Source organism: Acartia tonsa, chromosome 4, assembly GCF_053477335.1.
Source record: "Acartia tonsa isolate MP-2025a chromosome 4, ASM5347733v1, whole genome shotgun sequence".
Taxonomy (NCBI): domain Eukaryota; kingdom Metazoa; phylum Arthropoda; class Copepoda; order Calanoida; family Acartiidae; genus Acartia; species Acartia tonsa.
In genome coordinates, this window is record NC_137263.1 from 6,075,852 (window position 1) to 6,132,254 (window position 56,403).

Consider the following 56,403-nt stretch of genomic DNA (forward strand, 5'->3'; position numbering starts at 1 on the left):
ACCCTAATTATAGAAAAGCTTCGCTTTTAAAATTTTTCCTAGCAATTGTTTTTTGATTTAGTTTAAAACACAAATGGTAACTTTTTATTGCTCAAAGTCAAGTGATACCAAATGGGGGGAAAAATAGGAATGGAGGGATATGTGAAGGAAAGATAATTCAGTCTTTTAACTGCCCTGTAAATTTTATTGATGGTAGTATTAGGATTTACTTTTATTTTTCTACCATTGTCCTATCTAAGTGTTATCTAATTTGCCAACATTTAATCTTTATTTTGAAGGATCTTTAAGAATGAAGCTTCTACTAGATCCAAGGAAGGTTTTTAACTAGTTTTGGGAAGGGTATCTGAATCCTCCTAAGAGAAATCGCCCCTAGAAAAAAATACTCAGTTAAATTTTAAGTTTATGTATAAAGAAGAAAGGTTTTTATTTTGAAGCTAAAGTCTCGATTATTCCTGGTCCGAACAGGTTGTGCATTTTAGGAATTCTTTATAAATGTCTTGGGGTGGTTTATATGCTTTTCTCGTATTCATTCGAATCCGGTGGATAGGAACCGGTTCTCATCCATACGAAAAAAAACTATGTCTAGCATCGTTTTATATCCAGCTTTCTACGAATATAGAAATGTACAATCATAAGATTAAAACCAGTTTTTTAGCCCGTGCCTTCGGCAAACCGGGGCTAAAAAAACTAGTTTTAATCTTATAATTGTACATTCTATATCCGCGGAAAGCCGTTTATAATACGATGCGAGAAATAACTATTCTACTATCCCCTATCCCTGGCTACACACATATACACACACACACACACACACACATACACACTCACATATGTACACATTTTAAAATATTGAATTTCTTTGTTTGAATATCTGATGCGAATTTAAATAAATAATCAAATTTAAAACTTATAAAAATGATTTATTGAAACAAAAACCCTCCGCAGAGCATATTCGGACCAGATTATTTGGAATTTCAATTATTTTTAAAAGATCTTCATTAAAATTAAATTCATTCTTTTATTTTGGGAAGTTTCGTTCGAGTCCTAAAATACCAATGCTGTTAATAGTAAGTTTTTTTACTATGGTTATGCTATATTTAAACGATTCAAATTAAAGACTATTTTTCTAATAGTTTGTCACTAGTATGTAAAAAATACCAAGCGATGCAGTGGCAAAGATACTCTACTAGTTAATGTTGACTGCCATTTGTACCATGTTTCGGTTTCAAGTTCCCATTGGCAGATAGCTTTCAGATTAGCTCAGATACAATTTAGATAAAGTTGATTTCCTAAAAAAAGTCTTAAAATTTTATTTTCTCTTTACCTGGGTGACCCAGCATGGTTTGCTGACGTTTGTGCCCGCCAGGATGTTGATATTGGAACATTTGAAGTCCAACCTGTGTCTAATTCCAAAAATGTAGCGGTGGGCGTATTTTTGGAAGAGTATGTCCTTAAAAACTCTAATAAGGTAGGAAAGGAAGCAGGAATAAGGTACAGTCAGTTAGCGTAATAAATATAAAATGATATTTGGGGGGGGGGGGGGGGCAGAGAAAGAGGTCGTCAAAACTCATATGTTTTGTCCCCCAACGACGTATAGGTTTCGTGATTTTTTTTTTTTCTCGAATTAATTTCATTGTTGGTATAAGCCAGAGGGGAAGTATCTGCCCTAGTAGTATGTACTATTACTTCAAATATTCAAATTATAATAGTTCATTTAAAACTATTAGTGGTCTATTAATACATATTATCATATTGATATACCCTATAGAAAAATTAGAAATAAAACAACAAATATGAAACAAAAACGATTAATTGTAAATCATAATCATAAATCAAAAACCTCAATTTAAAATCAAAATAGCATAAAACCATCCGGGTACATTGGAGAACTCAACCAATTCAATTGTTAAGATACAAACACCTCACTACTTTTTCGATGACAAAAAAATAACGCAAATGTTTACAGGGTTGGAATTCAAGAAAAAAGAACAATAAGAACTTTTATTTACAAATCAATTAACAATCATATCTATTCAGAGAGGGAGGGGACATTGGACTGTAAATTACACTGGTACCCAAAGTTTTATAACAATGTCATCATATTCGATTGCTAAAAAGAAATTAGGATACTTTCATTGTATTTTTATTGGTTGGTTCCAAACTTTTCAACCAATGATTAACTAAAGAAGGAGTAATTTTGTTTAGAATCATTGGGAATGTATATCAATTTATTTTCCATTGTCTCATCCCTTTAGATCCCTGAATTTAAGATAATAATAACAATAATAAAAGAAATAACAATTGCTTAACAGTATAACTACAATTGTATATATCACAAAAGTTAACAAAAATTATCTTCTTAAATTTTATGTTTTTTTTTAATAATAAACTAATTGAAAACTTGGTGCCTTAAATTTTGAGATTCTTCTAAAAAAAGTAATTAAAAGATTTTAAAAAGGACAATAAAAACAATAAGTAGCGCAGCAAAAAACTGTAATCATAACAGCTTTTTAAAACGGATAAAAGCAGTAAAGGAGTAGTCTTAAGAATAGCATCAGATTCTAATATTAGTTAGGGGATTAATCATATAATAAAATTAATTGATAAAACATAGTTTTAAATTGTACAATTAAAGCGGCTAAAAAGCAGTAAAATTCATCTTTTGCAACGGTACTTTAAAGAATGTACGTACATGCCCTAATTTTAAGTGGCTGCGCTTCTAGTAAAAAATAAAATGTACTTAATTTGTTATGTTTAAAAGCATTAAACCAACACGGAAGAGAAAAAAGTGTCCTTATTTTAATATATAATAATAATAAAATTCAGTAGTGAATTTGAAATGATACAGGATTAACTAGAGCGACAAATATAAATATTTTGTTGATAAATTCCTACATTTTGGTAACCTTACTAATAATGACTTAGACCCTGCCTTTGGGAAACTTTGATGGCCTCCCCCCCCCCCCCCCAATCCAACTTATCTAGTTTGTAAAGATATCTTTTTTATAAGAGTGGAAGGGACCAGTAATCCAACAATTTAATTCAGTGGTGATTTTTCTTTTGGTTGAGATAAATTAGATAACTTTTTAAAAATTTATTTCATTTCAAAGAAAATTAAAGTAGGCGAAGGAAAGGGGACAATGCTCTAGTAGGAAATGTAAATCATTTAGTCAAAAATAAAGGTTGCTCTAATAAATCCAAATTATTTTAATATCCTTACTGAAATAAATTAATCATATGTCACAATGTACAATTTTTTTCCTTTGTTTCTTTTACCATTAAAATTTACTTCTTTTTACAATTTTATTTCAAATTTTTATTAACTTGATTAACTGCTTTTTTTTAAAGAAAAACTCACGAATAACATTTTTTCTCTCACAATTTTTCACTTTTTTATCATCTTTTTATTTCTGTCTTTGAACTTTTTTTCACCATTTCCTGCTTGAAATTTTTTTTTATATTTTTCTGAATTATCTGAAATAAAAAAAATTTTATTGAAACGATGGTCTTCTTGTATGGCTCTCCTTTGCAGTGAAGATGTTTATAGGTCCTGGAAATATTTCCATTTTTTTTTTCGGAGGTACCCCCAATAAATCGTCAAAAGAAGAAAATTATCCAAACCCAAAATTCACTGTTTTGCTATTTTCTTAAAATAAAATAGTGTGATTTTTTAATATGCATTTTTCCATAAAATTTTTGCTCATGCTAGCCTGTGTAGAACTGGCTCCTACTGTTTTGCTTTACCAATTTGTTTGAAATTAAAACATAATACTTAGACTTAAAGATTAGGCCAAGATCTCAAACAAGGAAATCTGTTTGAACATTGCTACTTAATACATTCAAACGAAGATATTATATTACCCCCTAAAATTTTCAAGGCAACGGATTTTATTATGGTTTATGGTTAAAACAATTTGCAGTTATTAATACTCCCCAACCCAAACCCAACTCATCATCTTAATAATGTTAAAAATGAGCAAACATAATTAATACAAACACCAATCTTCTAGAAGGAAGAGGATAAATCCAACTAAACCATTATTTTTTTCATATATTCCTACTACAGCTACTACAGGCAAAATTTGTTTACATTTGTCCTGTCCCTATATCCCTGGGTAATTGTTATTACATTCTGACCATGGCCATGAAAATCATCTCATTCAAAGTCAGGGATAAGGGAATGATAATAACTTCAAAGTATCCTAAGTAGTAAGCTTGTTTGGTCTGTAGAAAAGAATCTCACTAACCTCTCCCAAGAGAAATCTCCCTTGGAAAAAAATTACCTCACCCACAATTTTTTTTTACTTAAAAAAAAAAAATTGACTTCACCACCAAGAAAGGCATAAAGGCAGACATAAAGACAGACAAAAAGACAAACAAAATGACAGACAGACAGACAGAAAGGCGGACAGAAATTGTAAAAATTTTTAAAAATGTTAAAACGAATTAAAAATTATAAAAAAAATCGCCGAACCATTTTTAGAAAAATCCACGATCCACTTTTTGTTAAAATTGTTAAAGTTTTGTTTGCTTTCAATAAAATTAGAAGTTAATGTACATTAAACATTCGTACATAGGTTAGGTTAGGTTAGGTTATAGGCAAGGGGGCCGAGCGCTCACGGCTAGGCAGGCCAGGGTGCCGAGCGCTGCGGCCTTTATTACTATTAGAAGCTAATTTTCTTAAGTAAATGTCCGGAAGCTACTTTGTCCGGAAGCTACTTTGTCCTGAAGCTACTTTGTCCGAAGCTACTTTGTCCGAAGCTACTTTGTCCAAGATCCCCAATACACACATTATATGAAAAATTCAATAGAGTGAAAAAGTCTTTTTCTTCATAACATTTAAAACATATCACACATCACCCTTTTCAGTCTAATGCAGTTTAGCCAGATTTTAGATTTAATACAGCTTAACTATTCCTAAATTTCTGGTAAAAATAGCGGAAATGCAGTGTAATATAATATAATGTAAACGACCACTACCACCTTTGTTCCATCCCCTCCTTGTTTCCCTTTTTTCTTCTGGTGTTTCTTCCCTTCCACATAAATTTCACACTAAATAGGAGTTATAACTGCACCTTAAGTATCTTAAAATAGGAGGAACTTCTTAAATTTCTTATTGTTTTATCTGTAAAAGGAATGTTCTAGAAGTCTACTGCATTGGTATGTCTATAAGTCCAAATGTATAATTTTGGGTTTATATTCTTCTCTATATCTACTCTATATTTACTCTAATGGATAGCTTAAAGGAGGGGGAGCTTATATAAACACGTTCTGTAATTCGTTTGCTTAAACGGACTAGAGTTGTACTATTATATAGCAGTGTCCAAACTTTTTCACCAATGATTTTTATCTACTGAATACATCATTTATTGTCTCAATTCTTTAGATAGCATACATAAAATGACTTTATTTTTTGTTTATTGCATTCAGACAAAGATCTAAAAATGTCAAACAACCAAAGGAACCCTAAAGAATCTATTCACTAAGGAATCTTAAAATTATATAAAAAAATACGAATTCAAAAAAACTACATAATTTTGCTTAATTTAAACTTAAATAAGCGCAAATGTATCAACACTATCTTGTTGCTTCTGTGTGTGAGTGTGTGAAAAAATTTAGATATGATTTCATTTCCCATTTGAAAAAATTCCCATGCACAGTAGACCAAATTGAGCAAGAAAAGAGAAAAGTTTTCTTTTTATTTTCAATTTTATCCTTTCTAATTTTTCAATAGTCGATGTTTTGTTCTATTTAGTTAATACATTATACTGTCAATTATTCCAAATCCAGCAATTTTGTAGTAATTTCGTTCAGCCATTCGTTTGCTTGAATGGCTAGTACAAAATGTAACATGATAATAATGTTTTAAGAGCAACTCTTAAATAAAAAAAATAAAAAAATTTTGACCAATTTTGACTGTTGATAATTTTTTTTCTTTTATTTAAGACTTTGTTTTTGATGGCACATAATACATATTGTTATGTAATAGTATATTTAGTTGCTGCAATTGAAATAATGTGAGCGTCTAAAAAAACAACAAGCCTTCAAAATTAAATAAAAGTATTTAGTCACTTAAAATCATAATTTCCCACCATTAAAAATCCTCATATAAATAATAAAATCAAAGTTTTACAGAACACGCTTTAAGCGCTATTATCTAAATATGTTATACCTTATTTAAAATTGTTGAATTCAGGCTTCAAATCCTGGCGGTTTTCATCTATTGCCCAGTTCAAACTAAAAAAAGGATAAGATATTCAAAACAAAATAAAGTAAAAAATATGGTAAAAATAGTGTAAAACATGGCCAAGATATTTTGGAAGTACATGCTTACTTATGATATTGGTAATGGGATAATTGTCTAGGTAGTTCATATTTATACTTGACATCATACTTACTTATGATATTGGTCAGGGGATAATTGTCTAGGGTGTTCATATTTATACTTGACATCATACTTACTTATGATATTGGTCAGGGGATAATTGTCTAGGGTGTTCATAATTATACATGACCTCATACTTCCATATGATATTGGTCAGGGGATAATTGTCTAGGGTGTTCATAATTATACATGACCTCATACTTACTTATAATATTGGTCAGGGGATAATTGTCTAGTTAGTTCATATTTATACATGACATTATACTTACTTATGATATTGGTAATGGGATAATTGTCTAGGTAGTTCATATTTATACTTGACATCATACTTCCTTATAATATTGGTCAGGGGATAATTGTCTAGGTAGTTAATATTTGTACTTGATATCATAATTCCTTATAATATTGGTCAGGAGATAATTGTCTAGGTAGTTCATAATTATACTTGACATAATACTTAATTATAATATTGGTCAGGGGATAATTGTCTAGTTAGTTCATATTTATTCTTGACATCATACTTACTTATGATATTGGTAATGGGATAATTGTCTAGGTAGTTCATATTTATTCTTGACATCATACTTACTTATGATATTGGTAATGGGATAATTGTCTAGGTAGTTCATATTTATACTTGACATAATACTTAATTATAATATTGGTCAGGGGATAATTGTCTAGGTAGTTCATATTTATACTTGACATAATACTTACTTATAATATTGGTCAGGGGATAATTGTCTAGGTAGTTCATCATAATACTTGACACTATACTTACTTATAATATTGGTCAGGGGATAATTGTCTAGGAAGTTCATCATTATACTTTACATCATATTCCAGACCAATGGTTGGTTGTCTGAGGATGTCTTGTAGGCTCTCCTCCTCGTCGACAAACTAGAGTCATTTATTGACCATCAAAGAAATTTTAATTGGGCAGTTTTACTAAAAGTGATTAGTCAAGCGCAAATCCCCCCACCCCCTGATCTGCTTGTTTTGAAATTATTTGAAAATAAGGGGGGTTGTTAAGTTTGTTTACTTTGGGTACGGTTTGGTTAGGTTATATTGGGTAATGGGTATACCCGCAGGGTTAGGACAGCGCAGGCTTAAGCTCCGCAGTGTTATTGCCCTCGAAAGGGTTAGACACAAAAAACTCCCCCTCTCTCCTTGATTCAATTTCTTATGAAATAAGGAGAGGGGGTGGGGTTGTAATAAATGAAATTAGTACTGACTGACTATTTAAATAGAGGTCAAGCAGAGATAAATAAAACAATGTTTTGCGACGTTATGACTACATGTTATGCTTGTTGTTGACATAATATAATTATTTCAACTGTGGTGCAATGTCCCTGAAGTTTCTGTTCAATGTTTGATTTGTCCTCAGTGTATGAAAATTGAGGCCGTTCCGGGGACTCAGGGTTGGCGTCCTCGTCAAGGAAAGGAGGCTGCAGGAAATCTATCGGTCCCAACTTAGCCTGAAAAATAAAGAATATATGTTATAGAAAAGTTTGGACACTGCTCGTTTGAACAACCCAATCAAGATTTAATAAAAAAAAACCAGAATAATTTACAGCGAATTACAGTGAATGTCCCCTACCTCCATGATAACTAGCTCTTTAATTGTACGACTAAAATCTACAAGATTTATGTTTTATGTTATTTTATGTATCACTTTTATTTCTACTGGATATAAAATCAATGGACGTATAAATGCCAGTGTTAGATATATTTATGGCAGTTTCGACTTTAAGGATGGCCGGTTTTTTTTTTAACAGAGGTTATTACACTTAGACAAAAAAAATCCAGCTTTTTTTCTGTCAATTCTAAAAATGGCTGCATCCCTAGCAACTGTACCTATCCATTATGTACTCTTGGCATTTGTCTGACACAGTAGAGAGAGAGGGGATAAACAATGGGCTGTTTATTACACTAGTCCCTAAAGATTTATAACAACCTTTCTTATTCCTTGCTTAACAACTTTGGGGACTTTAAAATTTTGATTGGTTAATTCATTTAGTTGAGTGTTAAAACGTTTCAACCACTAATTTTAATTTATATAAAGGGTAATTTTGTGTATCATCATTTGGGATGTACATCATTAATCGGCCATTGTCTTATCACTTTAGATCCCTGGACACAGTAGCTGTCTTTGGTAATAATTAGTCAAATGAGAGAAATTTTTGGGGGTTTTCTTTCCCACTTCTCTTCTCATCCTTCCTTTTTTATGACGTTACACGTGACATTTTAGCAGCATCTTAGGCTTCCTCGTCAAATTAAAATAACCTGTAAATCTTCAGTTGTATTTAGAAGATTTTGAATGCTGGAATAAAGAGACTGGCTGTTGAATTGTGTTGGCCGTAGGGGGACTTCTTCCCTCCATGCTTCAAAACTCATTCGTGGTATTCCTGAAAGCAAAAAGTAAAAAAAAGAACCTAACAAATAAAAACCAATTCACCATATCTAAGTTTAAAAAACCGAGGAGAACTAATAGGTCTATAACAATAAATGAAACTTTTAAGTATATTATAATGGGGGAAAAATCGACATCATCCCATTTTAAATTTGAGTTTCAAAAGAGTAAAAAAATAATTTTTTGGGGGGAGGGGGGTGAAGACACCCTCCCCAAAAATAGTTTAAAACCTTCCCAGGACCTTTAAGAAGCTTCACTGTAAAGGAGAACAATATCGGTACAGCGGTTAACGAGATCCTTCGGGACAGACAAAAACGCTTACTACTTTATATGTTAGGATAAATATACAAATATCGTAAATGGAAAGACAAAGGTTCAAAATTTCAAGGGCTGGTTTAAGTCTATTTATAAGTAAGAGAAGAGTATGACAATCTACGTAATAAATATAACCCCAGTAAAAATGTGCTACTTGGATTGTTTAATGGAAGATGCATTATAGAATAATCGGATCATTCAAAGAATCGGGATTAGTCGTGTTTTTACAGTAGCTTTTGATATGTTATATAGATAGAAATAGGAGAAATAGGAGAAAAGCAACTGTAAAAATACGACAAAACCCGCTACTTCGTTTTCTTTTCATGATCCGAATAATATAATTATTTTTTTAAGATCTTGATTTATTTGTCCATAATTGACCTATCCCTGGATGCCTGCACCACAAAGTATGCATGTTACCTGATCCCTGACAAGAAGTTCTGATGTTAGCAAACTGGTCAGGCTGAAGGAAGGTGAATGGTTGTAGCCTGTCCACGTCGTCCAGACAGTCACACACAACTCGGGCCAGGCTAGTCTTACGGATCTCCTGGTTTTATAGCCATATTCACAATTAGATAATTTACCATTTAAAAAAAAGTTTAGGCTATTCCAGTAGTTATGGTTTCCTTAGCCTAAAATATACATATATTAGGGATATTAAAAAGATTAGGAAACCCTAAAATATCATAAGATTTGGCTTAATAACATCGGATACAGTGTAATCCCAAAGAATAAAAGGTAAATATGTAAATCCTTTCAATAATATGAGAGAAGTTAAGTATAAGTATCGTTGATATCTTCCGGGTAAAAGGATTTTTTTAACAGCATAGTCTTTTTATTAGGACTAAGGTAAAGGATGTAGCAAAATGGGGATATATGTCACATAGGGTTGGGCCGGATACTTTTTTGGCCGGATACCGAATATCCGGCTGAGTTCAAATGCCGGATATCCGGTAACCGGCCGGATATCCGGCCAACGCCGGATATCCGGCAAATATCCGGTTATCCGGCCAAATTACCGGATATCCGGCCGGATAACCGGCCAAATTACCAGATATTAACGTAGTAAAAAAAAATTTCTTCAGAAATCTTATATAAATTTACATAAAGTTAAACTTATTCAGAAAAAGTGTTCTTCTAGCTTCAATAATAAGAAAATTAGAGCCATTTAAGATTTTAAAAAGCAGAGATTTTTGGTGTAAAGTATAAAAAATTATAGAGCCGGATATCCGGCCGGATAGTTTCAATATCCGGTGACCGGCCGGATATTGAAAATGGCCGGCTATCCGGCCACACCGGATATCCGGCCCAACCCTAGTCACTGCTTTTCTATTGACGTTATGAAATACCCAATCTCTTTTCTAGGGGGTTCCTTCCCCCTTCCATTTCTCTTTCACTCTACTATGACGTCAATAGAATAGGTAGGCCAAAAGCTGTGCCATCTATCCCCATTTTCATAGGACACTAAACACAGCGACTCCTAATCCAAACTTCTAAAACTGGCTCCGTAATAAAAGTAAATTTAGAACATGTTCCTGTAATTGTGGGGTTGTAAAAGCGCCAGGATGGTTTCCATTCTCATACCAGAACCTGTCCCCCTTCCTCAGGTTCAAGAACTGTTGTCCAATGATGCAGGCAAAGGTGGGGCCCACAATACCCCCCACAACTGGCTTTTCTGCCATGCCACCTAAAAAATTCTCATAGATTCACAAATTTATTAGTGTCACTGTTTTGTGACAGTTTAACTATCTATCTTGTGACAGTGTCACTATCTATCTTGTTACTGTGTCTCTATCTATCTTGTGACAGTGTCATATATTGCACCAGCTCGAAGGCGACTCTATGGCGAAATATCTTGCTGAGTTGTGACAGTGTAACTATCTATCTTGTGACAATGTCACTATTTATCTTTTGACAGTGACACTATCTATCATGTGACAGTGTCACTATCTATCTCTTGACAGTGACACTATCTATCTTTTGACAGTGTCACTATCTATCTTGTGACAGTGTCACTATTTATCTTTTGACAGTGACACTATCTATCTTGTGACAGTGTCACTATCTATCTTGTGACAGAGTCACTATCTATCTTGCGACAGTGTTACTATCTATTTTGTGACAATGCCACTATCTATCTTGTGAAAGTGTCACCATTTATCTTGTAACAGTGTCACTATCTATCTTGTGACTTTGTAACTATCTATATTGTGACAGTGTCAGTATCTTTCTTGTGAAAGTGTCTCTATCTATCTTGAGACAGTGTCACTATCTATCTTGTAACATTGTCACTATCTATCTTGTAACAGTGTCACTATCTATCTTGTGACAGTATCACTATCTATCTTGTGACAGTGTCACTATCTGTCTTGTGACAGTGTCACTATCTATCTTGTGACAATGGCACTATCTATCTTGTGACAGTGTCACTAGCTATCTTGTAAAAGTGTCACTATTTATCTCGTGACAGTGTCACTATCTATCTTGTGACAGTGTCACTGTCTATCTTGTGACAGTGTCACTATCTATCTTGTGACAGTGGCGCTATCTATCTTGTGACAGTTTCACTATTTATCTTGTGACAGTGACACTATCTATCTTGTGACAGTGTCACTATCTATCTTGTGACAGTGTCTTTATATATTTTGTGACGGTGTCACTGCCTATTTTGAGTCAGTTCACTGCCTATTTTTTGACATTATCACTAATTTTACCTGTAAATAGATCAACATCATCAACATGTTCATAAACATTCATAAGTCTTGTGACAGTGTCCCTGTCAATCACTCTGTCCATCTCTTCCCACTCCTAATCATCATGGTGCCAGGGATAAGTAAACAGCCGGAAATTTTCAAAAAAGAATTGTTGATATAATTTAAATATTACTCGCGGATACGCCCTAGAGGCCTATTAGGAGCATTTGTGTTGGGTGGGGCCAACTTATCTCAGAAGGGTGGTAGTACCTTCCCCAAAAATAGTTATAAACCTTTCTAGAACCTATGAGAAGCTACAATGTAACGGAGAACCATATCGGTTTGGCGGTTGGAGAGTCCCTTCGCTACAGACAGACACACATAGACAAACATTATACAAGGATAATTTATTTAAATTAAACTCAAGCTATCTCCTCCCCCCCCCAAAAAAAAATTCCATTTGTTTATTACTCTCTGCCTTGAATCTTTTGAGTCCGCACTGTTCCCTCCAGATATTGTATGGGGCGAGTCCATGATCCCTCCCCCGCTGGATGTTGAGAGACGCCAGGTCCATACCGAAGCCGGAGCGGGGTGTCTTGCAAATAATTAGAGATAAGTTTGTTAATTATTTGTTATAAACAAGGACGATTGTCAATATTTGTAGCTGATAAAAAAGAAAGGGGAGAGGGGGGATAAAGTAAGGAAGAGAGAAAGAAAGAGAGAAAAAGAGAGAGGACTATTGTGATAATTTGTATCCAATTAAAATCCTTAAGATTAGAAACGAAAAAAAGAGAGAGAGTAATAGAGAGAGAGAGGGAATGAGAGAGAGAAAGAGAGAGATAGATAGATAAAGAGAGAGAGAGAGAGAGAGAGAGAGAGAGAGAGAGAGAGAGAGAGAGATATAGATAGAGAAGGAGAGAGAGAGAAAGAGAGAGAGAGAGAGAGAGAGAGAGATAGGGAGAAAGAGAGGAGAGACAGCAAAAGATAAAATAAAACAAGGAAGAGAAAATGAATGAACACAGAGAAATTTCATAATTTTTAAAAAGATTTTCTAAAATTTTAACCTGAAATAGATGATTTGTTAATTCCCCCGAAATAAATTCATCTCTCCTTGCTAATTGATCATTACATAGTCCAAGTAAAATCCTGAAATATTTGAAAATCCTAATAACTAGCGGCTGCGTCATTATAGAAACAAAGAAGATCAAAACTTGGACCTATACTTTATATTAGAAGGTAGTTATTTCTGAATGAATAAAAACGATTTATATTACAAACTTTTCACAATTTTGAGGTTTTATATGATACACAAAATTTCTGATGTGAAGTTCTCTATTGCAGGGATGGAAGGACCACTAAACTGTATATTAAGATATATAAGTTGGAAAGAATTTTAATGTTAGAGGGAGATTTAAAATCTGCATCAAATTTTAAGGATCTTTTTTATAAAATTCGTTTTTTGTATAATTCTTTATCTAAAAGCGGAAATACAATTTAAGTTAATTAATTTTGACATCTGTGATTGGTGGATTGAAAATTATTATCGCTCTGATAGTTGAAGCTTAAGTGTCGCACATCATTCAACCAATTAGAGCGCAGGTAGTTTAAACTTATCCTATTTATCAAAATTTATGAACTCAAATTGTATTTCCGCTTTTAGATAAAGAATTATACAAAAAACAAATTTTATAAAAAATCCTTAAAATTTGATGCAGATTTCAAATCCCTCTAACATTCAAATTCTTTCCAACTTATATATCCTACTGTATATTATTCTGTTGTACAAAGTTTATAAACATGTTATCTTATTTCATTGGCTTAAAACCTTAGGAATTTTTATCTAATCTTGATTGGGTTATACAAACTAGACCATTTGTTCTATATAAGGGGTAATTTTGTTTATCATAATTCGGTATGTATATTATTTTTTAGTCCATTGTCTTATTTCTTAAGATGACAAAATATTGTGGATTACGGTGTCAGCACTTACCTATCAACTGACCCAAAGTTATGAAGGTTGCTGGGGTTGTTCATTTCTTTATGAAGTTCCACAAAGAATGGAACTCGACGGAATTCCTTGTTACACCTATAAAAAATAGGCTTTAGTTGAGATGCTTATTACGTTTTAAGGTTTAGTATGTTTGTCTTATAAGATTATGCTTTTTATCATCACAAATGATTATAACAATCCTCATCATATGTAAAAAAAACTTACAGGGTAAAATTAAATAATAATTTGTCACAATAAATTATCATTCTCACATAAATGACCCCATAAATAGTGGATGTAAATATTCTTTTTTTCTTCCTGAGGTAGTCATTTTTTCCCCGAGGTAGTCATTCTTATCCCAGAGGTAGTCATTTTTTTCCCCGAGCATGGCAACCGGTGAACAGAATCTCAGTTCTGCACCACAAGCCTCGCACGACTGAAGTTTCCATGTGTATACAGTCATATTTATATGAAAATCTAAGAAAATATTTTTAGAAGATTATTGAATTTTTTTTTAAAGATTTTAAATTTTTTTTTGGAAGATTTTAGAATTTTTATTAATTACTAAAAGAAAGCATAATTACCTCGGGAAAAAATGACTACCTCAGGGAAAAAAATGAAAATTAAAAACCGAAATTAAACCACATTTTAGCATAAAATTGAGTTTTTGTTTAAATGAGAATGATATTTCTATATTATCCAGTTTTTTGTTTAGGAACGAATATTTTTTCCCATTCCTAAACAAAAATCTGGAAAGGAATACCCCATTTCAGTGCTATTTATTGTACTATATAATGAAACTAAAGTTTATGCATTCAAAAGCAGAACTGATAGACCGACGCGACGTAGCAAGTAATGCATAGTGTACAATGAGCAGTAAAATCTTCACAAAAAAAGCTTAATCTAGAAAATTATTAAGTCCCTCCACAGATTATGACGATAAAATAGCCAATGAGAGGCCAGTATACACTGACCAATGGTAAAATTTATGCTGGCCTCTCATTGTTTATTCTATCGTATGCCGTCATAATCTGTGGAGGGACTTTAATCATCTTCCTTAACCTAACCTAACCTACAAAAATGAACCTAGTAATAGTGTCTAACTTTTTTTATCTTTGTGACGTAACAAAAATCCATCTCTTTTTTAAGGGTTTCCTTTCCCACCTCCCCTCTCATCCTTCAATTTTTGTTACGTCACAAAGATAAAAAGTTAGACACTATTACTAGGTTCACAAAAATGCAATTTACTGTGAATTCGGTACAATCCCTAATTGTTGCAATTTCAGGTTTACCATCATATCATATTGATCTACCACACAATTTCAGGTTTACCATCATATCATATTGATCTACCACACAATTTCAGGTTTACCATCATATCATATTGATCTACCACACAATTTCAGGTTTACCATCATATCATATTGATCTACCACACAATTTCAGGTTTACCATCATATCATATTGATCTACCACACAATTTCAGGTTTACCATCATATCATATTGATCTACCACACAATTTCAGGTTTACCATCATATCATATTGATCTACCACACAATTTCAGGTTTACCATCATATCATATTGATCTACCACACAATTTCAGGTTTACCATCATATCATATTGATCTACCACACAATTTCAGGTTTACCATCACATCATATTGATCTACCACACAATTTCAGGTTTACCATCACATCATATTGATCTACCACACAATTTCAGGTTTACCATCATATCATATTGATCTACCACACAATTTCAGGTTTACCATCATATCATATTGATCTACCACACAATTTCAGGTTTACCATCATATCATATTGATCTACCACACAAAGATTAACCCATCTAAGTATAAAGATGTCCACAGTGAATACTCAACATACCTGCTAATACTGTTCTTCACCAGTGAATGTCCGAATCTAAAGGCGGCCGCACCGAAAGCATTCGCAATGGCCGGGTTCACCGAGGAGTTGTAGCCGTCATAGTAACCGCGGGGATGCAGTTTTAGCTCAAATATTTCTAGCACCCTAAGATAAAACATCCATAAGTTGCGAAGCAGAAAAAAATTGATGTATGACGGACAAAGTTATTCATATAGCAATGTTAAAAATCAAAAATGTACTAATGTAAGATATTTTAATATATTATAATGTCTATCACATAGTTTCTAGTGGTAACGAAGGAGTTTAGAAAGTAGCTTAAAACCTCCCTTAAGACCTTAAGACATTTTTAAATCTTTCTCGAAAAGAACAATCCATTCGGGCCATCAATTCCGAGATATATTTCAGATTATTTATTGTAGGGTATTATAGACAATAGACCCCAAACATTTTCTTTTTCCTGGACAATTCCTGTTAGACTATAACCTACATATTTGTTTTCTTCTCATATGTATAACATAAATCGGTTTAGTGGTTTGTCAATTAACATAAAAATGTCTTTTCATGTGACTAGTCAAGCGGGTGGACGTTCGAACAGACCATTGTTGTTGAAAAACTGCACTCCTAATAAGAAAAAGTATTTATCTCATAATAAAGACTTGTTAAGTTGCTAAGTGCTTTTTGATAAGAGCTCATTTCACGCAGATACCAAACATTCAGATTAATAGGCAGACAGACAAACAGACACATGCACACAGACAGACAGACAAACATACAGATAAACAGACAGACAGACAAACAGACACATGCACACAGACAGACAGACACACATACAGATAAACAGACAGACAGACACACATACAGATAAACAGACAGACAGACAAACAGACACATGCACACAGACAGACAGACAAACATACAGATAAACAGACAGACAGACAAACAGACACTTGCACACAGACAGACAGACAGAAATCAGACACATACATATAGACAGACAGATATACCAATAAAAAAATAAAATGCACAAAATTTACTTTTGCACAGCATAATGAATGGAAGTAAAAAAATTCTTAAAATAGTAATAGTGGTATGGGCATTATGACCAAAGAAGATAGTATATAGAATAGAATCCAGGTAGAAGATTCTGCCTGGCTAGCCTGTAATAAAATTGGAACTTTTGAAGGGCCCAAAAGGACAATTGGCTTTTAGTAAAATCACATGTTTTCTGAAATCTTTTTAATTCAATATTCAAATTTGTCTTAACCTCTTTTCGCGGAGCTTTGAAGGCTTAAAGACATATCAAATATTTAACAGTGCATATTAAATTTATTTACAATTTAAACTTTTCTAATTTTGTCCAACTAGCAGTGGCGTGCGAAGCACTTTTTCTAGGGGGGGGCATTTTGAAGATTTTCTAAAATTTTGCCCCCCCCTAAATCAAAGTGCCCCGGGGGGGCACTTTGCTTTAGGGGGGGGCATTTTCAATATATATACTAATTTTAAATAAGGGTGTTTTAAGGGGTGGGATTATTTAATTATGGACCTTCTAGTCCTTATCCCTTCTTCCCCATCCCTATTTCCCCCTCCCCCATCTTTTCTCCCCACCCTGCAATGACCGAAGGGAAGGGAGCTAGAAAACATCTTCGAAAAAAAAGTACAGAAGGTAACTTTCCCCCCCCCCCCCCCACCACCAAACATTTTTATGGGTGGAAGGGGAGGTTATAAAATCTCAGTAGGAAGGATGAATAACCCCATTAAAAAAAAAAATTTGGGGGGGGGGAGATAAAAACACTCATTTTGGAAATAAGTTACCAAAAATTAACCTAATATGTAAAACTGATTTTAAATATTTCTTTTTTGTATGATAACAAGGATGACAACATCTTTAAGTAGCAAAGCACAAAAAATCATGAATAAGAATACAGACAAGTAGATTTAAAGAGCATCTGTTGAAATAAATATATATTTTAGGTAGAAAAAGTCACTAATTCTTTTTCCTGTATGTTGTGTGATGACAGTCAAAGTAAATTACATACTGGATTCTCAAAACAGCGAGAAATTTTTTTTTTTAATATTATAATCCACAAAAAAATTTATCGGTCCATAAAAACCAAAGATATAAAAAACTATGTAAAAAAATAAAAAAAATTACTTGTCCTTTCATCTACAGATATAAAAATCTCTTAGAAATATGGAAAACTTTGGGGTATAGTCTCTTTTGTGGCAACGCCTCTTAAGGGGCATTTCGTCGTATTTTCATAGTAGCTTTTAATAGGTTATTCTAGGTTAAGTTAGGTCAGGTGATTTCCCTGCAGGGTTAGGCAATTGGCCCCGCATGAGCTGTAAATAGGGGAAAAGCTACTGTGAAAATACGACGAAATACACCTTAAGAGGCAATGTCACAAATGGGACTATACCCGAAATTTAAAAGATACAAAAATAGCCAAAAATGTCCTGAAAAGCAGTCCGACCTCCATGAATTTTTAATAGTTAATTATAGCTCCATAATGATGGGAATATTAACATTAAGTTATAGCCTTCTATCTTTAATTGCAGTTGGAAAAATCACATTTCCCCCTTAGCATTACATACTGACAGCCATAGTGAATTATAGAGAAACTAAAAAGTTCAACATATCCTACCCTCTTAAAATGGCACTTTAAAACTCTGTTAATTTTTCATTAATTTGTGTTTCTAAGGATTTATAAGGGGCGGTGCGTGAAGCGCACTTAAAAATATTTACTCCCCCTTTGAACTAAAATCAATTAAAGACAACAAGAGTGGCGTATTTTATAAAGTTAGGAATATAGAGTGTAGTTAGTTTTAAGGGTTTTTAATGAAAATTGCCATAAAGAAAACATGTCTTTTTGTAATGGTATGTACACAAAAAAATGATAAATCTATCATGAAAATAATATGACATCATATATAGTTATTCATTTAATTTTAGACAGACATACAGAGTTGAGAAAAAGGCTTAGATAAATATCAATGCTGTTTCTTTTTATATAAAATAACTTTTTGATTAAATATTTGTTGTTTACAAATATTTTTATAGAAATAAAAACAAAACATACAATGTGATAAAAAGCAGAAACCATTTGGAAGGGCTTGAAGCGCAAATTTTTTTCTTCAAATATGCAGGGAGGGAGGGGTTTTTGGGCTATTTATTACACTAGTCCCCAATATTTCATATAAAATTTTCTTATTCGTTGGCTCAACAACTTTGTGGACTTTAATGGAATTTTGATTGGTTGGTTAATTAAGTCGAGTTTCCATACATTTCATCCACTAATTGTAATCTATATAAGGGGTAATTTTGTGTATCATCATTGGGGATGTACAAAATTTCTTTGGTAAAAAGTTTATATCATACAAAATAAAATACTTCCTATTACCTGGTTTGTTATGTTCAGTGAAAAAAGTTTATAACCTAATTTCTACACTAATTAAAAAATTTGGTAAGGTTAAATAAACAGTAACTGTTGCTTGGCGCGAAGCGCCAAAATTTTTTTTTTCAGTATTTCTTGATCTTATTTTTGGAAACTGGGATAGTTTTGCTTTTTGTAGGGTAGGGGGCAAAAAGGGGCATTTTTGTTGACCAGGGGGGGGCAAACTGGGGCATTTTTCAACATTTAGGGGGGGGCAGGGGGGGCGGTGGCTAGGGGGGTGCAGGGGGGGGCGTTTTGGTCGCTAGGGGGGGGCGATTGCCCCAAATGCCCCCTTCGGTTCGCACGCCACTGCCAACTAGTCATTGCATGATTTGTACTTTAGCATTATTGTCTTTACTGCGCAAGTCAAAGATTCCTTCAAATTTCCCAGAAAAATTTAGGGTTTTTCAAATTCCTCCTTATTCTATGATTATGACTAAAAACAACTAAAAATTGTTTATGTCAACATGTTATAAAAGCGGTAAAGATAAAAACTACACTAAACTTGGACAGGGTTTCAGAAGACGGACATTTCAAATGACAGAGTATCTTCACTACTATAATAATAGGCTCTCTATTACATGTACTAATTGTATACATTTCAATTAGCTAAAAATAAAAGAGATAAATATTTGGATAAGATAAAAATTGCAAGGTTAATTAATTGTAATGATGCATAAAAAGGGATACTTTCCCTCAATTTTCTTATTGAGCACTGACCCCCCCCGCCCCCCCCCCCTCCTGCAGTGCCCTAACCCTGTCGGATCTACCCAGTACCCAATATAACATTACCTAACCTGAACTAAAGTTATAAACAAACAAACTAAAAACCATAATTTTATTCAAAATAAGGGGTTTGGGGTTATTGTGCTTGAAAAGACACTTTGAGGCAAACTAAGTTACAAGTTATCATTAGTATAATTTTTTTTAGCACAAACAGTATTTTTAGCCCCGAGGTGCCGAAGGCACGGGCTAAAAAAACTAGTTTTAATCTTATGATTGTACATTTTTATATTCGTAGAAAGCTGGATATAATACGATGCTAGACATAGTTTTTTCTTATGGATGAGAACCGGTTCCTATCCACCGGATTCGAATGAATACGAGAAACATTAATAATAACTTGTATTTTGATAATTCGAAGCAATAAACTCTTTTGTCAATTCTACTTGCTACAAAAATTGTTTTAATTGTAACAACCCTAGCATAAAAGGAATCGTGCCTTCTTGCTGAAAGAGGTGTCGAGTTCGAGTTCTGATGCTATGTCTGGCACGTAACACAAATAGCAAGTTCAGGGGATTGCATTGGCCCGCAATCGGGTGCAACACATTACCAAGCAAAGGTCTTGAAATCAAAGGATTGAAATCTGTTATATGTTACTCTGGTGATAGAGCTCAGTTATTCGGACGATGCTCTAAGGTTTTTGGACGGTCACATGAAGTTAAAAGAGGACCTCGATTCTACTAAATAATAGTTGTGACTGGATGCCGGCAGCAACATGTTAGCAAGCATTAGGAGGAGCTTACCTGTGTCCCAGAATTATAGGTAGCCACTCATTGTATGTGATATGCTGGATAACTGCACCTATGAACCTCCTTGTTTCCAAGTACACCCTAAAATTTATTTAAAAATCAAAAAGATTTACTTAGCTTTTTAAAATTCACATGAAATAAGCGTTAAATTAATTTTTACTTTAAAGTCTATCGCAATATGAAAGAGGCAGGAAGTATCTGTGTTTGTTTGTATGTCCAATAAGATCAAATAAACGATCTATACAATAATATTGATTAAATGCAGGTTTTAAGTTATTTGGAGGTGGGATGTGAACCCCTCCTTGTGTATGTGAGATGTGTATCCGAGCTATAAGTAATTCTAAAAAGAGGGTTAACTCCATTCATGTCTTGAAGGAAATTAAGCTTAATATATATGATTACCTGTCATCCGACCAATGGGGATTAATCCTGCCCAACTCTATGGCAACCCTGTTATGCTCCCTCAACCAGAGCGTGTGCATGGTGGCCAACCCTGGCTGCTCATTCACCCTGTCGTCACCCGCGTGGAAGCAGTGAAGGTTGGGGGTTCGAATCCTGCATTCTTCTTCAGCAGATTCGGGGTTTAATGGGGGTAGTAGGGGTTTTCTTATGTGAAGGTCTGTGTATTTCAACATTCCTTAAAATAGAATAAAATTTCGTTGAATTTTTACATTTAGAAACCTTTTTACCTTAATTGACATAAGCCTATAACAGCCTTATAATTATATTATTGTAAGATTAATTATGGTAGATATAGACACCAAGTAGTAATTCAAACGTAAAAATCCTGCACAAAATATTAGATGTTAAAATAATCCTTTTAAAATTGATAGGGATTATAATTCTTGCAAAGCCTTTAATTATCTTTTACGTTAATGAGGAAGGATGTCTGACAGTCTTCTGTGTGTTTGTACCAAAAGATCCCACAATATCGAAAAAGTTTTCCTTTATAGTGGAGCTTCTTTTGGGTCCAGGAAAGATTTTCCGTTGCAATAGATTGCCCATATAGGCCTTCAAGGGGCGCAGCTGCTAATAAAATAAAAAAGAACTGACCTCTAGCCATTAATCTAAGATTCTAAGATTGTGTTGATCTTCCGTAGTGATTCCATTAGTATTAGAGGTATTAAAATAGATATAAATAGAACTGACCTCTAGCCATTATACTTAGATTGTGTTGATCTTCCATTTTACTACTATTAGTATTAGAGGTATTAGAACAGATATAAATAGAACTGACCTCTAGCCATTAAACTTAGATTGTGTTGATCTTCCATTGTACTACTATTAGTATTAGAGGTATTAAAATAGATATAAATAGAACTGACCTCTAGCCATTAAACTAAGATTGTGTTGATCTTCCATTGTACTACTATTAGTATTAGAGGTATTAAAATAGATATAAATAGAACTGACCTCTAGCCATTATACTTAGATTGTGTTGATCTTCCATTTTACTACTATTAGTATTAGAGGTATTAGAACAGATATAAATAGAACTGACCTCTAGCCATTAATCTAAGATTGTGTTGATCTTCCATTGTGCTACTATTAGTATTAGAGGTATTAAAAAAGATATAAATAGAACTGACCTCTAGCCATTAATCTTAGATTATGTTGATCTTCCATTGTGCTACTATTAGTATTAGAGGTATTAAAATAGATATAAATAGAACTGACCTCTAGCCATTAATCTTAGATTGTGTTGATCTTCCATTGTACTACTATTAGTATTAGAGGTATTAAAATAGATATAAATAGAACTGACCTCTAGCCATTAATCTTAGATTGTGTTGATCTTCCATTGTACTACTATTAGTATTAGAGGTATTAAAATAGATATAAATAGAACTGACCTCTAGCCATTAATCTAAGATTGTGTTGATCTTCCATTGTACTACTATTAGTATTAGAGGTATTAAAATAGATATAAATAGAACTGACCTCTAGCCATTAATCTTAGATTGTGTTAATCTTCCATTGTACTACTATTAGTATTAGAGGTATTAAAATAGATATAAATAGAACTGACCTCTAGCCATTAATCTAAGATTGTGTTGATCTTCCATTGTACTACTATTAGTATTAGAGGTATTAAAATAGATATAAATAGAACTGACCTCTAGCCATTAAACTAAGATTGTGTTGATCTTCCATTGCGCTACTATTAGTATTAGAGGTATTAAAATAGATATAAATAGAACTGACCTCTAGCCATTAAACTAAGATTGTGTTGATCTTCCATTGTACTACTATTAGTATTAGAGGTATTAAAATAGATATAAATAGAACTGACCTCTAGCCATTAATCTAAGATTGTGTTGATCTTCCATTGTGCTACTATTAATATTAGAGGTATTAAAATAGATATAAATAGAACTGACCTCTAGCCATTAATCTAAGATTGTGTTGATCTTCCATTGTACTACCATAGACATTAGAAGCATCAATGAATGAAGTGATCTGGTTGATTTGATCTCGTGGTCCCAGGGAACAATCTCGTCGTGGTCCTAAAAATAAATATATTAGAATAGCTTCCTGATATCTCATTGACCCCTATTATTAAAGAAAGTTTTGTCTTCAGCAATTTTTGCTTTATCACTAATAAATCTATAAATATAGATGTATAACCCAGACAGGTATGTGGGTCCAGTATTGGGAACCTTTTTCGTCTGCTAGTAAATTATTTTCTTCTCATTTGTAGCGACTTAGCTGTGTTAATATTCCCTATGTGACGCTATTAGTTGATATTCAAAGACTTAATTGAAAGTCGGCACAAAATTCACGTGGTTGGGACATACACTTATTCAACCCCTTTCCCCTCTATTGTTTTATTCTAAACACTACAGTTTTTAAAAGTTTTATAAAACAGTAACTAGATGTTGCACAGTTTTTCAATATTTTCCCCAGTTCAATGATATAGCTTGTAGTAAAATGAATGACCTGGTGAACTTCTCACAAACTCCATGCAGGTCACATTGTGCTGGGAATAGAAGGGGTCATCAGCAGGTATCTACATAGATAGATAGATAGATAGATAGATAGATAGATAGATAGATAGATAGATAGATAGATAGATAGATAGATAGATAGATAGATAGATAGATAGATAGATAGATAGATAGATAGATAGATAGATAGATAGATAGATAGATAGATAGATAGATAGATAGATAGATAGATAGATAGATAGATAGATAGATAGATACATAGATAGATAGATAGATAGATAGATAGATAGATAGATAGATAGATAGATAGATAGATAGATAGATAGATAGATAGATAGATAGATAGATAGATAGATAGATAGATAGATAGATAGATAGATAGATAGATAGATAGATAGATAGATAGATAGATAGATAGATATATAGATAGATAGATAGATAGATATATAGAAAGATAGATAAATAGATAGATAGATAGATTAATTAAACCCCGTAATACCTATTAGAATTGTCCTTCATACCTTGATTTACGGGGAATCTGCCATAATTCCCCCCCCCCCCCCCTCCTCTTTGCAAGGACTAAGTAATGATGTATCTGAACGTTATTTCAGTATAAAACTATATTGCAAAATATAAACATTAAAAAGGATGAGAACACCCATAAAAGCAGAGTTCGAAAATTGAAGAAAAAATAATTATTATTCCTATTCCTAACCCCTGCGGGGGTATCTCTGTGGGGGGCTATACCTGCGGTGTACTAGCCCTAAGGGACTACTCCCACACCCTTATAATGATCGTTTGGGGGGGGGGGGTGTTGGGAGTACCCAGGCTCAACATGGTACTTTGTGAAAAGCGCCAAATTTTAACCCTTTAAACTGTCCATCCTGTACTTACGTCGTGGCGAACAGACCCTAATTATAGAAAAAGCTTCGCTTTCAAAAGATCAATTTCTCGGTTATTGGTTTTATCTGCAAAAAAATATGAACAAGGGTGAGAGAACGCTTTCAGTAGCGCAGCTAATTAATTAGAAAATGAAAGAAAATTATGAGATTGTTATTTATTCTTATTATATTACTATTACTTCTTAAGGGCGTTTAGTCGAATTTTCACATTAGTTATTTTAGGTTAGGTTAGGTAAAGTTAGGTTAGGTAATTTCGACGCAGGGTTGCGCAATGGGCCCCGCAGGGTTAGAGCCCCGCACAGGTGCTAGAAAAAGGGAAAAGGCTACTGTGGAAATGCGACGAAACGCCACTTAAGAGGCGTTGCCACGAAAGGGACTATACCAATAATCTATTTTAGAAGTCTCCATTACATATGGTAATGGTTTCGACTGTTTTAGTGCTATTATATTTTGTTATAAAAAAATCTTTAAAATTTTACAGAACTAAAAACTAAAGTTTTACGAAAGTTAAAGATTGAAACATAAAGACAAAAACATAAATATTGGCGTTCCTTCATTTGTAGGTTTATTAAAATGACTTTTATAAAATCTTTATTATGTAATAAAAATTGTCAGTGTCCAAGCTTTTACAAAAATAATAATTTTGTCATAACAATCATAATCATTATTTGCCGCATACATCAATTTCTCGTCCATTGTCGTATCCCGCAAGATCCTTGCTTATAGAAAAGCTTCGCTACAACTGTTTGTAAGAGATGATGACATAAAAAATGAAATTGATCTTATAATGTCACACTATTTTATTTTGCCAAGGATAGATTTGTAGCATTTGTACATAATTAGGGCGAGTACTTCAAAAAGGTATTACGTCAGAGACATTCAGTTCTATTTTGGTTTTAATGTTCTATTATAAATATAAAAAAGGTACTCTATTAGTATAACAAGAAATGTCAGTATATACATTTTTATTCACGCATTTTATATTAAACTTTCGATTGTAAGTTATCCTATTTTAATTTTATCTTGCCGTGTATTTTTGGTCATAATATTTGTAGCAGAGCTACTCTAGAACTTAATCACTGGGAATAAAATGTCACTATTAAATATTGCAAATATTTTGCTATTTCATTTTTAAAAGTTCCAAAATATTTTTAAATTTTGTATACAGCTACTAGACTTACAACTAACAGATACTAGACTTGAACAAAAATAATTAAAAAATATATGTAATAATTCTGGAGGGAGGTATACTTTACCTCTATAGGTTTACAGTCTGGATGTAATAATTCTGGAGGGAGGTATACTTTACCTTTATAGGTTTACAGTCTGGATGTAATAATTCTGGAGGGAGGAATACTTTACCTCTATAGGTTTACAGTCTGGATGTAATAATTCTGGAGGGAGGTATACTTTACCTCTATAGGTTTACAGTCTGGATGTAATAATTCTGGAGGGAGGTATACTTTACCTTTATAGGTTTACAGTCTGGATGTAATAATTCTGGAGGGAGGTATACTTTACCTCTATTGGTTTACAGTCTGGATGTAATAATTCTGGAGGGAGGTATACTTTACCTCTATAGGTTTACAGTCTGGATGTAATAATTCTGGAGGTAGAAAATGGTGATTATCGTCGCAACACTTCAACACAGATTCATTAAAACCCCTAAAAGTAATCATTATTAGTTTTAGAATTAGCAAAGCTTAGGAATGGATGGGACTTTGGACTATAAATCATACTAGTACACAAAGATTTTTAAACGTTGGTTGGCACAAAAACTCTGGGGTCTTTATTAAATCATGATTGGTTGGTTTAAACCAACAATTACCTTGTGGTTGGTGTGGATGTAATATCATGATCCAGAAACTGTCCCCACTGCATCACCATCATGGTGAACTGGTGCGTGTTCTTACTCTCGTCCCGGTGCACAATGCCGCTGATTATGCGCGGATTCGGCAGCGGCCCGTTCGACACTGACCGCCGGAATTCTTCTATGCCATCACTAAAATAATCCTGGTTAGCTTAGCTTTGTTTCAGATGGTCGAAAAGTTAAGGGAAATTAGACATTATTCTATTTTAGAGTCATTTTTAAAAATGTGTCTAACATTACCTAACACTCTCTATCTGTAACTGAAGCTGTACCTTGTCATTTCAAAATCTACCAATTAGACCCTTTTACCCCTAACAGGGAAATAAGGGGTGGGTATCAGGAAGGGAGTAGACATTGGCCAGTTTTTTACACAATTCCCCAAAGTTTTATAATAACGTTTTCTTATTCGTTGGATCAGCAACTTTGGGGACTTTAATTTAATTTTGATTGGTTAGTTTATTAAGTTGAATGTTAAAACGTTTTAACAACCGTCAATTGCAACCTACAGAAGGGGCAACTTTGGAAATGTACATTAATTTATTCGCCATTGTTTTATCCCTTAGATCTCTGGGTGGGGAGGAAGGGGAGAGGTTACACTAACAATTTTAATCAACTAAAAGTCACGTGATATCTAGTTATAATAATAATAATATATTAACCTGTAATCTGGGGGTAGGAACCTGAGGAAGGGCATGAATGAAGAACCCCCCCCCCCCTAGAAGGGGTGTCTGGGTGTCACGTGATATCTAGTTATAATAATGATAATATATTAACCTGTAATCTGGGGGTAGGAACCTGAGGAAGGGCATGAATGAAGACCCCCAAGAGGGATTCTCTATGTTGTTACAGTGCCCGTCTGGGGTGCGGAATAACAAAGAAAATCCTAATAATAAAAGATTGATAAATCAACATTAATGTTTAAGCGCTTCTTTGTTTTTGTTTAGGGTACTTAATGGTAAATAGGTGTCTTTTTAACCACAAAATTTAGATAACAGCAATTAGAAAATTAGAGTTTTATAATCAAGTTAAAAAAAATCAAAACAACAGACATTGTCAAAACATTAAAATTTGTTTTCTTCCAAAACTATCATTTTTAGCTAAAAGAAAGTAAAAATCAAAACAGTTATTCTTAAGGTGCAATAATCCTTCAATGCATTTAAAAATCTGTCACCTGAACATTCCGACTGTCTAGGTTCGTCTTGTCTAAAATGGAGGGGACATTCATCAAAAATGGAGGTTGTCCTAAGCTCCACTCGCTCCAAACCATATAATACTTGCTGTCTAGTCAACATGAACCTAAATATAACAAAGATAATTATATCTAAAATGGAGGGGGCATTCATCAAAAATGGAGGTTGTCCTAAGCTCCACTCTCTCCAAACCATATAATACTTGTTGTCTAGTCAACATGAACCTAAATATAGGATAGTTATGTTAGAACTGGAGGATATACATTAAAATGGAGGTTGTACTAAATTTACTACGTTTAAAATTTTAATAGTTCGTTCGGATCAAGTAAAGCAGAGTGTGCCAAACACAACAAGTAAAACAGAGTGTGCCAATATTTCATCAAGTAAAGCAGATTTTGCCAATATCTTATCAAGTAGGGCATAGTGTGCCAATATTTTATCAAACAATCAGCATAAAAAAAACGTGTACGACAGTAATTTTTCGAATATTATAAGATGCTTTACAAACATGCATTTAAACGGACATACATAAAGAGAAACATACGTTTGATATACACTACAGATTGCAATACTAACAGACATAAAAACAGACATAAATATATACAGACAAATAAACAGACACATTTACAGATATACCTACTAATATACATATAAATAGAACCTATATAAAGACATATGTACAGATTAAGAGGCATACGGACAAGCAGATATTCACATACAGTCAAACAGACGTTAATACATACAGACAGACAAATAGACATCACGTAGCATAGCATACGCATTCTTGGACAACAAAGTACTTAATGTTGACTAAGGAGACTGCTAGCATGGAGCATAGCATATCTATACTTGGATAACAAAGTACTTACTGTTGACTAAGCAGACTGCTAGCATGGAGAGTAGCATATCTATACTTGGACAACAAAGTACTTACTGTTGACTAAGTAGACTACTATCATGGAGCATAGCATATCTATACTTGGATAACAAAGTACTTACTGTTGACTAAGGAGACTACTATCATGGAGCATAGCATATCTATACTTGGATAACAAAGTACTTACTGTTGACTAAGGAGACTGCTAGCATGGAGCGTAGCATATCTATACTTGGATAACAAAGTACTTACTGTTGACTAAGGAGACTGCTAGCATGGAGCGTAGCATATCTATACTTGGATAACAAAGTACTTACTGTTGACTAAGGAGACTACTATCATGGAGCATAGCATATCTATACTTGGATAACAAAGTACTTACTGTTGACTAAGGAGACTGCTAGCATGGAGCATAGCATATCTATACTTGGATAACAAAGTACTTACTGTTGACTAAGGAGACTGCTAGCATGGAGCATAGCATATCTATACTTGGATAACAAAGTACTTACTGTTGACTAAGGAGACTGCTAGCATGGAGCATAGCATATCTATACTTGGATAACAAAGTACTTACTGTTGACTAAGGAGACTAATATCATGGAGCATAGCATATCTATACTTGGATAACAAAGTACTTACTGTTGACTAAGGAGACTGCTAGCATGGAGCGTAGCATATCTATACTTTGATAACAAAGTACTTACTGTTGACTAAGGAGACTGCTAGCATGGAGCATAGCATATCTATACTTGGATAACAAAGTACTTACTGTTGACTAAGGAGACTACTATCATGGAGCGTAGCATATCTATACTTGGATAACAAAGTACTTACTGTTGACTAAGGAGACTGCTAGCATGGAGCGTAGCATATCTATACTTGGATAACAAAGTACTTACTGTTGACTAAGGAGACTGCTAGCATGGAGCGTAGCATATCTATACTTGGATAACAAAGTACTTACTGTTGACTAAGGAGACTGCTAGCATAGAGTGTAGCATATCTATACTTGGATAACAAAGTACTTACTGTTGACTAAGGAGACTGCTAGCATGGAGCGTAGCATATCTATACTTGGATAACAAAGTACTTACTGTTGACTAAGGAGACTGCTAGCATAGAGTGTAGCATATCTATACTTGGATAACCAAGTACTTACTGTTGACTAAGGAGACTGCTAGCATGGAGCATAGCATATCTATACTTGGATAACAAAGTACTTACTGTTGACTAAGCAGACTTCTAGCATGGAGAGTAGCATATCTATACTTGGATAACAAAGTACTTACTGTTGACTAAGGAGACTACTAGCATGGAGCATATCTATACTTGGATAACAAAGTACTTACTGTTGACTAAGGAGACTGCTAGCATGGAGCGTAGCATACGCATATTTGGACAAGTTCTTCGCGCGTTTCTTCTGTTTATTGAATACCGAAACAAAGTGGGCTGGGTCAGTTTTGTCCAATTTTATCCCTCGCTCATATAACGCCTTCTCCTGTAAAACAAAAATAAAAAATATAAATATAAACCTTAAAAAATTAGCTTGAAAGTTTTGGATCTACTGCAGTTCACGGTAAAATATTGCTGGTAAGCAATATTTCCAAAAATCTATGAATTTTAAAGGCTGCTAGCTGCCAAACGGCTGAACGTACAGATCATACCCGCACACCATTTTGAGCGTCATAAGAAGGCCTACAAATAATCTGGAATAGCCAAAATCCAATGATGCACAGGGAAAGCTTCACTGAAGAAAAAACGCGTAAAATATGTCTTTTTCGCGCATTTCTCTGCACTGCGAGATAATTATGCATTATTGATTTATGGCTATTCCAGATTATTTGTAGGCCTTCTTATGCCGCTTAAAACAGTGTGCGGGCATGATCTGTACGTTCAGCTGTTTGGCAGCTAGCACCCTTTAAAATTCATAGATTTTTAGAAATATTGCTTTCCAGCAATATTTTACCGTGAACTGCAGTAGATCCAAAGTTTTTGATGTTACTGCCCTCCTATTTACAGACTTTATTTCGTCTAAAACGCAGGGAGGGAGGATACATGGACTGAATATTACTATGGTACCTAAAGTTCTATAAACGCGTTATCTAATTCACAGGATCAAAAACGTTTGGTACTTCTACTGAATTTTAATTGGATGGTTTCAAGCCAGTATTGTATAAACTTTTCAACCAATAATTTTGATCTACTGAAGATACAAATTATTTTTTTTGTCATATTCTGATTTTCACAAAATTCACAAAAATATGTAAATTTTTCACCATTTAATTATAGAAATGCTAAAAATTTATTCAAATATAATACTTTAATTTTTCCAAAAACGAAAAAGTTGAATCTACCAAAACTATACCTGAACATCGATAAGGAACTGGCTCTGGTTCAGTCCATATCTGATCACCTTCTCCAGAAGGGCCGCGTGCTTCTCATGCGCGTCCAGCTCTGCACCAGTGGGCACGCCCCGGCTCTCCAGCAGCTCTTCAAAGTCCCCGCGCTTCGGCACCTGCCGCGAGTTTATCTGGCCCTTGGACTGCGCCTCCAGCGATTGCCAGTCGCCATTGCTGGTGTCGAGAGCGGATGGCAGCTCATTTAGTTCTATAGTGGCACGGATTAGGTCATCTAGCTGGTCACCATACACTGACAGTATAACTGTAATATATCAGAAGAAATAAGTGATGTCTCAACTAAGGCTATTAACTTTTCAGCTAGACATTCATCTGCAGCAAATTGTATATGCTTTTTAAGTGCTTTTTTTGCTTTAATGACGAACAACGTCTTACATTAATTGGCTAAATTTCTCGCCCGAACCAGATTAGATCAAGTCTTTTTAGGTACAACTGTGGCTTCACTCTTAATCTTGGGCCCCCCCCCCCCTAGAAAAAAAGTTTCCCATTTATATCTTATAATTTGTTGTAAGAAAGAAAGCAATTTTACAAGGGGAAAATATTTTTTCTCGGGGCTCTTTATGTCCAAATATAGCCTAAATCCTACCATGGACCAATGCGATCTAATAGAGAAGATCTTATAGACAGATAGACATTCTTTTACTTTAATATATGTTTAGGAATAACTTTTAGCTTGACAATGCCATAACAGTTAACATTTTAGGACAGTTAATGTAAAAAAAATAATAAATCAGGTAATAAATGCTATAAACGTAAATAAAAGTTTACCTTGTATAAAAAGAAGAGTCCAAATTATGCCATTTGTAGCAACCATTTTCATCCCTAAACAAAAATATATATTAGATGATAAATTATACAAAACACATCCTTCTTAATGCTATTATCTTTAAGACTGGTTGCTTTGGTCCAAGCCATGTTTCTAAATATGCGCCCATGCCTAGAATTTTTAAAAGGATTTTAAGAAATAAAGACAATGTATGATAAAATTGGTATACACCTCTAGTAGATTAAAATTATTGGTGTAAAAGTTTGGACACTGCTAGTTTGTAACATTGGATCAATAGAGTTCCCAAAGTTTCTAAGCAAACATTGGGGACCGGTATAAAGTCCATTGTCTCCTCACCCAATTAAAAAAACTGAAAGATCCATTTTTTTTATAAAGTGCAAGGCACAATTTGGAAAAAAATAGTGTTAGGAGTTACATAGCAAAAAGTCTTATCTTACAATTCTTTGCTGTTTAAAATTTCATAAATTGATTTTTGGTTATGTAAATATTATATAAGCAAAGTATTTGATAAACCATGGCGATCGAATTTTTAGATATACCAACATCAGTTTTTCTGCCTCACTATAAAATGCAGCAAAGAATGAAATATGAATCACATAATTTGTTCAAGAATCCGGGGATTTCAAACAGTTTAAATAATTTCAGGTGGAATAGAAGAAGTTCTAGCCAGGGAGTAAGGGAGGGGACAATGGGCAATTAATTCAATTTAAGAGTTTTTGCTGAAAAGCAATGAAAACCAGATTTATCAAGAAAATTTGACCAAAATTGTAAAGGGATCATGGTAATATAATTTAGAACAAAATTAGTTCTAAGAAAAAAATCATTTACTTGAAAATCAAATTACCAATACATTACAATGTAGTAAACATTCTGTAATTAATCACTTGAAAAATCTTGTTTAGAACTTCGTCAACCCTTCTCATATATTTTAAACTGCCACCTAAATTCAAGGGGTTTTTAGATTGTTTAATACATAAATATCACAGTAGAGTTTCTTTACATGAAATGACATTTTCTTGGAAAAAAATATTTGTTAAAACCAGCCATCAATAACAAATTTTTATGTCTGCTATATTCAAAACTAACTCAGATAGTTAGCGGGGCATTGATGCGCTAGTACCCAAAGTCAGTCAGAACCTGCTGAATTTGTGCACATTCCCTTTAAGCCAGTACCCAAAGTCTGAGACTCTTAAAAATTGAATATTTGATCCATTGTCCCCTCCCTTACTTCCTGGGTTCTAGCCCATCGAAAAAATCATGTATCGTATCGTATTATAAACAATTTTCCACGAAAATAAAATGAAAATCACAGAATTAGTTCATGTTATAAAATATAAATTTATTCTGATTTTTATTTTACAACCCGCGAAAAACTGTCTGTAGGACGATGCAATAAATTACTATAATTTAGTACATAATCCTAAAACTTTGAAAGAATGTAAAGGTACAAAATTTATCTTTAATAGTCCATCGATGCCTGAAATCTAATGGTTAACTAAGATGAACTGAATTTAGTTTCCGAAAGTGTGCGTAGCTTCCGCGTCCTATCTCAATATTTGCAACTAGCTAAAACAGCTTCAAACTTTAAAAAAAATCAAAATTTGAAAAATTTAAATTTTGAATGTATAATGTATAAATCGTTTATACATTAAATCGCTTTTCCATTTGACCGGAGTCGCTGAAAATAGGGTCTGCAATAATTGGGTTATCTGCTGTACACTTTAGGAAACTAGGGCTCGAATAGGAAATCCATTTCAGCTGATCTTAACTAAACATATTTCTTTATCTTAATAGCGATGCTACTCTATAATTTATTGTATCACCCATACAAACGTAGAATAATTTTGTCCACATTGAATATCAACGGTTAATGTCAATATTTTTTTATTCAATAAAACATATTTTTATTTTGATGAAATAATACCTACAAACTTGGAAATGCGTTAAAATTTTCTGAATTTTCAAATATTGTCATCCTTGTTATTATTTATAATACAAAAGTGAAGAAATACACAAAATTCAATGATTCATACAATTTGTTAATCCTTGATTAAATATTTGGGGTATAGTCCCATTTGTGGCAACGCTTCTTAAGGGGCGATTCTTCGTTTTTTTTCACAGTAGCTTTTCCCTATTTCTAGCCCCTGCGGGAGGCTTTAACCCTGCGGTGCCAATTGCCTAACCCTGTGGGGCAATCACCTAACCCAATATAACCAAACCTAACCTAAAATAACCTATCAAAAGCCATTTTAAAAATACGACGAATCGCCCCTTAAGGGGCGTTGCCACGAAATGGACTATTCCCAATATTTGTTTATCATAACTGTGGGATTCATTCTTTGGCAATTTCACACAAAGAAAAGTTAGGGCACCGCAGGGTCAGGCTTTGAAAGGAAAAAAACCTAACCCTTTCTTCAATTTATTTCCAAATAAAGGTGGGGTCATTATTGTTCATTGTCCCATCCCTTAATATCCATAATACTTGAAAAGATTTTTTTTTAATTCGCTTATCGCCGATGAAAAATTAGTAAATTTTAGTAAATACGATGCATCACCACCACAAAGTGCAATAATTAATTTGTACTTACACAATTAATAATCATAATGTTTACAATGTACGCAACAAAAAATTACAAGATTTTGTGGCCAGGCTCCAAGCAAAAACTTCTAAAACATTTATTATTTTATAACTATTTGGGTGAAAGTACTACCACCCTCCCAAAAGAATTACCCCATAGAAAAAAAATCCCAAAAAATTAATTTTTTACTTTTTCTTTTTAAAACTAAAATGAAAGAGGGAAACACAGCTAGTATTAGAATAAAGATTTCAATTCAAGTTTTAAAACAAAAACATAATTAAATTAATTAGGTATATGGAAATTTAAATAGAAATCAATGTGTTATGTAACTTCCTTAACATATTTTTAAAAATTTGTTTATATTTTAATGTTGAAGAGTATACTTTTAATGCAATGATGCAAAGAACGAGTGTATTTAGGGATAAGAGAATGTTCAGAAGATGTGATTCTGAGTCCTTTTTAGGGCCTAAAAATTCTAGCAAAAGAAACACTTTCCAGTATAGCTTAGAACCAATTAACCGATTAATATCCGCTGGATTAAAACCGGTTCTATAAAAAAAATATTGATAGCATTTTATTACAGACAACTTTCTATGATTATTAAGTTAAAACTTCATAAAATAATACCCTTTTTTAGCACGGACTAACAAATAATTCTTTTTTAAAAAATTTAATATCCGCGGAAAGCTTTCTATAATACTATGCAATTAACAACTATCAATAAACATTATTTACAGAAAAATTTATTTTTATTAATAATCGACATAAAAAAAACTATGTGAATCCTGCTTTTGCATAAAAATTAACAGTAAAACCATCGCAATTTGACATTTAATGCCAAATGCCTTGGGTATAAACACCATTCAACAACCAACTCTTTAATTTCACAACCTTTGTCTGAAGTCTAAACTGTGGATGGTAATGAGTTGATCTGTTTATAGGCCAAGTCATTTCCCCTACCCTTACTATTTTAAAATATAACGTGCTTAACATACGTGTAAGAATCGAACCCGGCATCCTTCGGTTTAATGCAGATTTCTTTCGACTCCTTTACCCGTGGTGAAATAAAATGTACTAATTGGCTGGAAATAAATTTACTAAGTGGAACTTTTATTATTTTTATTTGTCTGTATCTTATACGAATACGATACGCCTAATTACTACAGAGAGGGAGGGGACATTGGAATATACATACATTCTTCTCGTAGCTTTATAAACTTTGGGCAATTTTGTTAAAACTTTATTGGCAGTGTCCAAACTTTTCCACCTATAATATTAATCCGAAGGAGAGGTAATTTTGTTGATCGTAATTGGGAATGGAAAAAAAATTGTCTTATCAATGGATTGAATTTAAACACAATTATATAAATGGTAATTTTGTCAGTCAACATTTGAGGAGAATAATTTAGCCTCACATTTCCCATCCAGAGATTACTGGAGATTTGGAGTAAGTTGTACTGCCTAAGAAATGGTTAGAATAATGTTGATAATATCAGCCAGTCAAAGGTTAATAGAATTATTCATATTTAGTGATTAGATTCGTTACAATCTTAAATCTAATTACTTTTAAAACTATCATATACAATGGAATTTTGAATTTCTGATTGAAAGAATAGAAATATTTTTTTTTGGGTGGGGTGGGGGGGGGGGTTAGAGGTCATACCAATACGTTATAAGCTGTATATTCATATACCCACCAGGCAGGGATGTCCAAGCTTTTTATTTTGAGTGGGGTAAAATGATTGTTTACAAAGGTTTAAGGGTAGGTAATTTAATGTATTTTTAAAATTTTGAGGGGATAAAATGAGGGTTTCAAAGTTTGAGGTCGGGGGTTTAAACACCCGGTTTCCCCCACCCGTGGACGTCTAAGCCTCCAGAATAAAAAAAACTTATAAAGCTAAGTATAAGACAGATCGTGAAATAATTGCTTAAGTTTTGTTACATGTAAGGCTAGGTATATTCTGACTAAAACCAGCTAATATTATTCAAGTATAATGTATAGGAACTTTATTTCCTATTATATATACCGTTAAGTTTGATCAAGGACAATCTGATACACAGTTAGAGCAACAAAATCAGCCAAAAATAAAACTGTTAAAACTCAGGGAGTGAGGGGATATTGGACTCTAATTAATAATTCTGGTACCCAAAAGTTTTATAGATATGTCCTCTTTTTGGGAACTTTGGGAACTTTTAAAATCTTGATTGGTTGGCTAAAACTTACAGTGTCCAAACTTTATCGTCCATTGTCTTATCTCTAAAGATGAAAAAAAAGGTGAAACTAATAATTATGTAGACTGATCAAAAGTACATTTGCTCTAAAATAGTTGTGTTCCCTTTTGTTTTATGAATATTGTTTTACTTGTTAAAAGATTTGTCCTATCGATTTCAAACTTTGCATGATGACTCTTATAACAGTTAGAAAGCGTTTTAACTCTATGATCCTTACCATAAAGTCCTTACGTTCATTTTAAATATGCTAATTTTTTACTTTTTGAATGATATAATTGACTTATTTATCTGATTATTTGAATAATGTTTCATAGGACAACAAGGTACAATATTATGAGCGAAGCTTCTCTTTAATTAAATCCTAAAAATACAGTATCCCATGTTTATGCAATTTTGCAAAAAAAATATGAACAATTTTGTTTAGACAAATTAATATTTTGCTTATTAAGTTCTGACCCTCTACAAGTTTCATTGTTCGTTTGGCCTTCTTGTCTAATTTTGAGCCTCGCTCTTATGCATGTTGTCATCCTTGTTTAATTATATTTTTTAATGTATATTTTTTATTGTTAAGAAGTTGAATAGATAGAATTATATTTCTCGTATTCATTCGAATCCGGTGGATAGGAACCGGTTCTCATCCATACGAAAAAACTATGTCTAGCATCGTATTATATCAAGTTTTCTACGAATATAGAAATGTACAATCATAAGATTAAAACAAGTTTTTTTAGCCCGTGCCTTCGGCACCTCGGGGCTAAAAAACTGGTTTTAATCTTATAATTATACATTTTATATCCGCGGAACTATAAAAAAACAGAGAGATTGTCAGTACCCCCCAAAAAAAGTACAATTCTCGTTCTACCATCAATTAGATTAAAAGTCTCATGTGGTAAGGTTTAATTAGGATTAAATTGTACAAAGTATCAGTGTTAAAAGTTTCCCACTGATAATTTCGATCTTCAAAGATGAAAATTTTATCGTCCATTGTCTAATCAATGTATTCTTGAAAAATTTACATTTATATTGGACAATAAGAAAACAGTAAAAGTGTCGAACTATGACGTCAGAAAAAAATAAAAATTAACCAATGAGAGGCCGCTATATATTTTACCACAGTGAATAATGGCTTCTTATTGGTTAATTGTTATTTTTTTCTGACGTCATTGTTCGACACTTTTACTGTTTTCGACAATAAACAAGGAATGAAACACTTACCTAATGAGTATAATTGTTCACAAAAATCACAAATTCCATTTCTTGATGAAATAATAGAAATAAAACATATTTATCACAATTATTTCTCACTTCAAAAACTTTATAAGAAAAAATGCAAGTTTAATTTTTGTTGTAATGAAAAAATTAATTTTTTTTCTCCTTTTATTTCAACAATTTATTTCAGGGCACGGCAGCCGCGACCAGGCCTCAAATTAAAAACAATTTGGGTGCTCTGGGAAAACAATTTTTGAAAAAAGGAATTGCCATATTTGGGTCAGGTTTAGACTTCCAGCTGATTTTTAAAAATATGAAAGGTTGATTTCCCTGATGCTTAAAGGCGGCTGCCGAGCCCTGATTTATTCTTATCGACATTTATTATGAAAATAAAAAAAGAACAGACAAGATATAAGCGGCTGCACCCCAAAATCTATGGGTTAATAGACATTTAAAAAAGCCTAAAACATTCCAGGACCAAAAGGAAGAAAAGGCATAGCCTAAAACCATTGATTAACAACTTTTAAACATTGAAAGTAGAATTTTCTTTAATTTTCTTCTTAGGATAGAAAAATCGGGTATAGTCCCTTTCGTAACATCGCACCTTATGGGGCGATTCTTCGTATTTTTCACAGTAGCTTTTCTCCTACTTCTAGCCCCTGCGGGGGGCTCTAACTCTGCGGGGCCGATTACCTAACCCTGTTGGGGCAATCACCTAACCTAACCTAAAAAAACCTATAAAAAGCCATTTTAAAAATATGACAACTCGCCCCTTATGGGGCGATGTTACGAAAGGGACTATTCCCGAAAAATCTTTTTAAAGATTATAGAAGAAAATAAAGATTTTAAGTTAAAGGAAACGATATGTTAATAGATAGACTCACAATTAGGAACGTTTCTTCTTTTCCTAATTTCATTTATTTAAAAACTAAATATTGTCTGTCCTGTCCAACTAATTATTTTCAAATAAATATCTTTGAAATATAAATATTTTTTATAAAAAAATGAAGCTTGCACTAAAATGTTTAGTATGAAAAAAGTCACTTTTACAATTGTCAATATTTATCTCATATCACATGTGTTGAGAGCCAGTGATGGTTTACAACTGAGTCAACCACTCTGACGGAACATTGACGCACTCTGACGCCCCTTTTTCAGTGGTAACAGGGGGGGGGGGACACAGCTGTTGACGCTTTTAAATGGACGAGAGAAACAGACATTGACCCCCATGACGCATTTTAACATGGAGGGGGGGGGGGGGGAGTCATTGTTGTTGTCGCCCCCGCTTAAGAAAAAAGGGTATGGCTGTTAATGCCTTTTTCAGGACATTTAATGGTAGCAAGTGCCCCCTTTCCTTAACAACAGTGGTAAGAATTTGAAGGGGGTAGAACAATGACGCCCCCTAGTCCATGTAGAGAGGTGGGGGGGGGGGGGAGGGTAGAAAGGACAGTGACAAGGAATTACTGGGAAGTACAAAGTCATATTTACAACATATTAAAATTATGTTGCACACCTTGCCAGGATATAAAACAGGTGTTCAATCAATGATAAATTTATTTATAAATGTCAGATGGTAGAATTTTAAGATGTAGGATTTTTCAAAATCACTATCTCTGGCTTCCTTTATGACTTGTTTTTTCAGATTTTATAATTTTTGTATGGTATGTCATTTGATAATTTACTTTAAAAATATTTTTAACTAGTTGTTTTTAAAAAAAGTTATGTGTAAGGAGTAAGATAATAATTCATCTTCAAGTATATTGCAACAATGATAAGTTTTTGAATCGAGTCCTAAATAAAAAAAATTGCCGAATGAAGAATGAAAGTAATTACAACAAATTTTAGCAAAATCTATCATATTATAAATTTACATCCTAAATCTTTAGTTGTTGTAATAGAAACGCTTAGCTTGAAAGAAATGTGAGAAATTGATTACATAATATTGGCTAAATTACTTACAATTTTTTTCACTATGAATTGTATTTTCTTTAAAAAAAATTTGATTTGAGGTTAAGTTAAGGAGAGGATTGACTTCCCCCCATTAGATGCCTCTAGTACTTGATCATGTAAAAAAATAATATATATCGAAATTTAGTTGGAGCCAGGTGTGTTTTAAGCGTAAAATAATAATCATATAGCACTTTAAACCACACACATACTTACACACACACACACACACACACACACACACACACACACACACACACACACACAAACACACACACACACACACACACACACACAAACACACACACACACACACACACACACAAACACACACACACACACACACACTCACACAAATTGTGAACCAGATTTATATTTCCGGAAAGAAAGTTATTAAAGCTAAAAATTGTTTATTTTGCAATTAAATTTAAAAGCTTCACAGAATTGCATAAAAATACATTAAAAAACATCTTTAAAATAAAATATTATCATGTTATAAATTGAAAAATCATTGGTAAAGGAAATCATTTTAGAAAATTTTGGTTTTTGTAGGAATGTTAAATTGGTTACTAAAATTATTATTTTAGTTAATTCATATTCGTTTGGTTGATATATAAATAGGTAAAAATCGGCTCATAAAATTAAAAAAAAACTGTGTTTATGACATTAGTAAAGCTATAATTTTGACAGTGCAGTGGGTAAATTTTTTTGCAAAAAACACAGCAAAAAACGATGTTGACCAAAGCACACCATTTTTTGCCTAAAACACAGAGATAGTACTTTCGCTAGTCGTAGAAGTGGCAGCAGACCAACGGTGTATTTAAAAATTTTATTTTGTAAAAGGGTGAGGATGCAGTCCGGGACAACATTGTAACGTCAAGTCCAACAACCATGGATATCTTAAGGAAAAAATTCCTACTTTTCTGATTACAATCCTGAAGTATGTGGTTATTTAACACCCAACAGACAACTCACCCTTGCACGACCCTTGTCTGGAAGTTGTCAATGTTCATGGATATAAATTAGCCTATTCATGGACCAAGGCATTTACCCTTCTCTTACCAAAAATATCACAGGCATAATTTAGCAGTAGTAGGTATCGTTTTAAACGTTTTTAAAAAGTAGTTTTGCTATGGTTATGGTTAATAATGTCTAGTGTTCTTACTAAAATGTATTACTTAGCCCAGAAATTTTGTCTGAAAAAAATCCCTTTAAAAATTTATCAATACCCCCGCCCCCCCCCCCCTCCACACTTTTTTTTCTCTCAGAGTTTTCAATATTGAAAAAATTCATTTTAAGGTTAAGTTTGGTTAAGAATAGCCCTGCAGATACATTAACCCGAAAGGGTAATACCGCTAGGGCTGGAAGCAAGTATTTGACATCAAGTAATGGGAGAAGAGAAAGGGGTGTTTAAAAGACAAAAATCGAAAAAATTAGGATCCTATATTCTGTCTCATACCAATTTTTCTTACTCTTCCTCTACTTTCTTATTTTAACACAAGAATAACAACATCCATAAAAGCGAAAATTATACATTGTTGTGTTAAAGATGTACAGTTTATTGCAGCATTATTTCACTGTAGTGAAAAAGTCTTTTACTTCATAAAATTGTATTTGGAAATATATTTTTTTCAGTAGTAATGGAATCATATTAATATAAAATTACTTTCTAAATTAGCCAATTAGACAACAAAGATATTATTAGCCTTTTAAGCAATAAAAGTCAGCACAACCACAAGTTATTGATAGTCAGTTAATTGTTTCTTTCCTTTGTCTAAATAATTTTTATACAATAAAATACCTATAATCAGTAGTTTCCCTTTAACTAATCTCTTTTATACCTCTCAAATTAAGATTTGTGTGTGTGTGTGTGTTGAGTGTGTTTGTGAGTGTTTGTGAGTGTGTGTGTGTCCATAAAGTTACGTAGGTTGTCACCATTTAACATTGTAATCCCAACTTTTACAATTTTCTTAATAAATCTCATACTAACCTCCCTTCCCTTCTTTCTGCTGCTTACATTTCCCTTTTCCTACTCTTTGTTTGGACCCTATTCCTCCTCTCACCCTTCCTGAAGAATTTTCAGGAATACTCAAGGATGAACTGGTTAGAAAATACCCAGTCTACAAATCTATAAATGTCATAAAAATCTTATATAAGATTAGCTATGGTGGACACCTTGGATGGGAGAGATATTACTAGTCCCAAAGTTTTATAAATACGTTCTCATATTCTTTGGGGACTTAATTGGGTTGTACAAACCAGCAGTGTCTTAACTTCTCAACCAATAATTCGAATTTACAAAAGAATTTTTTTGTTTACTATAATTGTGTGTGTACATCATTTTATCGTCCATTGTGTTATCCTTGAACACCCCTGCCTCTACTCCAAAAAATAGCCTAAAACCTACCATGGCCTGGGCTGCATGAACTTAACTGAAACTGTAAAACTATTAGTCTTAAGTGCTTTCTAAGATCTTACTGGTTATACGAGCAAACATACACATTTAGTACATGTTTTTTTCATCATAATGATTTGGGTTATTTGTTAATCTAATGAGAAAGCTGAGTTTGAATGAATTTATCTTGTATTGTCACATCCCTATATCCCTGTTATAAGACATTTCTCCGCTATTTTCACTTGGTACAAATTTTATACCCATAATACTAACAATGGTATAGGGGAAGGACAAAATTTATTTTATGGTATATATTTCAGAAAATTTATTTTTAGATTAATCTTCTTAAACAAAAAAAAATGCATAAAATTAGATAAAACAAAAAGCACACACAAAGGAAACATGGAAATTATGTGCTGCTAGAAAAGTAGCGTTTTATTATTCAAATTTATAATTCATAAGGTAAGCTCTCTAATATGATAAAAAATGCCGTTGCAAGCCTTTTACTTTAATAGTGAAGCCCCAACTGTATTCAATTTATTTTTAATGGAGAAAGTTCAATGTTCATAGCTCTTAGAGCCTCCTCATCCTCTGGACTAATACTGAGCTTTCTAAAAATTGTTTACCCGTTACTGCATCTATTCATTAGATCAGACATACAAAGACATCCTGTTACTTCTGTTGATAGAATAACAGATATATAGTAAAGATGTCTATACAGATAAATACCCCCCCCCCTTTTTCAATGACTTTTTTCGTCTGATAGCAAATTGTTTTCTGCTACTTGGCCTAATAATACACCTGACATCATTGGCTGATTTCAAAGGCTCAATTGAGAGTCAGCACAAGGTCATAGCGATAGGGAAATACAGTTATTTAACCCTTTGTCCCTCTCGTGTTTTATTCTAATGATAGAATTACCAATCAATTTTTAGTAATAGCCATCCTTCGTTTTTTTGGTCCATTTGTAACCCATGGTGGTAATGTAATGTTCAAGTATATGCCGCCAATTTACCCAAGAGACAAGAGGGCGAAGAGTAATCTACCCCCCCCCCCCCTCCCCCTCCCATCCTTTCTCCCAGAGTTAAGAGTCAAGGAGGGTGGATGGGGGGGGGGGGGGTGATCAGAGGCCGCCGGAGAAATGAATTAAACGTGAAGACTCAAGATTTGTGAAAATAATGTTGAACCATTCTTGTCTTGATCTTTGATGGTGTTGTAACCGATAAAACTATTATTTTTTATACACATAAAAAAACATTAAATTTTTTTATAATCTAAAAGTTATATTTCTAAAAGTGCTTTTTTGTAAACTATCAGTTGCGCCCATAGGATCCAGTGGATAAGTGGGGTATAGTCCTTTTCACGACATCCCTCCATAAGGAGCGATTCTTCGTATTTTTCACAGTAGCTTTTCTCCTATTTCTAGCCCCTGCGGGGGGCTCTAACCCTGCGGGGCCAATTACCTAACCCTGTGGGGCAATCACCTAACACAATATAACCTAACCTAACCTAAAATAACCTATAAAAAGCCATTTTAAAAATACGAAGAATCGCTCCTTATGGAGGGATGTCGTGAAAAGGACTATACCCGATAAGTGGGTATAAAAACAGCCTAAAACTATACCAAGACTTAATGATAAATCCTTCTTGGTTTCAGTTATTAGTGAAATTAAAGTGGACAAACCTTTCTTTAAGTGTCAAAATTACCAAAATAATTAAGCTAGACTCGCAGCTACATCACTGAGTCAGCGTATGTTAAGTTGTATCTACCAGTCTAGTAAGCACTAATATATTTTTAAATTCAAATATCTAAATTTTCAACAAAAAAAAGTACATATGAAATAATATTTTGTTAATTATTGACAGTACCTGTTATATTAATATAGTAAACATTCTTGACAGACTTAAGGCTTGACACGTTGAAGTGTCCTGCGTTACAAAATAAAGGCACTGCTTTTAAAGGTTTAGAATCGCAGTCTGTTAAGTTTTAATTGTTCTTTGCTGTCTTCTTACTTTTGAAATAATTAAACAAAAAATTAACAAAAAACATTATTTTCATTTACTAAACAACTTTCATTTCACAATCTATTTCTGAAAATCGTATCAGAATTTTAGATGCTGTGAGTATTGGTGCAAAAAATATGACGTAACAAAAAAAAATTAGCCAATGAGAGGCCGTTATTGACCAATGGTAAAATTTATAGTGGCCTCTCATTGGCTAATTTTATTTGTTACGTCATATTTTTTGCACCAATACTCACAGCATCGAATTTTAAAGACTTTTTAGACATCTATAACTTTGTTGATTTAAGTAGAAAAATAGATGAAACCATCACAAGACTCGAATCTAAATATAAAATAGGGTAAAATCACCAGTTACAACTTTCAACTTCCCTAAAAGGGAGAACTCAATCGGTTCAGTACTTAGCGAGATTTTAATTGAGAAACAAAAAAAACTTACTACTTTATTTCAATGTAAATTTCAGAGATAAAATAAGAAACCAAAACTAAATGTGAATCAAAACCAAGATAAAAATGATAGTTGGAAACACATGTATCAAGGAGGAGGAGGTTAGTAGCGGCGCAGCTAGCGATGATCATGACAGAGATGAAGAAATTGACGTTGTGTCAAGGTCTATCTCCCCAGTGCCAGGTATAGTTAATTGTCCGCTTGGAGGCAGGCAGATAAATGGTTCGAGTCTCTACATAGCCGCTTTATAACTAAACAAGATAAATATTGTACATTAAGATATATAAGTTTTCCGGAATTTTAAAGTTAGGGGGAGATTTGAAATCTGCATCAAATTTTGAAGATTTTTTATAAAATTCGTTTTTTATATAATTCTTTATCTAAAAGTGGAAATGCAATTTAAGTTAATTAATTTTGGCATCTGTGATTGGTGGATTTAAGAAATCTGCGCTCTGATTGGATGGCGTACATCATTCAATCAATTAGAGCGCAGGTAGTTTAAAATCCACCTATCCTATTGGTCAAAATTAATTAACTTAAAATGCATTTCAGCTTTTAGATAAAGAATCATACAAAAAACGAATTTTATAAAAAATCCTTAAAATTTGATGCAGATTTCAAATCTCCCCCTAACATTAAAATTCCGGAAAACTTATATATCTTATTATACATACAACTACTATGTCACCAAAACGGCCTTTTCGGACTTCTAGACAAAGTTCAAGCAATCAAAAGGCTGGTTGTCAGCAACATTGTTTTTGAACCAAATCACGTCGTAATTATGTGACTTACTGCTGTTATGAACATAGAAAATTACAATAGTTAAGTCAGTCATTTGAATCTTAAATAAACAAAAGGAAATCTGACAATGGCGCCTGAATAAACCCTCTTTTCCTACATAGAGTGATCAACACAGTTTAATTAAACATGTTATTTTTATTTGATAACAGTGTTTCATGTTAAAAACAATCTTCAGTTGGTTATAAATAAAAAGTCACATGATGCTTTAATAATCATAAGTTTTATACTGTGTATTAAAAACAAAAGATGATTTTTTTTACAGTGGAGGTAAGAAATGAGTGGAGAGGGGGTGATTTTGCATAATAGAAAAGGGAGAGGTGGTGAGGTATTTAAATTTTAGCATTTAAACTATGACTAATGTTTCTTATTTAACACATAAAAAGGCAATATGTACTTTGTAGTAATGAATATTATGCATGATATATATAAAAAATGCATTTTGCTTTCAAAGGCCAATATTTAAAACTATGGGTCTATTGTTTTTATGTAACCTATAGAAGATCCTCCTTCAGAAGATAAAAAACCTTTGGCCTTGTGATTTTAATTAATATACAAACAGTTAGACCATTACTGTTTCCCAATCATATACAGATAGATAGACAATCATCCTAAAACTTTCTCGTAATTGTAGGTGATACAAGGAAATATATTATGGAAGATTCTTTGGCAGATTTGAAATCTTTGTATCTATGTTCTTGATTAACATACAGATAGACAAACGGACAGTCCTACCATTACTGTATGCCAATTACATACAGATAAACAGACAATCATCCTAAAACTTTCTCGTAATTGTAGGTGATACAAGGAAATATATTATGGAAGATTCTTCAGAAGATTTAAAACCTTTGGCTCTTATAAAAAGAAAACCTGAATTTCCAAGTAGCAACAAATTTTCCAGTATAGGTAATACAAAATCATATTTCAAAAATATAAAATATTAATAATAAAATAATTATCCTATCATTTGAAGTAGCAAGGTTTTTATTTGTATTGTATTTTAAGATTTTGCTAATTACTGAATTTGTTGAGTTCTCCAATTTTTGGAAGCATCACGTAGGTCCCAGGAAAACTTAATTTCAGATTGTAGACTTCGGATGGTTTAAGGTTTTTTTCTGCCCTTTCCTACCCCTTCGAATAGAGAGCCCCTAATAGCTAGGGAAGCAGCTTAAAGCAAATAGAATTATTCTTTTATATTTGAGAAAAGCTTTGTTTAATACATGTTAAGTTAAATGTTGTTGTTTTTTTTAAAGGTAGGCTGGGTACCACTAGGCTATCTAAGAATTCAAGTCTTTGAATAAAAAAACCTCTTTTACTTTTTTATTCTTATCAGCCTTTCACCAAATACCTCTTTTTTGGTAGAAACAAAAAGAAATTATATTATACTTGATATACTTATTAGCCTGACACAAAATAAATATATAAAAGAAAGAAATATAAGTAAGCAGAAAAAGAATAAATCTGAACAATTGATTATTTCAAACTAGCCTGTCCCGAAATATTTAACTTTTGTTTTGGAAATAACAAGATGTCCCAAATATTAATTGTTGTACAGATGGAATGGATTATTGTAATAAGTTAATAGTATCTCAAAAAATAACGTAATTTTACTAGCCTGTCCCAGAATTACATATTTTTACTGTTAAGATGGAATGGAAAAATCAGTAAGCACAACCACAAAAGATCCTGTACAAGAACCCGCGCAATTGGTTACTTCTTCACAGCCAGGTATGATTAGTTCTATTTAAAATATACTAGCGTCTACGCCCCCTAGAGGCCTATAAGGGCACTTGAGAAGAATTTTTTTAGGGGGGAAGGGGGGTCGAACATTCGCAATTTTAGATTTTAGTTTTTAAAACTTTTTTTTTGGGGGGGGATAATTTTTTTCTAGGGGCGATATCCTTGGGAGGTTGGCGGTACCCTCCCCCAAAATAGGGTTCCCATGATCTATGAGAAGCTTCCCTGTAATGTAGATATATATCGGTTCAGCGGTTAGCGATATCCTTCTCAGATATAATCTTTTTATGTAAATAATTGAGACAAATAAAGAATCAAAATAACAAAAAAAGAGATCCTTCTGTACAAACAGACAGACAAACATCCTGCTACTTTAGTATAAGGATAGTAATGTCTGTCTGTTCGTTAATTTAAATATGGGATATATTTTGATGTACTAGTATTTGTTGCTTGATGAATATACGAATAAAATTTTTTTGTTTTTCAAGAAAGCTTTGATTTTATTCCTAGTTATGTTAGATCATTAATTTTTAAAAACAAAATAATAAAATATAACTATGTAAGTTTGCTATCTAAACCTTTATTCACGGCAGAAGTTAATTGAAAATTATGCAATGCACTTACTAAAGTGCAAATACAAATAAATCAACATAAATTTATAAAAAAAAATTGGTTTATTTCCCAAAAGATGTAATTTTTATGTTTACTTGATCAAATATTTATACATATTTTTCTGCAGGGGATGGAAATATTCCTTAATGTGCAAGTGGGCCAATCCCCCCCCCCCCTTCTTATTGATATGTCAGCAATGAAAATTTTGATAATATCTATATATGTATATCTTTAATAAATTAAATTTTATCGTCAGGTCGATATGCTTATTTTCTCTGTTAGGTTAAGTTAAGTAAGGTTAAAAGCTGCCCTGCAGGGTTAGGATTTCCTATCTTGTTTATCTAGAAAGAAGAGGGGTTCATCATTATCCCCTTTTAGAATATAGGGATTTTTTCTGAAGGGGGGGGGGGGGGTGTCTATGCGAGGGAACAAAAAAATAAACGGGGAGAAATTATGAAATAAATGGGATGAAAAAGGGAAAAAATGTCCGAATAGAGAAAATATTGTGCAGATGAATAATTGGATACATTTCAGAATATTGATAACTTATATATTTCTACAAATATCTATAATACAAAGTAGAACGATGTCTGTCTGTTTGTGTGTTTGTCTGTTTGTTTGTAGCGAAGGATCTCGCTAACCGCTGAACCGATCGGGTTCTCCTTTACAGGGTAGCTTCACATAGTTCCCGGGAAGGTTTATAACTATTTTCTTGGGGGGTGGGACACCCCTAACCCCCCCAAAAATGAAAAATAACCCCCCCCAAAAAAAAAAAAAATTTTCTTTTTAAAACTAAAATTAAAATAGTGGGGTCGACTACCCCCCCCCCAAAACCCCCCCCCCAAAAAAAAAAATTTTTTTATTTTTATTTTTATTTCAAATCTAAAATACGAAAAATTGGTTTGATCAAACCTCTTGGGGTAAATCCCCTAGAGGCTAGGGGCGAAGCCGCTAGTAGATAATAAACAAGCATAATTTTATCAATAAATAGGGCAGCAATAATTCAGTAAAAGCAGTAAAAGCAGAAAAAGCAATACTAATTAATGATGAAAAAACAGCAAATTCTCTGCACTCATAAACAAACGTATGGACCTTATTTATACAGTAACTACTTAGCCAAAAAAGAACAAAATAAAACATTAGCATCACAGCTTTTGATGCCATTGTTTGTTTTTTAAAGCGAAGCTTTTTTATAATTAGGGTAGGTCCGTACGTCACAGTTAGCTCTTTTCGTTAATTTAAGCAGGTTAGAATTGTCCTATCGATTCCAAACTTTGCATGGTGATTTCTGTAGTAGCTAGGCACGATTTAGAAAGCGTAGCAACTCTATAATCGTTAACAAAATGTCCGTACATGATGATTTTTAACTTTTTTAGCAACAATATTTTTTATGATCTATTTATCCGATTGATCTGATTTTTGGAATACTGATTCCTAGGACAACAAAATACAATGTTATAAGCGAAGCATTTCTATAATAAAGTCCTAAAAATGTAAATTTGTCCTCAAACAATATCCTGTATTTTAGCAGTTTTCCAACAGATTTGTTTCGATTTTTATACATTTATATTCTAATCATTTAGTTCTGACACTTTACACGTGCTAATGTTCTTTTATCTTACCGTTTCAGAGCTTCACTTTTATGGATGTTGTCATCCTTGTTCTATTTAGCTGATGTTTTACTCAAATTTTCATTAATGTTATTAAAAACTAAAAAAGTAAATATTCAAAAAAAACATTATTAAAATTTATTTAGATGTTACAAAAGTAGAAGTTGATGACAAGGAAGAAGATAGAAAAGATAAGTCTGCTGCTGCCAAACAGAGAAGAAGTAGAACTAATTTCAGGTTAATTTTACAAAGATCCATTAAGCTTTTTATAGTTCCTATAAAAAATGATGTCATACTGGCCTATCATTGGTCAATTAAAATGTATACTGACCTTCCATTGGTAGTTTAGCCTGATTATTGGCTTATCATTGGCCATTTGTACAGGGTGCGGCACATAAATCCGGACAAATTCTAATTTTTAAAAAAATGAACATAAAATCGTCAATTTTAAAGATTTTATTGAATTTTAAAAACTGGGAAGCAAAATAGGTATATGACTAGTAGATTATTCAACAAAATCGCCGCCAGCCTCAATCACCGCCTCTACCGGCCTCCTCAACCGCCGGCAGGTCCAGGTCAAAATGTACCTGTCCAAGCTGGCGTAGTTCTCATTGATAGTGGCAATGAGGGAGGTCTTTGTGGTATGGGCAGGTCTATTGGTGCATGCTTCAAAGTAGCCCCAGGCCCAAAAGTCCATTGAATTAAGATCGGGCTGCTTGGAGGCCACATTTCCTTAGGAACATGAGTAACCGCCAAATTGACAAAATCCATGTTTTTGCTCTCATTTGGGCTAGGATTTAGCTACAGTGGACTTTAAGTACTCAAAATGCGTGTCTCAATGAGCTTAAGACACACAAAAAATTTGGGTCAAATTTCCAACTCCTTCCCTGTCGGGCCCTACTGTTTGTGATTTCTTAAGGCTCAAAATCTTGAAAAATCTACCTCATTTCGGCTAGTATTGAGCTAAAATGGATTTAAACACGGCAAAATGTGTGTCTCAATGAGCCTAAGACACTCACAAAATTTGGGGTCAAGATTCCAACTCCTTCCCTGTCGGACCCTACGTTTTGTGATTTTGCGCATTAAACCACCGGCGCATTTGGAATCTGCCTTGTTGAACATATGCGCGGCCAGCTCGGTGTACACGTCCATCTTCGTCCAAAGATTTTTTTGTGCTTAAAGGTCATTACCTAAGCTTTCTATAGTGGGGTCAAACGTCCTGATTGGTCAAGTAATTTTGACGCTATGGCCGTTTAAAAAATGTCCGGATTTATGTGCCGCACCCTGTATTGTATGAGGTTTTTTTAAAGGCACTTTAAAGAGCTTCTCCTTTAGTAAATAAAATAAAGGGATATGTAATAAGAAAAAATACAGCATTTATTTCCTTTTGAGTTTTGAATCTATTCACAATGGGTCAATATGGATTATTAACAGATGCACAGTTAGAACTTTTTAGAAACAGAAAAAGGTTGTACAAATGTACATTCAAGGACTTGATTATGATTAATAATATACAAAATCTATAAGCTATAAAAGGATAAATTTCACATTTAAGATAGAGTCGGAAAAAATTCCTGTCCTTCTATCTATCAAAACTTAAATGAATTTTAATTTCTTTTAGTGTTGAACAGTTGGGGGAGTTGGAACGGCTTTTTGATGAGACTCACTACCCAGATGCGTTCATGAGGGAGGAACTCAGTGAGAGACTTGGTCTCAGTGAGGCTAGAGTACAGGTGAGTCTATATAATATATCAGAGGCGAGACTCCTTACTCAGATGCATTCATGAGGGAGGAACTCAGTGAGAGACTTGGTCTCAGTGAGGCTAGAGTACAGGTGAGTCTATATAATATATCAGAGGCGAGACTCCTTACTCAGAGCATTCATGAGGGAGGAACTCAGTGAGAGACTTGGTCTCAGTGAGGCTAGAGTACAGGTAAGACTATGTATTTGAGGTGAGACCCCAAGATGTGTGTATGATTGAGGAAATAAGATAGAGACTTGGTCTCAGTGAGGCTAGGGTAAAGGTAAGACTATGTATTAGATGTGAAGCTTATTACTCAGAAGTGTTCAAGAGAGGAACTCAGTGAGAGACTTGGTCTCAGTGAGGCTAGAGTACAGGTAAGTCTATATAATATATCAGAGGCGAGACTCCTTACTCAGTTGCGTTCATGAGGGAGGAACTCAGTGAGAGACTTGGACTCAGTGAGGCTAGAGTACAGGTGAGTCTATATAATATATAAGAGGCGAGACTCCTTACTCAGATGCGTTCATGAGGGAGGAACTCAGTGAGAGACTTGGTCTCAGTGAGGCTAGAGTACAGGTAAGTCTATATAATATATCAGAGGCGAGACTCCTTACTCAGTTGCGTTCATGAGGGAGGAACTCAGTGAGAGACTTGGACTCAGTGAGGCTAGAGTACAGGTAAGGCTATATGATAAAAAAATTGAGACTGAGTGAGGACTCAGATGTGTTCATGAGGGAGTAACTTAGCGAGAGACTTGGTCTCAATAAATGGACTAGAGTACTTGTGAGATCAAATGATAGGAGAGTTAAAAATGTTTGATGTATATCTATAAGAAAATATCTGAGAGTTTAGCAATTGCCTACATTATATACACTTCTAGAATGTTTTTATACAGAATATGATAAATTTAGATTAGCATTGAAATTATTCTGACCAATTATGATTGAAAATAAATTGTTTTCAGGTATGGTTTCAGAACAGGCGTGCCAAGTGTCGGAAGCATGAAAGCCAACTGCACAAATCCAGCAGCCCCGGACCAGGTGTCCAACTTTCAAAACTCTCCTCCACAACCCCAACAGATGGAATCCGAAGTCTGAGCTCAAATTTTCTGCCGCTGCGCGGCCCCCCGGTGAAGGCCAGTGCGGCCAGTTTTGGAACTAAAATACCCAGTGTTTCTAGTAAATCCTTGTTCAGATCCTCAACTGAGTCTTCAAGTCTGGATTTATCCAGGTACATTCACTAAGATATTTGACCATTTTACCCATAAAAATACGGCATATTTATGTATAACACCTAAACGAAGTACTTGGTTGGTCTCTTGATCGCGTTAATGCGTTTTAGATTGTAAAATTAAACATCTTCTGAAATGTCAAATATATTGAAATTTAAACGGATAAACTGAGTCGTAGAAAAGATAGCAACAAAGAATTTTTTTCTCCTAAAACAATCAGACATGAAAACTATACTTTTTAAATTAATTTTCAATAGTGTTTCATTTTTTAGTATGAAGAAGGACCATTTTTCCTTATTGAAAGAATTTACCCATCCCGGTGCTGTCTTAGCTGCTCAACAGGTATTCCATAGGCAGAATTTTACACACAAATATAAAAAAATATTTTTTGTGTATCTGTTTATTGACCAGGAAAATAAAATTTTAGATAAAAGGCTTATTTTGTTTTACCAATAAACAATTTCTCTAAAACTGACTTGGCAATTAGTTTGTCTGTAATGCTCTAGAAGATAAATGTGTTTTTACTTTTTCCTTAGTGGCAATACAAAATAAAAGGATAAATTTTGTAGTAAAGATTCTGTTGATTAATAGACTACTACTCTATTTTTAACACAGTCCGTTTGTTTGTCTGTAATGCTGCTCTGGCAGGAGGCCTTGGTAGCCACCTGCTCACCTCTCTATCCCACACACTTCTCATGTGTCAACCTTGTTTATATATATTTAGTATGCTGCTCTGGCAGGAGGTCTTGGTAGCCACCTGCTCACCTCTCTACCCCACACACTACTCATGTGTCATCCTTGTTTATATATTTAGTATGCTGCTCTGGCAGGAGGTCTTGGTAGCCACCTGCTCACCTCTCTACCCCACACACTACTCATGTGTCATCCTTGTTTATATATTTAGTATGCTGCTCTGGCAGGAGGTCTTGGTAGCCACCTGCTCACCTCTCTACCCCACACACTACTCATGTGTCATCTTTGTTTATATATTTTGTATGCTGCTTTGGCAGGAGGTCTTGGTAGCCACCTGCTTACCTCTCTACCCCACACACTACTCATGTGTCATCTTTGTTTATATATTTAGTATGCTGCTCTGGCAGGAGGTCTTGGTAGCCACCTGCTCACCTCTCTACCCCACACTCTACTCATGTCATCCTTGTTGTCTGGACCTCCGCTATTGCCAACTGCCTACCATGGACTCCAGGTATAACATTTTAATAGTTCCAGGGATCTTAAAGGATAGGACAATGAAGTTATGTTTCCCTGAACTATGATTAACTAAGACACTCCTTATTTATTTGATTTAGAACTTTTGTTTAAAGGTTTGGACAATCTAATCAAATTCGAGACTCTAACGAACGGCTAAAAATTTGAGTTGTCAGTCTGTTTTAATTTTGTCCACTTTTTAACTAATGCCATTATTATAAGTTTTTATATAAGTTTTTTTTGCTTGTCTATTATGATATTGATAATCAAGGTACCAATTTTTTTCTGCATTTTTGAGAAGCTATTATAGGAACCATGATGGTTTTAGATTATTATATTATTAAATTGAAGTCTTAGGATGGTTTTAGGCTGTTTAATTGCTCTCCCTCGCCTCATATAACATAAAATTATCCTTATTTTTTCATAATTTTAGGACTTGAGTGCTTTAGAGAAATCTTCAAGCCTGGCAGATCTGAGGGAGAAGGCAAGAAAACACCAACAATCCCTCGGAATTCAAAATATTCATAATTAATACAGTTTCTTAATTTGCAGGGATACAGGGATAAGTCAATGCTAGATAATTTTATCTCCCTACCATAGTTTAAAAGTACAAAGCTCTTCTTGTAGGATAGTATTGTGATATCCGCCTAGGATAAATGGCAGACACCAGAGTTCGAAAAGACTACGGCAGTGTGACAGACGTGGACACCTTACTATAGAGAAGCTACGCTTCTCTAACAATCACTAAATAACAAACAGCATCTATTCAGTTGTTCCTTTATTGAAGGTCTAAGGATTACTAAAGTTATATACAACAAACAATAGCTACACAGATAGGAATAAATAATCATAACATAAGCATTATAATACATATACAATAGTCAGCTTGGGCAATAATGATCCCCCATCCCTGGAAAGGGTGGGGGGAATTAACAATGCAGCTTAACCATAATAAAGCTTGTCAGATTCAATCATTAATTTTAGGCATAGGGAGGGGGTCGGCAGACCCCTTCCCCAGGACTCGGGGGAGGGCCTTTGGCCCTTCCCCGAACCCCGGTCAGGGGTGCCATAGGCATGGCTCACGGTTGCCGAATACCACAACTCTCCCCTCGGAAGGCTGGGAGAGGGTCTCCCTACCAGACTTCCGACAGTGGTTGAGGCCTTCGGCCCGCTCCTTAGGGCTAAGATATATACAAATGATAGTGATTCAATGGAATCCTAGTGGTGATTTTTTCAGGGCTGATGGGCTCCCAACGTGGGATAGAAGGTAGAGGCTGGCTTTGGTTGGACACGTAGCTCGGCGCCGGCAGGTGTCAGGTTGGCGTGGGGCACAGCCGCTCAGCAGCGGGGCATTCTGGTTGTTGTTGGCAGCGGCTGGGGCACTGGCTGACAAGTTGACCGTCTGAGCGGCAGCCTGGCCTCCCGAGGGGCCGCGGGGTCTTCCAGAGGGCGGTCCAGGCCTGCCTGGGCGGTCATGCCCGCTATCGGTCGATTGCATGGACACCATTTCCTCAGCGGCTTCACGGCCAATGGGAATGGCATCCCAGTCTACTGAAAAGTCCCGGGACTTGGCATGGGTGAGCCGGGCTCTGGCCAAGGCCTTCCTGTACAAGGTTGGATGGTACAGGAACACTTGTGACATCGCATTCATGGCGGCCCGTACACCTCCTTGTGCGGCTGCCAGGGAGATAATGGTCAGATCCCCCAGCAGTTTGAGGATCAACAACAGTAAGCACAGTATGGCTGCGCCATCTCCCCACTCGTGAATAGCTTGTCTGAACCCAGCCCAGACATCCAGGGCGGCCTCTCCTTCCTCTGCCAGTCGGTCGATATTGTAGGACACGATCCCATGGTCTCCAGTGGCCGAACAGCTACCTTGCTGAACGCACGAGCCATAGGACAGGCCGGTCAGCATGGCGCTTTTATACGCTGGGAATGCTAGCAGCTGCTGCCAGTCGTTCAACTCAGCCTGTGAATACAAGCCTCCTGAACTAAAGTCATCCAAGGGTTCTGTCAGCAGCTGCTTGGGCGTATCCAGCGGGGGTGGCCTCTTCTTAGGTGCGGGGGTTAGTTCTATCCAGCCTTCCTCCGCGTGCACAGTCAGGGGGTAGGTGGAGGAGCAGGGAATCTTGGTGGCGTGGCCGCTATACACCCGTGTCATGGCGTCTACAAATCCTGTGGGTTCCACTGGTACTTTGTCCCAACATTCCTTGCTTTCACGGACAACGTATTTGTTGCGTTGGCAGGTAAGCTGGAGCAGGACATCTCCCCTCAGTACAGAGAACGTGCTCCCCTGGACACGCACCGGGTGGGCCGGGTCTAGTTGCTGGAGCTTCCAGCAGTTGGCCGCTACTTCTTCTGCCGCTGTACTTTTCATGCGTGTCTCCAGGGTGAATCCAATGTAACCTGCATGTATCTGGGCCTGCAGGGGGACATCCACATCCCTGGCCGATACTCTGGGCAGCGCTGCCGCGGCCGGGTCAGCTGCCACGAACAATGCTGGGTGGTTGGTGGCATGGGCCTCAAAGTCGCAGTTCACTATTGAGGTGGGGTTGGTCATGTTGATGAAAAACTGGGCTTGATGGTCAACCAGGAACGCATCCATCACTAGGCTAGGCTGGAGGCTGCGGATCAGCCTCAAGGGGCAATCTCTCCCCAGGTGGTCCCACACGTAGGTTGCTTCCCCAGTGATGCAAGACAGCTCAGAATGGGGACATTCTAAGGCCAGGTGGTCAGATTGGGACTCCACCCGTCCATCCTCTACTACGTAGGTCTCTTCCTTGACCAGCAGCCGTCGTTCCTGGAGCACTAATTCATTGCGGTACAGCTGGCCCTCGAAGTGGACGTCCTCCCCTTCACAACCCACCCCCTCGGGGCTGTTGACAAGGGCGTCCACCATATCGAGGGTGAAGAACAGGGGATGGTTCAGCTGGAACGTCAGTGGCTGGGTCTTGCCTGGCAGCGTGTAGACTCGGTTCCTGGCCAG

At 34.4% G+C, this 56,403-nt stretch overlaps 2 protein-coding genes across 3 annotated transcripts; one reads left to right on the forward strand and one right to left on the reverse strand.

The window, feature by feature from the left end:
• Positions 1-1,987: 1,987 nt before the first annotated feature.
• LOC145315801 (immunomodulatory peroxidase-like) lies at positions 1,988-37,716 on the reverse strand. The gene is made up of 24 exons (XM_080155892.1): positions 37,670-37,716; positions 31,625-31,678; positions 30,805-31,100; positions 29,789-29,937; positions 27,541-27,665; positions 27,144-27,252; positions 26,328-26,501; positions 26,074-26,164; positions 23,590-23,659; positions 23,031-23,156; positions 21,052-21,286; positions 20,644-20,730; positions 15,687-15,830; positions 13,797-13,892; positions 12,871-12,952; positions 12,285-12,401; positions 11,828-11,921; positions 10,647-10,800; positions 9,534-9,658; positions 8,672-8,793; positions 7,738-7,863; positions 7,167-7,285; positions 6,173-6,237; positions 1,988-3,474 (listed from the first exon to the last, which is right to left on the reverse strand). The coding sequence occupies exons 2-23, from the start codon at positions 31,674-31,676 to the stop codon at positions 6,174-6,176; spliced, it is 2,757 nt and encodes a 918-aa protein (XP_080012018.1). The 5' UTR covers positions 31,677-31,678; positions 37,670-37,716; the 3' UTR covers positions 1,988-3,474; position 6,173.
• A 6,779-nt stretch (positions 37,717-44,495) lies between these two features.
• LOC145315818 (uncharacterized) lies at positions 44,496-54,231 on the forward strand. Of its 2 annotated transcripts, XM_080155912.1 has the most exons (9): positions 44,496-44,658; positions 46,075-46,182; positions 46,924-47,004; positions 49,382-49,472; positions 50,857-50,968; positions 51,945-52,210; positions 52,484-52,553; positions 53,296-53,415; positions 53,851-54,231. In XM_080155912.1, the coding sequence occupies exons 1-9, from the start codon at positions 44,541-44,543 to the stop codon at positions 53,947-53,949; spliced, it is 1,065 nt and encodes a 354-aa protein (XP_080012038.1). In that variant the 5' UTR covers positions 44,496-44,540; the 3' UTR covers positions 53,950-54,231. The 2 variants fall into 2 exon arrangements, with proteins under 2 accessions (XP_080012038.1, XP_080012039.1); XM_080155913.1 differs by lacking the exons at positions 53,296-53,415; positions 53,851-54,231 and adding an exon at positions 52,936-53,176.
• Positions 54,232-56,403: the final 2,172 nt, after the last annotated feature.

Bases quoted from the DNA above. Each gene is read 5' to 3' on its own strand.
- LOC145315801 (XM_080155892.1), bottom strand. From the start codon at position 31,676: ATGAAAATGGTTGCTACAAATGGCATAATTTGGACTCTTCTTTTTATA. The intron at 27,666-29,788 runs GTAAGTACTTTG...TGTTATATTTAG, and splicing joins AGCAGTCTCCTTAGTCAACA to GTTCATGTTGACTAGACAGC. The intron at 23,660-26,073 runs GTAAAGTATACC...CTATCTATGTAG, and splicing joins CAGACTGTAAACCTATAGAG to ATACCTGCTGATGACCCCTT.
- LOC145315818 (XM_080155912.1), top strand. From the start codon at position 44,541: ATGATAGTTGGAAACACATGTATCAAGGAGGAGGAGGTTAGTAGCGGC. The intron at 49,473-50,856 runs GTTAATTTTACA...AATTTCTTTTAG, and splicing joins AGAAGTAGAACTAATTTCAG to TGTTGAACAGTTGGGGGAGT. The intron at 53,416-53,850 runs GTATAACATTTT...TCATAATTTTAG, and splicing joins CTGCCTACCATGGACTCCAG to GACTTGAGTGCTTTAGAGAA.